This window comes from Balaenoptera physalus (assembly GCF_965194825.1).
Source record: "Balaenoptera physalus genome assembly, chromosome: 3".
Classification (NCBI taxonomy): domain Eukaryota; kingdom Metazoa; phylum Chordata; class Mammalia; order Artiodactyla; family Balaenopteridae; genus Balaenoptera; species Balaenoptera physalus.
This window is the reverse complement of record NC_138890.1, coordinates 55,542,069-55,614,157: the sequence shown is the minus strand read 5'-3', so window position 1 is coordinate 55,614,157 and position 72,089 is coordinate 55,542,069. Positions and strand designations below refer to the sequence as shown.

Here is a 72,089-nt window from a genome sequence, read left to right as displayed (position 1 = left end):
CTCCATTCTCTGCTCCAAGAATAAAGCTTTCCTTTGCTTCAGAACTGAACTCAAAGGACACCAGGCAGGAGGACATTTGTTGGGGTTGAACTCAAAAGGAGCAGAAGCAAGAAGAACTACAATCTTGCATCCTGTGGAACAAAAACCACATTCACAGAAAGACAGAAAAAATGGAAAGGCAGAGGAATATGTATCAGATGAAGGAACAAGATAAAACCCCAAGATATCAACGCCATTTAGTTGATAAAACAACTAAATGAAGTGGAGATACGCAACCTTCCAGAAAAAGAACTCAGAATAATGACAGTGAAGATGATCCAGGACTTCAGAAAAAGAATAGAGGAAAAGATCGAGAAGATGCAAGAAATGTTTAACAAAGACCTAGAAGAATTAAAGAACAAACACCTAGAAGAATTAAAGAACAAACAAACAGAGATGAACAATACAATAACTGAAATGAAAAATACACTAGAAGGAATCAATAGCAGAATAACTGAGGCAGAAGTACGGATAAGTGACCAGGAAGACAAAATGGTGGAAATCACTGCTGTGGAACAGAATAAAGAAAAAAGAATGAAAGAAATAAAGACAGCCTAAGAGACCTCTGGGACAACACTAAATGCACAAACGTTGGCATTATATGGGTCCCAGAAGGAGAAGAGAGAAAGAAAGGACCCAAGAAAATATTTGAAGAGATTAGAGTCAAAAAGTTCCATAACATGGGAAAGGAAATAGCCACCCAAGTCCAAGAATTCCAGAGAGTCCCAGGCAGGATAGAAAAAAGGAGAAACATGCCAAGACACACAGTAATCAAATTGACAAAAATTAAAGACAAAGAAAAATTATTGAAAGCAACAAGGGAAAATTGACAAATAATATACAAGGGAACTCCCATAAAGTTAACAGCTGATTACTCAGCAAAAACTCTACAAGCCAGGAGAAAGTGGCACAATATATTTGAAGTGATGAAAGGGAAGGACCTACAACCAAGATTACTCTACCAGCAAGGAACTCATTCAGATTCAACAGAGAAATCAAAAGCTTTACAGACAAGCAAAAGCTAAGAGAATTCAGCAACACCAAACCAGCTCTACAACAAAGGATAAAGGAACTTCTCTAAGTGGGAAACACAAGAGAAGAAAAGGACCTACAAAAACAAACCCAAAACAATTAAGAAAATGGTAATAGGAACATACATAAAGGTAATTACGTTAAAGGTGAATGGAATAAATGCTCCAACCAAAAGACACAGGCTCACTGAATGGATACAAATACAAGACCCATATATATGCTGTCTACAAGAGACCCACTTCAGGCCTAGGGACACATAGAGACTGAAAGTGAGGGGATGGAAAAAGATATTCCATGCAAATGGAAATCAAAAGAAAGCTGGAGTAGCAATACTCATATCACATAAAATAGATTTTAAAATAAAGAATATTACAAGAGACAAGGAAGGACACTACAGAATGATCAAGGAATCAATCCAAGAAGAAAGTATAACAATTATAAATATATATGCACCCAACATAGGCACACCTCAATACATAAGGCAAATGCTAACAGCTATAAAAGAGGAAATCGACAGTACCACAATATAGTGGGAGACTTTAACATCTCACTTACACCAATGGACAGATCATCCAGAAAGAAAATTAATAAGGAAACACAAGCTTTAAATGACGCAACAGACCAGATAGATTTAACTAATGTATATAGGACATTCCATCCAAAAACAACAGAATACATTTCCTTCTCAAGTGCGCACACAACATTCTTCAGGATAAATCACATCTTGGGTCACAAATCAAGCCTTAGTAAATTTAAGAAAACTGAAATCATATCAAGCATCTTTTCCAACCACAACGCTATGAGATTAGAAAACAATTACAGGGGAAAAAAACGTAAAAACACCAACACATGGAGGCTAAACAGTACGTTACTAAATACGGAAGAGATCACTGAAGAAATCAAAGAGGAAATCAAAAAATACATAGAGACAAATGACAATGAAAACACAAATATCCAAAACCTATGGGATGCAGCAAAAGCAATTCTAAGATGGAAGTTTATAGCAATACAATCCTACCTCAAGAAACAAGAAACATCTCAAATAAACAATCTAACCTTACACCTAAAGGAACTAGAGAAAGAAGAACAAAAAAGTCCCAAAGTTAGCAGAAGGAAAGAAATCATAAAGGTCACATCAGCAATAAATGAAAAAGAAATGAAGGAAACAATAGCAACCATCAATAAAGCTAAAAGCTGGTTCTTTGAGAAGATAAACAAAATTGATAAACCATTAGCCAGACTCATCAAGACAAACAGGGTGAAGACTCAAATCAACAGAATTAGAAATGAAAAAGGAGAAGTAACAACTGACACTGAAGAAATACAAAGGTTCATGAGAGATTACTACAAGAAACTATATGCCAATAAAATGGACAAGCTGGAAAAAATGGACAAATTCTTAAAAAAGCACAACCTTCTAGGACTGAACCAGGAAGAAATAGAAAATATAAACAGACCAATTGCAAGCACTGAAATTGAAACTATGATTAAAAACCTACCAACAAACAAAAGTCCAGGACCAGATGGCTTCACGCGTGAATTCTATCAAACATTTAGAGAAGAGCTAACAACCATTCTTCGCAAATTCTCCCAAAAAGTTGCAGAGCAACGAACACTCTGAAACTAATTCTATGAGGCCACCATCACCCTGACACCAAAACAAGACAAAGATGTTACAAAAAAAGGAAACTACAGGCCAATATCACGGATGAACATAGATGCAAAAATGCTCAAAAAAATACTAGCACACAGGATCCAACAACACATTAAAAGGATCATACATCATGATCAAGTGGGATTTATCCCAGGGATGCAAGGATTCTTCAGTATACATAAATCAATCAATGTGATACACCATATTAACAAACTGAAGAATAAAAACCATATGATCATCTCAATAGGTGCAGAAAAAGCTTTTGACAAAATTCAATACCCATTTATGATAAAAACTCTCCAGAATGTGGGCATAGAAGGAACTTACCTCAACATAATAATGACCATATATGACAAACCCAGAGCAAACATCATTCTCAATGGTGAAAAACTGAAAATATTTCCTCTAAGATCAGGAACAAGACAAGGATGTCCACTCTCGCCATTGCTACTCACCATAGTTTTGGAAGTCCTAGCCATGGCAATCAGAGAAGAAAAAGAAACAAAAGGAATACATATTGGAAAAGAAGAAGTAAAACTGTCCCTCTTTGCAGATGACAGGATACTATACATAGATAATCCTAAAAATGCCACCAGAAAACTACTAGAGCTAATCAATGAATTTGGTAAAGTTGCAGGATACAAATGTAGTGCACAGAAATCTCTTGCATTCCTATACACTAACAAGGAAATATCAAAAAGAGAAATTAAGGAAACAATCCCATTCACCACTGCAACAAAAAGAATAAAATACCTAGGAATAAACCTACCTAAGGAGGTAGAAGACCTGTACTCAGAAAACTATAAGACACTGATGAAAGAAATTAAAGATGACACAAACAGATGGAATGATATACCATGTTCTTGGATTGGAAGAATCAACACTGTGGAAAGGACTATACTACCCAAAGCAATCTACAGATTCAATGCAATACCTATTAAATTACCAATGGGATTTTTTACAAAACTATAACAAGACATCTTAAAATCTTTATGGAGAGAAAAAAGACCCCGAATGGCGAAAGCAATCTTGAGGGGAAATAAACAGAGCTGGAGGAATCAGACTCCCTGACTTCAGAGTATACTACAAAGCTACAGTAATCAAGACAATATGGTACTGACACAAAAACAGAAATATAGATCAGTGGAACAGGATAGAAAGCCCAGGGATAAACCCATGCACCTATGGTCAACTAATCTATGACAAAGGAGGCAAGGATAGACAATGGAGAAAAGACAGTCTCTTCAATAAGTGGTGCTTGGAAAACTGGACAGCTACATGTAAGAGAATGAAATTAGAACACTTCCTAACACCATACACAAAAATAAACTCAAAATGGATTAAAGACCTAAATATAAGACCAGATGCTTTAAAACTCTTAGAGGAAACAGGAAGAACACTCTTTGATATAAATCACAGCAAGATCCTTTTTGACCCACCTCCTAGAGAAATGGAAATAAAAACAAAAATAAACAAATGGGACCTAATGAAACTTAAAAGCTTTTGCAAAGCAAAGGGAAGTATAAACCAGAAGAAAAGACAACCCTCAGAATGGGAGAAGATATTTGCAAATGAATCAACGGACAAAAGATTAATTTCCAAAATACATAAACAGCTCATGCAGCTCAGTAAAAAAAAAAAAAAAATTAAAAAAAAATTAAAAAATGGGCAGAGGACCTAAACAGACATTTCTCCAAAGAAGACATACAGATGGCCAAGAGGCACATGAAAAGCTATTCAACATCACTAACTATTAGAGAAATGCAAATCAAAACGACAATGAGGTATCACCTCACCCTGGTCAGAATGGGCATCATCAGGAAATATACAAACAACAAATGCTGGAGAGGGTGTGGAGAAAAGGGAACCCTCTTGCACTGTTGGTGGGAATGTAAATTGATACAGCCACTATGAAGAACAGTATGCAGGTTCCATAAAGAACTAGAAATTGAACTACCATACAACCCAGCAATCCCACTACTGGGCATATACCCTCAGAAAACCATAATTCAAAAAGAGACATGTACTGCAATGTTCATTGCAGCTCTATTTACAATAGTCAGGACATGGAAGCAACCTATGTGTCCATCGACAGATGAATGGATAAAGAAGATGTGGTACATATATACAATGGAATATTACTCAGCCATAAAAAGGAATGAAATTGGGTCATTTGTAGAGATGTGGATGGACGTGGACTGTCATACAGAGTGAAGTAAGTCGGAAAGAGAAAAACAAGTATCGTATATTAATGCATATATGTGGAACCTAGAAAAATGGTACAGATGAACGGGTTTGCAAGGCAGAAATAGGGACACAGTGTAGAGAACAAACGTATGGACATCAAGGAGGGAAAGTGGGGGTGGGGGGTGGGATGAACTTGGAGATTGGGATTGACATATATACACTAATCTGTACAAAATAGATAACTAACAAGAATCTGCTGTATTTTAAAAAATTAAGTTAAATAAAAAAAAAAAAGAATTAATGTCCCATGGAACAACTGCTGACCACAGAATGGGTCATGGTGGCTGATGTATCATTATTTCTTCTTCCTCTTTTAGATGAACATTTCTGAGGCACATTCCATCAAGCTCCTCAGCAACTCTCAGAACCAATTAACTGGTTGATTAGCAGTAGCCAAATCAATAACACACCTTTTTAATGGCCTTCCCTTTTTTCATTCCCCTGTCTCTCTTGCCTGCTCCCCAGAATCACATTCCTAAATAAACTATCTGCACACCAGTCTTTCCCCAGTCTTTGCTTTCAGGGGAAACGAATCTAAGATACGTGCCATTTGGTGTCCTCTACAGCACTGATTTTTAAGTTGTGACCCATAGGACTGTGGGTTTATTCACTAATGCAACATATACTTACTCTGTTCCTACAATGCACCTGGCACTTTTCTAGGCATTGAGGATATAGCAATGAACAGTGTTCCTATTCAATCAGAGATTGCATTCAAGTGGGGAGAAACATTACTTGCATTCAAGTAAACAAAGAAACAAGGTCATTTCATAAAGTGAGGAAGAAAATAAACAAGATGAATGTGATAGTGATAGAGGGCGGTGAGATGAATTTAGATAGTATTTAGATAGTATAATGATATTTAGATAGTATAATGAGGGAAGTACCTCAGGAGGTACTTCCTGTCACCACCTTCTCAGGAGGCGACATTTGAGCTCAGCCCTGAATCTCAAGAAGGAACTACTCCTGAAAAGATCTTATAGAAAGAGGTTCCATGAAAAAAGCAGCAGTGAGTACAAAGGCCATAAATTCTAACAGCATGCCTGGGGTCCACTGAGCAAGTGGGAGACTGGTGTTTCCTGAGATTGGAGAGGGTGAAGGTTGATCCAAGTGGCCAACACCAGACTGTACACAGAGTTACCCCTCCTCTCAAATCACCAGAATATTCTTATTGGGTAAAGTTCACAAGTTTTGTCCTTTTCCCCTGAGGGGGACTTTTCCTCTTAGTCATTAAGGGGACTCTACATAGCCCATCCTATGAGTCTAGTCAATGTCAGTGCCTTAGCTACCATCTCATGCCCTGTGGTGACGGAAAATGAGATGGGATTGGTTAGATGGGGCACGGAAAAACCAATGTCAAAGGCATTCCTGGTAAAGAAGGTAGGAAACAGAGAGTTGTAGAAAATACATCAATACATGGAAATCACATCCCAGAAAAGGATTTTGAGAAGTCAAAAGATTCAGTCCTATATCCTGCTAAAACTATATCAAAGTTTTGCAAAATAATATGTTTTTCCTTATAAGACCAAGGCAATTCTATTACTTCATCTAGAATCCTAAAAACTCTCTTCCTCAAAAAATTTCCAGTTGAATCTTATGAATACCTCCCTTCACCAGCCAAATAGTGCAGGAGACCATTTGTCATCTATATGTATGTACCTACAATGCATGTTTCTGGTGTGCCACAACTAACCTTACAAAGCGATTCTTTCTCTCCTACCCCTTCATCTCCTAAGGGCTCCACACCCTTACGCTCTCCTCCCTTCCCCTATCTGCTGAAGGCTGGCTTTCTGGCTCATTACTGGGTTAGATTGTGAGGATCTGATAATGGTTGGAAATGTGAGCCGTGAACAAATTCAGGCATTGGCCATTAAGTAAATAAGGATTATTTTTGAGAGATGTCTGCATACTGTTGCACACTCAACAAATGTGTTCAAGCTTGTCCTGATCTCAAGGAGACAGAACAAAATAACATGAAATAAAACTTTTTCCCTCATAACATAAAACTTTTCTTCCACCAGGACCTCAAGGTCTCTGAATGTGCAATAATGTGCTTCAGGCTGAGGAAAAAGCAGAATCTCCATTCAAACTTTCTTCTTCCCATCTTTTGAGAGGAACTTTTCCCTGTTCCTATTTGAATTGTTAATCCTCTCCTGTTGCTGTTGGCAGAAATATATATCTTATGTCATTTTGATAAAGTTGTGCATTTAATGTTCCTACAGTTAAGTGAGAGGGAAAAAAAATCCTAACATTTTTAAAATGAGGCACTTCAAACAGCAGAGAGAACACGATGTGGAATGACTAATTCCAAGGTAGTAGGTTACCCCCAGGAACATACATCATTCTCCAGCCTGCAGAAAATAACATGCATTTTTCATTCTCCTTTGCACACATGCTTGGTTTTATCCCCTATTCTGTGAGAAAGAGAGTGTCTTGTTTTGTTCCTTTGGACCAACCAAAGCCTAGAAAAGAAATCTGTTCCCCAAGTCTTTTTTTTCCCAAAGGAAGGAAAGACACTGAGATATCCGAGTTACAGTGAGAATCGAAGGGTCTCAGAGAGGGAAAGTGGATTTCCCAGGGACGTACTGGCTTTCTCTAAAGTGCCCCTAGCAAAACTGTTTTCTGAGCGGGAAAAAGATAAAGATATCTGTATGCTCCCTTATCTCCAGAATAAATTCATCAGACTCAGAACACTCTGCCCTGAGCAGAGATACTTAAGCACTCATACTAGAAAGGTGACAAGGTACATCTGTACATGTTTAAATTGGTTTATCTCTAAAATATATAATTTTAAAGTTAGGGCAAAAACTGAATTTATGCCAGGAGACATTTTAGACTTGGTTTGAATTGGACCCAGGAAAATCATGAAGGAAAACTAAAATTCTCAGTATAGTAAAGTGTGTGCTTGAGAGCAGATCTCTTTGTTCTGAATCTATTCCAATTCTCAACAGCTGTGTGACCCTGGGAAAATTGCTTAAACTCTCTAAGCCTCAGTTTCCTCATATGCACAATGGCATAACAAAGTTACTGTTATTAATTAAGAATAATATTTCCTAATTATAATAGAGTCTGTGATAGGATGATATGAGTTAGAGCCTGTAAAGGGTTTAATGTGGTGACTGGCAGGTGTGAGTGGGTCTGACTGAAGGTCAGAGGCCTGATGGTGATGATTAGGATGTGATGATGAATAGACACAAAAGCCTGGGAAGATACCAGACGTTTGATTCAGGCTTCCTGAAGAATAAGTCCTTTCTCAGACACATGAGTGAACTGCAAAGTATTCAAAATGACTATGCTACTCTCAAGCTAGATTCTGTGGTCAGAGGCTCCTCACCTCCTCCTTCATCTTTGGGATGTGCATTTTGCCCAGTTTCCACAGTGGGAGCTAATTCAAGGAGGCAGCCCTGAGAGAGCACTGTGCTGTTGAGACCTTCTGGACACAGTACACGTGACTCAAGGCAGCCAGTGGCTGACAGGGTCTTGGTGCTCTGGCCAGGTGTCAGGCCTGAGGCTTTGAGGTGGGAGAGCTGAGACAAGGACATTGGACAACCAGACACCTCCCAGTCCCATGTAATATCAATCTGCAAGAGCTCTCCCAGAGATCTCTGTCTCACACTAAGACCCAGCTCCACCCAACAGCCAGCAAGCTCCAGTGCTGGATGCCGCATGTCAAATAACTAGCAAGACAGGAACACAACCCACTCATTATGCCTGAAAATCATACTAAGTTCACAGACACCCCAAAACACAACACCAGAGGCAGTCCTGCCCACAAGAAAGACACGATCAAGCCTCATCCACCAGAACACACCACCAGTCCACTCTACCAAGAAGCATACACAACCCACTGAACCAACCTTACCCACTGGGGCAGAAACCAAAAACAAAGGGAACTATGAACCTGCAGCCTGTGAAAGGAGACCCCAAAAACAGTAAGTTAAGCAAAATGGGAAGAGAAATATGCAGCAGATGAAGGAGCAAAGTAAAAAGCCACCAGACCAAATAAATGAAGAGGAAAAAGGCAGTCTACCTGAAAAAGAATTCAGAGTATTGGTAGTAAAGATGATCCAAAATCTTGGAAATAGAATGGAGAAAATACAAGAAACGTTGAACAAGGACCTAGAAGAACTAAAGAGCAAACAAACAATGATGAACAACACAATAAATTAGATTAAAAATTCTCTAGAAGGAATAAATAGCACAATAACTGAGGGAGAAGAATGGATAAGGGACCTGGAAGATAAAATAGTGGAGATAACTACTGCAGAGCAGAATAAAGAAAAAAGAATGAGAAGAATTGAGGACAATCTCAGAGACTTTTGAGACAAATTAAATGCAACAACATTCGAATTACAGGGGTCCCATAAGAAGAGAAAAAGAAAGGGACTGAGAAAATATTTGAAGAGATTATAGCTGAAAACTTCCTTGATATGGAAAAGAAATAATTAAGTCCAGGAAACGCAGAGAGGCCCATATAGGATAAATCCAAGGAGAAACACGCAAAGATACATATTAATCAAACTATCAAAAATTAAAAACAAAGAAAAAATATTACAAGCAGCGAGGGAAAAACAACAAATAACATATAAGGGAATCCCCATAAGGTTAACAGCTGATCTGTCGGCAGATAATCTGCCCACCAGAAGAGAGTGGCAGGACATATTTAAAGTGATGAAAGAGAAAAACCTACAAACAAGACTACTCTACCCAGCAAGGATCTCATTCAGATTCGACAGAGAAATTAAAATCTTTACAGACAAGCAAAAGCTAAGAGAATTCAGCACCACCAAACCAGCTTTACAACAAATGCTACAGGAAATTCTCTAGGTAGGAAACAGAAGAGAAGGAAAATACCTACAATTACAAACCCCAAACAATTAAGAAAATGGTAATAGGAACATACATATCGATAATTACCTTAGAAGTAAACAGATTAAATGCTCCAACCAAAAGACATAGACTGGCTGAATGGATACAAAAACAAGACCCATATATATGCTGTCAACAAGAGACCCACTTCAGACCTAGGGACACATACAGACTGAAAGTGAGGGGATGGAAAAAGATATTCCATGCAAATGGAAATCAAAAGACACCTGGAGTAGCAATTCTCATATCAGAAAAAATAGACTTAAAATAAAGACTATTACAAGAGACAAAGAAGGATATTACATAATGATCAAGGAATCAATCCAAGAAGAAGATATAACAATTGTAAACATTTATGCACCCAACATAGGAGCACCTCAATACATAAGGCAAATGCTAACAGCCATAAAATGAGAAATCAACAGTAGCACAATCATATTAGGGGACTTTAACACCCCACTTTCACCAATGGACAGATCATCCAAAATGAAAATAAATAAGGAAACAAAAGCTTTAAATGACAAATTAAACAAGATGGACTTAATTAATATTTATAGGACATTCCATCCAAAAACAACAGAATACACTTTCATCGCAAGTGTTTAGGGAACATTCTCCAGGATAGTTCATATCTTGGGTCACAAATTAAGCCTTTGTAAATTTAAGAAAACTGAAATTGTATCAAGTATCTTTTCTGACCACAATGCTATGAGACTAGATATCACTTACAGGGAAAAAACTGTAAAAAATAAAATCACATGGAGGTTAAAGAATACACTACTAAATAACGAAGAGATCACTAAAGAAATCCAAGAAGAAATCAAAAAATACCTAGAAACAAATGACAATGAAAACACGATGACCCACAATCTTTGAGATGCAGCAAAAGCAGTTCTAAGAAGGAAGTTCATAGCCATAAAATCCTACCTAAAGAAACAAGAAAAATCTCAAATAAACAATCTAACCTTACACATAAAGCAATTAGAGAAAGAAGAACAAAAAAAACCCCAAAGTTAGCAGAAGGAAAAAAATCATGAAGATCAGATCATAAATAAATGAAAAAAAAATGAAAGAAACATTAGCAAAGATCAATAAAACTAAAAGCTGCTTCTTTGAGAAGATAAACAAAATTGACAAACCACTAGCCAGACTCATCAAGAAAAAAAGGGAGAAGACTCAAATCAATAGAATTAGAAATGAAAAAGGAGACGGAACAACTGACCCTGCAGAAATACAAAGGATCATGAGAGATTACTACAAGCAACTATATGCCAATAAAATGGACAACCTGGAAGAAATGCAGAAAATCTCAGAAAAGCATAACTTTCCAAGACTGAACCAGGAAGAAATAGAAAATATAAACAGACCAATCACAAGCACTGAAATTGAAACTGTGATTAAAAATCTTCCAACAAACAAAAGCCCAAGACCAGATGGCTTCACAGGCGAAATTTATCAAACATTTAGAGAAGAGTTAACAGCTTTCCTTCTCAAAGTCTTCCAAAATATAACAGAGGGGGGAACACTCCTAAACTCATTCTACGAGGCCACCATCACCCTGATACCAAAATCAGACAAAAATGTCAGAAAAAAAGAAAACTACAGACCTATACCACTGATGGACATAGACACAAAAATCCTCAACAAAATACTAGCAAACAGAATCCAACAGCACATTAAACGGATCATACACAATGATCAAGTGGATTTTATCCCAGGAATGCAAGGATCCTACAATATATGCAAATCAATCAATGCAATATACCATATTAACAAACAGAAGGATAAAAACCATATGATAATCGCATTAGCTGCAGAAAAAGCTTTCAACAAAATTCAACACCTATTTATGATGAAAACTCTCAAGAAAGTAGGCATAGAGGGAACTTACCTCACCATAATAAAGGCCATATATGACAAACCCACAACCAACATCATTCTCAATGGTGAGAAACTGAAACAATTTCCTCTAAAATCAGGAAGAAGACAAGGATGCCCACTCTCACCACTATTATTCAACATAGTTTTGGAAGCAATCAGAGAAGAAAAAGATATAAAAGGAATCCAAATTGGAAAGGAGTAAAACTGTCACTCTTTTCAGAAGACATGATACTATACATAGAGAATCCTAAAGATGCTACCAGAAAACTACTAGAGCTAATCAATGAATTTGGTAAAGTAGCAGGATATAAAATTAATGCACAGAAATCTCTTGCATTCCTATACACTAGTGATTAAAAATCTGAAAGAGAATTTGAGGAAACACTCCCATTTACTATTGCAACAAAAAGAGGAATAAACCTATCTAAGGACACAAAAGATCTGTATGCAGAAAACGACAAGACACTGATGAAAGAAATTAAAGATAATACAAACAGATGGAGAGATATACCACATTCTTGGATTGGAAGAATCAACATTGTGAAAATGACTGTACTACCCAAAGCAATCTACAGATTCAAGGCAATCCCTATCAAACTACCACTGGCATTTTTCACAGAACTAGAACAAAAAATTTCACAATTTGTATGGAAACACAAAAGACCCAGAATAGCCAAAGCAATTTTGAGAAAGAAAAATGGAGCTAGAGGAATCAGGCTCCCTGACTTCAGGCTATACTACAAAGCTACAGTAATCAAGACAGTATGGTACTGGCACAAAAACAGAAACATAGATCAATGGAACAAGATAGAAAGCCCAGAGATAAACCCACGCACATATGGTCACCTTATCTTTGATAAAGGAGGCAAGGATAGACAATGGAGAAAAGACAGCCTCTTCAATAAGTGGTGCTGGGAAAACTGGACAGCTACATGTAAAAGAATGAAATTAGAACACTTCCTAACACTATACACAAAAATAAACTCAAAATGGATTAAAGACCTAAAGGTAAGGCCAGACACTATACAACTCTTAGAGGAAAACATAGGCAGAATGCTCTATGACATAAATCACAGCAAGATCCTTTTTGACCCACCTCCTAGACTAATGGAAATAAAAAGAAAAATAAACCCATGGGACCTAATGAAATTTAAAAGCTTTTGCACAGCAAAGGAAACCATAAACAAGACAAAAAGACAACCCTCAGAACGGGAGAAAATATTTGCCAACAAAGCAACTGACAAAGCATTAATCTCGAAAATTTACAAGCAGCGCATGCTGTTCAATATCAAAAAAACAAACAATGCAATCCAAAATGGGCAGAAGATCTAAATAGACATTTCTCCAAAGAAGATATACAGATTCAACAAACACATGAAAGGATGCTCAACATCACTAATCATTAGAGAAATGTAAATCAAAACTACAATGAGGTATCACCTCACACCAGTCAGAATGGCCATCATCGAAAAATCTACAAACAATAAATGCTGGAGAGGGTGTGGAGAAAAGGGAACCCTCTTGCCCTGTTGGTGGGAATGTAAATTGATACAGCCACTATGGAGAACAGTATGGTGGTTCCTTACGAAACTAAATATGGAACTACCATACGACCCATCAATCCCACTACTGGGCATACACCCTGAGAAAACCATAATTCAAAAAGAGTCATGTACCACAATGTTCATTACAGCTCTGCTTACAATAGCCAGGACAAGGAATCAACCTAAGTGTCCATCGACAGATGAATGGATAAAGAAGATGTGGCACATATATACAATGGAATATTACTCAGCCATAAAAAGAAATGAAATTGAGTTATTTGTAGTGAGATGGATGGACCTAGAGTCTGTCATACAGAGTGAAGTAAGTCAGAAAGAGAAAAACAAATACCGTCTGCTAACACATATATAGGGAATCTAAAAAAAAAAAAAAAAAGGTTCTGATGACCCTAGGGGCAGGACAGGAATAAAGACTCAGAAGTAGGGAATGGACTTGAGGATATGAGGAGGGGGTAGAGTAAGCTGGGATGAAGTGAGAGAGTGGCAATGACATATATACACTACCAAATGTAAAGTAGATAGCTAGTGGGAAGCAGCTGCATCGCACGGGATGATCAACTTGGTGCTTTGTGACCACCTAGAGGGGTGCGATAGGGAGGGTGGGAGGGAGGCGCAAGAGGGAGGGGATATGAGGATATATATGTATACATATAATTGATTCACTTTGTTAAACAGCAGAAACTAACACAACATTGTAAAGCAATTATACTCCAATAAATATGTCCAAAAAAAATGACCATGCTAGGCCATCCAGATACCATATGCTATGAGGCTGGGGGCTATTATCATCATTTTGCAGAATGGAAATTGGAGTTCAGAGATACAGTGACTCCCAAGGTCTCACCTTGGGATGAAGTGGCAGAGCTGGGATTTGGACACACTTCCTTGCACCACACATGCTCTTTCTACCATAAACAGCTTCCCCAGAAGGTAGAGCTTACCCAGTGGGTATGAAAATGGGGCGAAACTCCCAAAGGTCCCAACGCTGTGAGGAGTCACTGGGGAACGAAGTTTGTCTAAGGTCGACCGACAGTGTCCTTTCTCCTTTTTCTGATTATAACGAAAAGCTCACAGCTTTGAAAGTGGTTTTAAAAGGGGCAAATGCTTGAGTGCTTGCTTTACCCATGTGCAGTTGCAAGTCTGAGGAAGGGGGTCTTGTCTGGGGCCCTCTGTATGCTGGCCCATCCCTCACTGGCCTGGTTCTCCTTCCAGGAAGAATGAATGCACTGCAGTGGGAATGCCCTGGATCATGGCAGGGATGCTCAGCCAGTTTTCCTGCCCAGACACAAACATCTTCACTTGAAAATAGTGGGTAAAAGTCAGAAAGCTTCATGTCAGCTTTGCTATGCACCAGGTGCTATGCTGAATTCTTACTGTGTCCCATCTTACTTAGTCCTCTTAACAATCCTATGACATGGGTGTTATTATGGCTGTTTTACAGATGGGGAAACTGAAGCCCAGCAAGGTTGGGCACATGACCAGTGTCATTCAAATGAGGAGTGGGGGATTCAAACTCAGGCCCATCAGACCCAAAACCTGTACTCGATATACTGTCACATCCCAAAGAGAAACTTTTAAAGAGACTGCATCACTGTAACAGCCAATGTTAGCTCCCAGGAAAAACCAAATCAATCTGGATCCTTTTTATTAGGACAGTGTATCTTTTCTGGGAATAAGGTCGGTTCTTTAAACTGCCACAGCACTAACACTGAGAGAAATGTGTGTACCAAACTGTCTCATTTGTAGATGGCAGCTACTCTAATTTGAAGGGGATTAACTGTCGGCAATGGCACCTGTGACTTCTATGATTTCTGAAGGCCAGCAGGATAAATTCAATGTAACATGCTCTGCACCATCCTTTACAACTACTGAGCGGTGGACTCATTCACTCTGAGTAATAGAGCAAACACAGAACAGAGAAAATGTATAATGTATCGGAAGCTTTAGCTTATGCAAGAAAGATGGCTTATTTTTCTCTTTCCACATTCTGTACACCTCCATTAGCTCAGGCACCAGTGGCAGAGATGCCCTTTAAAAGGACAACAAAAGGAACAGAGACTCTGGGACCAAACAGACAAGGATTCCTGTATCAGCTTTGCCTTTTCCCCCGCAGCATGACATTGGGCATGTGCATTTATTCATCCTCAAACTGTCGAGGGCATATCCAGCACTGTGCCAGACAAAGTGGACACCAAGGTGAAGGAAATATGCCCAGCCCTCAAGGAGCACAATACAGTGGCAGAGCCAGACCAAAGGACCAACCATTACGACACAGTGTGGGGATTGCAGGAAGAAAGTTGTGTGCAAGATAATGTGCGTATCTGCCTCATCTGAAAAATGGGAATGATAATAAAAACCTATCTCACAAGGTTGGTGAAAGGCACATGAAGAATTCCCCACATTTCATAATCTCTGGCCACATGAAATTGAACTACTTATAAGAACAAGTTTTCTAATACGTATTTCCTACAGAATCCGGGTTTATATTTGCTTGGCTGCACTTGATCTAGCCAAAGGTGATACTCTTCCATAACCAACCCACTGAAACTAGCCCTTTGGGTCTCCAGAAAATTTATCCCATCATCCAGCATATCTCTGTAATAAACTCCTTCAGAATCTGCAGTTACCCTCTTTATTTATTTATTCATTATTATTACTATTATTATTTCCTGTTCTGTGAAGGTAGGAAACTCAGCTGTCTTATTGCTTATGGTAATTTCCAGCGTCTAGAAGAGTGGCTGGCACGTAGTAGGTCTTCAATATCTATTTTTTGAATGAATGAATACATGATACACCCAAATCTCTAATATGTCAGACTTGAAAGTCAGAGGTTAATTCTCCTCTTTTACCCGAGATGTTCGCAGCATTAATTCATCAAGGGTTTAAAAAACCAACTCTGCCTTCCAGCTCCTGCCCAGCTTTCTCTTGGAGACCAGAAGCAGAGAGATGCAAGGCACCCAGAAGCCCCAACATCATTATTATAATTTTACCTTGAGCTCAGCTCAAGTACCACCACTCCTCCTTCTTTCCCTCTCTGAATTAAATGTGCTGATTATTTTCCCCAAACATCCCACTGGGAAAAGAAGAGGCCTCTGTCAGAACCATGAGAGCTGGCAGATGAGAGAAGAGAAACAAAATCTATCTTTAATACCGTCCTGTGGTTTGCCTGCCGGGTTGGTGCTGTTTTCCTCATGTTTCTCAGTGATGTCCAGCCCAAACATCTATGCTTTCTAAAAGAGAAATAAGTTGTCCCTCAAGATCAATATAGACACAACTGACATATCCTTCAGACATTAAATTTTCATTTTTGGTGAAGAAAAGACAGGGAACCGGGAGGATGGAGAGTTTTCGGAGGAAAATTAACTTTCAGCCACACATTAAATGGCAAGTGCTCTAAGATGAATCAAATGTCTAAAGAGCTGCAGAATCTAGTCTGACCTCTGGGGGAAACCCCCCAGGAAGGCCTGACTTGGAGGAATTATCCATATTACTCATTTCTTTCTCATGTGTAATACAGAGGGAACCTCCCAAATAATGACAATAATCAACATTTATGATGTATGTTCTGTATGTCAGGTACACTGCTTAACCATTTGCATCCACTATTTAATTCTCCTGAAATCCTACATAGTCTTTCCTATTATTGTGATTGCTCTTTTAAGGCTCAGAGAGGCGAAGTCATTCACCCAAGAACACACAGCTAATAAGTGGCAAATTTGGGATTTGAACTCAGATCTGTTGAATCCAGGGCTCCAAGTCTATCACACTACCTAGGACAGAAAGAATATGCAAAAAGAGAAGATTGGGAGGGAAAAGGGCAAATCTGGCACTTCCTTCCCACCTAGGGCATTCCCCAGGATTCTGACTAAGATGGTGTTATAGGATCTCATACCTGGAGGCAACCAAAGACATGCAGTTTACCTACCACGGGGGCTTTTTATTTCTGAGCCAAATCACTGGGTAACTGAATTCACTTGCTTACACATCATAATCGGGCTAGGTACAGAACAGCTCTGATCTACTTTAAAATCAATTTTGTTGTGTCCCATGGACTCTTTCAAGCTAGTTTACAAACACAATTCTGTTTTTGTTAAATAAATCTAATTGCTCCTGGGGTGTTAACATATGACATTGCCTCCCAGAAAGAGCTTGCCAAGATCGGAGCTTCTGTGCAACACTGTCTTGCAAGAAAATCCCCAAGTCTTGGCTTTTGACAAACTCATAAACAGTTCCCAGGGATGGATCCCAAGCTCTTGGGATCCCAGGTGCCTGACTATGAGGTTCAACCCTCTAAGGTAATGTGTTATTGAAAGACCCCTGTGATATGGTCCTTTCATTAATCAGATTTAAGATTCTCTTCTCTCCTCAACCCTTTATCCCAGCCTTAGCTTTTTTTTGAGACCAGGATCTAAAAACAACAAACAGACAAAAGCAAAAACAAAAGAAAGAAAAATAAAAACAGTCTTTTAAAGATGGCATGCATTTGTAAATAGCTCCCTTCTAATTAACTGGGGGTAGGAGTTAATCCTACAGAATCAGGGATCAGAGAACAGCACAATCTGCTTAAGATAAATTCACTTATTCAGTCTTGTATTCAGTCCCCAGTAGGCATTCAGAGCCTTAAACCAGGTCCTGTGCTGGACTCTGTGGATTTACTGATGAACAGAACCAGCCAGATTCCTGCCCTCATAGAGCTTTCAGGGGGAGAACTCTCTGAAAACAATCACAGCAATAAATGTACAATTTTTGTTGTGATAAACACTATAATGAATTAGTGAATGGTACTATGAGACAGTGTAAAGAGAATTTGGGCAGAAACTTCAAGAATGTGATCATTAAACTTAAATCTAAAGGAGGAGAAGGTGGTAATTAGGAGAAGAAAGAAATCATCAGATTGAGGCACTGGTGAAGAGAACAGATTGGAGGGGACAGTAGTGATACTGGATGCAAATGAATCTCAAATAAAACTTCTAAACAATTCAATTTCTACGCCTATTAACATCATAGACTATTTGAGTTCCAGTAACCTTCGAGACTATCTCATCCAATCTCTCACCCATTGTGAGAATTTCAGACTCTATTTCACTCATTGATTTAAAAAATATTTCTAAGCTTTTCTAGGCTCTGGATGTAGAGCAAATAACAAAAAAAAAGGTCCCTGCCTGTCTGGAACTTATGTTCTAGTGAGGAGAATCAGACAGTAAACAAATAAACAGGTAAATACAGAATATGTCAAAGATTGGAAGGGCTATGAAGAAATTATAAAAACAGGGTGAGGGGTAGAGAGAGCTCAGCAGGGGTGGGGGGTAGGTTGCTATTTAAGTACAGAGGTCTAGAAGGACCACACTGATAAGAAGGTGACATCCAAGTAGAGACTTGAAAGAAATAAGAGAGTGAGGCATGCAGCTGTCAGGAGAAAGGGTGGTCCAGGCAGAGGCAAGAACAAAACTAAAGACCTTGGGGGCAGCTGTGCATTGGTGTGTTCTAGGGGCAGGGAGGAGGTCCTGTGGTTGGAGCTGAGTGAACGAGAGCAAGAGAGGAACAGGAAATGAGGCCAGGGTGGTAATAGGAGAATAGTTTGTATGGCTTTCAAAGCCCTTGTAAAGACTTTGGCTTTTACTCTCAGGGAGATGGGAAACTCTTAGAGGGTCTTAAACAAGGGAGTGGCAGAAAATGACTTACATATTGAAAAATGCAGTCTGGCAACTATGTGAAAAGATTGACTGCAGAGGTCAGAGCAGAAGCAGGGAGACAGAAGAAAAGGATTCTGCAACAATCAAGGCAAACAAATTATGACTTGGACCCAGTGATAGCAGTAGAAGTGGATAGAAGTAATTGTATGCGGAACATGTGAAGAAGGTAGGGCTGAAAAAATTTGCTCATGGATTAAACATGAAGTATGAGAGAAAAAAAGGAAACCAAGATGACTCCAAAGTGTATGGCCTGAGGAACTGGAACGATGGAGCTACCATTGACTGAAGTGGGAAAAACTGTGGGAGGAGAGCATCTCGGTAAGGGAATATAAGGAGCCCAGGTTTGCACATATCAAGCATGACCTACCTATTAGAGAGTTAAGTGAGATATCATGTCAGTAGTTGATTTTATGGTAGAAACTTGAAGAAAGAGACCTGGGCTAGATATACACAAGTGGGAGTACAGGATGAGATTACCTGGTGAGAGAGTATAGACAGGGAAGTAAAGTCCAAAGTCTGAGCTCCAAAAAAAAAAAAACTGCTGTCCAGTCAATCCAGTCCATTATTCATACAATTATTCCACAAATATTCAACACCTCCCATATGCCAAAATATGAGACAAAGAAGTGGGGACTATTTCCCCATCCTTTCAATTTAGCCTGGTTTTGTGACTTCCATCGACCAATAGGATGGAGTGCAAGTGGTAATGTGTTAGTCTTGAGCCTAGGCTCAAAGAGGTCTTGTGCACGTCCACTCTACCTCTTGGGATCCTGCCATCAGATACGCACCGTATATGCAAGCCTGGGCTGGCCTGCTGGAGGAGAAAAGACCATGTGCAAGATATCTAAGGCCTGTCAACCTCCAGACATGTGAATAAGGCCAACCTAAACCAGCCAGGCCCCACCATCCCAGCAGCTGTCCCCAGATGCATAAGAGAGCCCAGCATGCATGAGTTGAATCCAGCCCAAAAGAGCAGAACTATGTAGCTGGCCCATAGACTCGTGAGAAATAGTGTATGGTAGCCACCAAGTGTAGTGGTGGTTTTCCATGTAATAACGGGGAACTGAAACAACCGTTATCAGTTGTTTCAAATCTTACCCTTCCCATTTTAAATGTATCTTTCTCCATGAAGCCTTGCCTGATGCCTACAGCAAGAAGTCAGCATTCACTCCTCTGAGATCCTATGGCATTTGGTTCGTACCTTTCTGTCTTTGTCAGAATAGGCTGGATTGTGCTGCAGTAACAAATGTCAGTGGCTTAGTATAACACGGACTTATTTCTTGCTCATGGTACATAGCTGATGTGAGTTGCCAGGGAGTTCTGCTTCACACGTTCACTCGAGGACCCACACTGATGCAAGCAGCACCATCTTGAGACACTGCCGTCTCAAATGGAAGCTTCTGAGAGTGCACAGAGAACTCAGACCCGCTCTTCACCACTTTCACTCATTGCCCATTGTCCAGGCCTGATCATACGGCCTCATCTAACTGCAAGAGAGCTGGGAATGGAAAGAAACCCATGGTCATGTCTCTATCCTTCCTCATGGCACCATTGCTTTATGCCTTTCATTTGCATGGCTTTCTTTCTTATACTAAATGTGGTACCCCAAGGACTGGCTTGATGGGCATGCATGCTATGCACTTGCACAGGGCCCCTTGCTTAGGACCCCACATTTGGTTTAATGATCTGCTGTCACCATCTTGAAATCCTTAATAATTTTTGAACTAGGGGGTCTCCCATTTTCATCTTGTCCTGAGCCCCCAAAGGTATGCAGTTCATCTTATCCATAGCTAATCTAGGGGTTTTCAGCCCAGGGTACTCACTGGAATTACCAGGGGAGCATTAAAAAAATACAGGTACCCAAGCACCAACTGAGAACACTTAAATCTGACTCCTGGAATTGGGCCCCAGCAAAGGTACTTTTAAAAAAAATACCTCCAGGTGATCCTGGTGTGTAGCCAGGGTTGAGCATCACTCCCCTAATGCCATGTTGCATATAAGTGCTTTTGGTACTTTCTCAAAAAAAAATATGGTAAGAAATAAAGATCTGGTAAAAAGAAATAAATATAGCTGCCTTTCTGTAGTTTCAAAAGTGTCAAAACCATGAAAATAAAGGAAAGTCTGGAGACCTAGTCCAGCTTGAAGGAGACTAAAGAAATAAGACAGCTGAATACAACATGATTCTGAACTGGATCCTTTGGCAACAGGCCAGTGTCCCCACACCGGTCTTACAGAAGTTATAGCAGGTATGTGTAAAGATAGATGTGCGAGGGAGCCATTCACTGTGGCATTGTATCTGAGTACAAAAAATAAGGATACAATCCACCTCAATATCCACTACTGGGTAGAGTTGAATAAACTACGAGAAATCATGCCATGTAAAACAAGGCAATTCACATGTGATGAACTGGAAAATATCTCTAATATATTATTACCTTAAATTTCAGACTAGTATGTACATCATAGTTTTATTTTTAATATATGTGTGTATATGTGTGTATGTACGCATATGTATATAAAAATCTTGGGGCTTCCCTGGTGGCACAGTGGTTGATAGTCTGCCTGCCAATGCAGGGGACACGGGTTCAAGCACTGGTCTGGGAAGATCCCACATGTCGTGGAGCAACTGGGCCCGTGAGCCACAAGTACTGAGCCTGCGCGTCTGGAGCCTGTGCTCCGCAACAAGAGAGGCCGCGATAGTGAGAGGCCCGCGCACCACGATGAAGAGTGGCCCCCACTTGCCGCAACTAGAAAAAGCCCTCACACAAAAACGAAGACCCAACACAGCCATAAATAAATAAATAAAATAAATTAAAAAAAAAAATCTTGTAACGCTGATAAGTTTACTCTTGAGAAGGAAGAAACTTCACTTTATTGATATATATATATTTTTTTTAAGCCTACTGTTGGCAATTTTAACTTTTTTTCATTATTTTTCAAGTAGTAAATTATTATGCAAGATTGACAATTGAACTTCCTTTTGGCTGTTGTAGTTTACCCAGTCAATAATTCTTTGTAACAGCCTTTGAAGAAATCCATGAGAGCTTTTAATTTTAAGGAACTGCCTGCCTAAGTCTTCTGAGTCAAACAGCATAAAACATAAATGACTTAGAAAAATAAGCTCAGGTTGTTTTAGAAAACCTAGAATAAAAGGAGTAAAGTATCTGCAAGTAACTTACATTTCAGCAAAGAATCAATGTTCTTAATTTCAAGAAATTCAAAGCTGCCTGTGTACTAATTACCATGCATTGAATTCCTCTAAATGCAGATCTAGTACATGTTTGAGTGTATCTCTTTAGACATAAAATAGAGAAATTGGGGGAGATGGAGGATACTGCTACAAGCTGTTTTCCTCCCTCCTTCCTCAAACAGTAATTTGAGTGTGATAAGGATTTGCGAAACAAACACCAAGCTGCACAGGGCTTTGTGTTTTGAAGCCAGAGCATGAAAATCCATTTAAGCAACTATCTTTCTGCCTGCCAAGATAAACAAGTTGTAAGTACCCTATATAAATCTCCAAACCATGGAAGAAAATAACCCCAAACTTTTTTCTTTATTTGGCCCCAATTAAATTTCAATGTGGGAAATTTATAATCCCCACCTAAACAGGGCATCTGCAGTTTGTAGCCTGACATAAATAACAAGCTCTAATGCTGTAAAAGGACAAGAAGGGTCAATTCCATATATTTATACAGAAAGGAAAAGGATACCAACATTCAGCACTCCACCAAGACAGCTCTTACTAGAAGGCCACAGTAGATAGCTGGCATTTTGCCTCCCCAGGATCCTTTCCTTCCGTCTACGATCACCTGTATTTCTTCATGGAGAATTATCAGTACTTCTTCCCCATGGGTGTAGTACTGGGAAAACTGTTCCAGCAGGCCATTTTTAGTGACAGGAGAAAAAGGTCAAGTCCTCCCCTAGCCCTGCCCCAGTAAGCTAGAGGGTGAGCACCTGACCTAAGTTCTGCCAATGAGATGCTCTGCAGGTTATGAAGCTACTGTCTCAGCCACAAACTCACTTCTCTACCCAACTTTGTAATGTCGTACCTGGGGCTCTGTTGACCATAATTCTCCATTCTCAGGTGGCTTCTGATGTTCTGCCCATAGGGAAACTGGAAACAGGAGGAAGAGAAAAGCAACTTGCTTCTTCCCATTTGCTGGTTTTTCTTTCACCCAGCTGTTGCTCTTTACCTCAGCAGCTGCATTTCATTCCAACAGCAACTGGTTCCTTTCCAGCTTCTTTCCACGGTCCTAGGACCATCCTCATCTTACTCCCTCAGAGGGACCAGCCAGGCAGTACCTGCTCCTCTGAGGTCTGAGCCCCAGCCCACTGGGGATCCTGTTCCAGCCCCTGAGATACCAGCAAAGGCTAGCTGGTGCCCTCCCTTCAAAGGTCTGGGATTCAGCTCCTCCATGCTTCTTCTCCAAGCTTTTAGATTCTGATAGCACCAACTTTTTCTCTTGTTTCCCAGTCCTAGCATGGTAACTTCTTCCTGCAGTTACTAAATCTGTGTTGCCCTGGTGTTCGTTTTCACTACTGCAATCCTCGAGCCTCTGTTTAATCAACCAATCCCTACACTAAAGTCTCTCTGTTAAAATAACTAGCATGGTTTTGTCTTCCTTACTAGCCCCTGAGTGCTTCAGGCACTCTCACCCAGGATATTGACCCCTGAGGAGTTGATGAGGAGGGGTTGGTGGTTTTCATTACAAAGTGGACCTAAGATGGTCTTGACTAAGTTTTTCTTGTGACAGAACCATTGCCATACTTCCACTATACAAGTCCTCCCCTTCTCTCATTGTTTCTGTTCATCCTCATGCCAGATCTTCCAGCCTCCTTTGGATTCTGTAGGCCCACTGAAAACCTTCCAAAAAATTCCTTTTTCTTCATTTAGCCAAAATTAGTTTTTGTTGCTTTAAGAAAATAAGATGATACTAAGACACTAAGAAGGAAAGTTTGCACAAACAACTTCATTCATTCCATCTTTCATTCCATAAGGATTCACTAAGCAGTGCACTTGGAACAAATAAAACCAACCCCAGGTTCCCTGAATACCTTATGTTCAAGCTTTTATTTTATTTTATTTTTAACATCTTTATTGGAATATAATTGCTACACAATGGTGTGTTAGTTTCTGCTTTATAACAAAGCGAATCATATATATATACATATCATATACATATACATATATACCCATATCTCCTCCCTCTTGCGTCTCTCTCCCACCCTCCCTATCCCACCCCTCTAGGTGGTCACAAAGCACCGAGCTGATCTCCTTGTGACACGCAGCTGTTTCCCACTACCTATCTATTTTACATTTGGTAGTATATATAAGTCCATGCGACTCTCTCACTTCGTCCCAGCGTACCGTTCCCCATCCCTGTGTCCTCAAGTCCATTCTCTACGTCTGCATCTTTATTCCTGTCCTGCCCCTAGGTTCTTCAGAACCTTTTTTTTTTGTTTTTTGTTTTAGATTCCATATATATGTCTTAGCATACAGTATTTGTTTTTCTCTTTCTGACTTACGTCACTCTGTATGACAGTCTCTAGGTCCATCCACCTCGCTACAAATAACTCAATTTCATTTCTTTTTATAGCTGAGTAATATTCCATTGTATATATGTGCCACATCTTTATCTATTCATCTGTCAATGCAAACTTAGGTTGCTTCCATGTCCTGGCTATTGTAAATAGAGCTGCAATGAACATTGTGGTACATGACTCTTTTTGAATTATAGTTTTCTCAGGGTGTATGGCCAGTAGTGGGATTGCTGGGTCATATGGTAGTTCTATTTTTAGTTTTTTAAGGAAACTCCATACTGTTCTCCATAGTGGCTGGATCAATTTACATTCCCACCAACACTGCAAGAGGGTTCCCTTTTCTCCACACCCTCTCCAGCATTTAATGTTTGTAGATTTTTGATAATGGTCATTCTGAATGGTGTGAGGTGATACCTCATTGTAGTATTGATTTGCATTTCTCTAATATTAGTGATGTTGAGCATCCTTACATGTGTTTGTTGGGAATTTGTGTATCTTCTTTGGAGAAATGTCTATTTAGGTCTTCTGCCCATTTTTGGATTGGGTTTTTTGTTTTTTTGATATTGAGCAGCATGAGCTGCTTGTAAATTTTGGAGATTTATCCTTTGTCAGTTGCTTCATTTGCAAATATTTTCTCCCATTCTGAGGGTTGTCTTTTCATCTTGATTATGGTTTCCTTTTCTGTGCAAAGCTTTTAGCTTCCATCAGATCCCATTTGTTTATTTTTGTTTTTATTTCCATTTCTCTAGGAGGTGGGTCAAAAGGGATCTTGCTGTGATTTATGTCATAGAGTGTTCCGCCTACGTTTTCCTCTAAGAGTTTTATAGTGTCTGGCCCTACATTTAGTTCTTTAATCCATTTTGAGTTAATTTTTGTGTATGGTGTTAGGGAGTGTTCTAATTTCATTCTTTTACATGTAGCTGTCCAGTTTACACAGCACAACTTATTGAAGAGACTGTCTTAACTCCATTGTATATTCTTACCTCCTTTATCAAAAATAAAGTGACCATATGTGCGTGGGTTTATCTCTGGGCTTTCTACCCTGTTCCATTGATCTATATTTCTGTTTTTGTGCCAGTACCATAAGTTCCTGATTACTGCAGCTTTGTAGTATAGTCTGCGGTCCAGGAGCCTGATTCCCCCAGCTCCGTTTTTCTTTCTCAAGATTGCTTAGGCTATTCGGGGTCTTTTGTGTTTCCATACAAATTGTGAAATTTTTTGTTCTAGTTCTGTGAAAAATGCCAGTGGTAGTTTGATAGATTGCACTGAATCTGTAGATTGCTTTGGGTTGTATAGTCCTTTTCACAATGTTGATTCTTCCAATCCAAGAACATGGTATATCTCTCCATCTGTTTGTATCACCTTTAATTTCTTTCAACAGTGTCTTATAGCTTTCTGCATACAGATCTTTTGTCTCCATAGGAAGGTTTATTCCTAGGTATTTTATTCTTTTTGTTGCAATGGTAAATGGGAGTGTTTCCTTAAATTCTCTTTCAGATTTTTCATCATTAGTGTATAGGAATGCAAGAGATTTCTGTGCATTAATTTTGTATCCTGCTACTTAACCAAATTTTTTGATTACCTCTTATAGTTTTCTGGTAGCATCTTTAGGATCTTTATGTATAGTATCATGTCACCTGCAAACAGTGACAGCTTTACTTCTTCTTTTCCGATTTGGATTCCTTTTATTTCTTTTTCTTCTCTGATTACTGTGGCTAAAACTTCCAAAACTATGTTGAATAATAGTGGTGAGGTGGACAACCTTGTGTTGTTCCTGATTTTAGAGGAAATGGTTTCAGTTTTTCAACATTGAGAACCATGTTGACTGTGGGTTTGTCATACACGGCCTTTATTATGTTGAGGTAATTTCCCTCTATGCCTACTTTTTGGAGGGTTTTTATCATAAATGGGTGTTGAATATTGTCGAAAACTTTTTCTGCATCTATTGAGATGATCATATGGTTTTTCTCCTTCAATTTGTTAATATGGTTAGTCACATTGATTGATTTGCATATATTGAAGAATCCTTGCATTCCTGGGATACACCCCACTTGATCATGGTGTACGATCGTTTTAATGTGCTGTTGGATTCTGTTTGCTAGTATTTTGTTGAGGAGTTTTGCATCTATGTTCATCAGTGATATTGGCCTGTAGTTTTCTTTTTTTGTGACATCTTTGTCTGGTTTTGGTATCAGGGTGATGGTGGTCTTGTAGAATGAGCTTGGGAGTGTTCCTCCCTCTGCTATATTTTGGAAGACTTTGAGGATAGCTGTTAGCTCTTTTCTAAATGTTTGATAGAATTCGCCTGCAAAGCCATCTGGTCCTGGGCTTTTCTTTGCTGGAAGACTTTTAATCACAGTCTCAATTTCAGTGCTTGTGATTGGTCTATTTATATTTTCTATTTCTTCCTGGTTCAGCCTCAGAAGGTTGTGCTTTTCTAAGAATTTGTCCATTTCTTCCAGATTGTCCATTTTATTGGCATATAGTTGCTTGTAGTAATCTCTCATGATCCTTTGTATTTCTGCAGGGTCAATTGTTCCTTCTCCTTTTTCATTTCTAATTCTATTTATTTGAGTCTTCTCCCTTTTTTTCTGGATGCATCTGGCTAGTGGTTTATCAATTTTGTTTATCTTCTCAAAGAAGCAGCTTTTAGTTTTATTGATCTTTGCTAACGTTTCCTTCATTTTTTTTTCGTTTATTTCTGATCTGATCTTTATGATTTCTTTCCTTCTGCTAACTTTGGGGATTTTTTGTCCTTCTTTCTCTAATTGTTTTAGGTGTAAGTTTAGGTTGTTTATTTGAGATGTTTCTTGTTTCTTGAGATAGGATTGTATTGCTATAAACTTCCCTCTTAGAACTGCTTTTGCTGCATCCCATAGGTTGTGGGTGATCATGTTTTCATTGTCATTTGTTTCTAGGTATTTTTTTATTTCCTCTTGGATTTCTTCAGTGATCTCTTGGTTATTAAGTAGTGTACTGTTTAGTCTCCATGTGTTTGTATTTTTTACAGTTATTTTCCTGTAATTGATATCTAGTCTCATAGCACTGTGGTCAGAAAAGTTACTTGATACAATTTCAATTTTCTTAAATTTACCAAGGCTTGATTTGTGACCCAAGATATGATCTATCCTGGAGAATGTTCCATAAGCACTTGAGAAGAAAGTGTATTCTGTTGTTTTTGGATGGAATGTCCTATAAATATCAATTAAGTCCATCTTGTTTAATGTATCATTTAAAGCTTGTGTTTCCTTATTTATTTTCCTTTTGGATGATCTGTGCATTGGTGAAAGTGCAGTGTTAAATTCACCTACTACAACTGTGTTACTGTCGAATTCCCGTTTTATGGCTGTTAGCATTTGCCTTATGTATTGAGGTGCTCCTTTGTTGGGTGCATAAATATTTACAGTTGTTATATCTTCTTCTTGGATTGAGACCTTGATCATTATGTAGTGTTTTTCTTTGTCTCTTGTAATAGTCTTTATTTTAAAGTCTATTTTGTCTAATATGAGTATTGCTACTCCAGCTTTCTTTGACTTCCATTTGCATGGAATATCTTTTTCCATTCGCTCACTTTCAGTCTGTATGTGTCCCTAGGTTTGAAGTGGGTCTCTTGTAGACACCATATATACAGGTCATGTTTTTGTATCCATTCAGCCAGTCTATGTCTTTTGGTGGGAGTATTTAATCCATTTACATTTGAGGTAATTACCATTATGTATGTTCCTATTACCATTTTATTAACTGTTTTGGGTTTGTTATTGTAGGTCTTTTCCTTCTCTTGTGTTTCCTGCCTAGAGAAGTTCCTTTAGCATTTGCTGTAAAGCTGGTTTCGTGGTGCTGAATTCTCTTAGATTTTGCTTGTCTGTAAAGTTTTTAATTTCTCCGTTGAATCTGAATGAGATCTTTGCTGGGTAGAGTAATCTTGGTTGTAGGTTTTTCCTTTTCATCACTTTAAATATGTCCTGCCACTCCCTTCTGGCTTGCAGAGTTTCTGCTGAAAGATCAGCTGTTAACCTTATGGGGATTCCCTTGTATGTTATTTGCTGTTTTTCCCTTGCTGCTTTTAATATTTTTTTCTTTGTATTTAATATTTGATAGTTTGATTAGTATGTGTCTTGGCATGTTTCTCCTTGGATTTATCCTGTATGGGACTCTCTGCACTTCCTGCACTTGATTGACTATTTCCTTTCCTATATTCGGGATGTTTTCAACTATAATCTCCTCAAATATTTTCTCAGTTACTTTCTTTTTCTCTTCTTCTTCTGGGACCCCTATAATTCGAATGTCGGTGCATTTAATGTTGTCCCAGAGCTCTCTAAGACTGTCCTCAATTCTTTTCATTGTTTTTTCTTTATTCTGCTCAGCAGTAGTTATTTCTGCTATTTTATCTTCCAGGTCATTTACCTGTTCTTCTGCCTCAGTTATTCTGCTATTGATTCCTTCTAGAGAATTTTAAATTTCATTTAATGTGTTGTTCATCATTGTTTGTTTGCTCTTTAGTTCTTCTATGTCTTTCTCAAATGTTTCTTGTATTTTCTCCATTCTATTTCCAAGATTTTGGATCATCTTTACTATCATTTCTCTGAATTATCTTTCAGGTAGACTGCCTACTTCCTCTTCATTTGATTGGTGTGGTGGGTTTTTACCTTGATGCTTCATCTGCTGTGTGTTTCTCCTGCAGGCTGCAGGTTTGTAGTTCCCGTTGTTTTTGGTGTCTGCCCACAGTGGGTTGTGTAGGCTTCCTTGTGGAAGGGAGTAGTGCCTGTGCTCTGGTGGATGAGGCTGAATCTTGTTTTTCTGGTGGGCAGGACCACGTCCAGTGGTGGTTTTGGGGTGTCTGTGACCTTATTATGATTTTAGGCAGCCTCTCTGCTAATGGGTGGGGCTGTGGTCCTGTCTTGCTAGTTGTTTGGCCTAGAGTGTCCAGCACTGTAGCTTGCTGGTTGATGAGTGGAGCTGGGTCTTAGCGTTGAGATGGTGATCTTTGGGAAAGCTTTCGCCATTTGATATTATGTGGACCTGGGAGGTCTCTAGTGGACCACTGTCCTGAACTCGGCTCTCCCACCTCAGAGGCAGAGGCCTGACTCCCAGCTGGAGCACCAAGACCCTGTCAGCCACATTGCTCAGAAGAAAGGGAAAAAAAGGAAAGAATGAAAGAAAAAACAATAAAAGGAAATAAAGTTATTAAAATAAAAATTATTAAAAATAAAAGAATTAGAAAGTAATAAAGAGATAGAAGAGGCAACCAAATCAAAAAATGTATCCACCAATGACAACAAGTGCTAAAAACTATACTAAAAAAAAAAAATGGACAGACAGAACCCTAGGACAAATGGTAAAAGCAATGCTATACAGACAAAGTCATACAAAGAATCATACACATACACACTCACAAAAAGAGAAAAAGGAAAAATATATATATATATATTTTGGGAAGTCTGAGGTCTTCTGCCAGCGTTCAGTAGGTGTTCTGTAGGAGTTGTTCCACATGTAGATGTATTTCTGATGCGTTTTTGGGGAGCAAGGTGATCTCCACGTCTTACACCTTCACCATCTTGAAGGTCTCTATGTTCAAGCTTTTAAAACTGGGTCATTAGTTTCTGATATCCTCCTAATAACATCACATGTGCATACACACATGTGCACACATACACAAATACCCTTGGCACACCCAGTCCCAGCATTACAAACCTTGTATTGAAACATCCATCTAGGAATCATTTGCTCATAGATTATTGAGATCATTCCCCTCACTTAACAGGTCCAGAGAGAAGATGAGATGAACACAAGGCCACACAGCAAGAGTCACTGCCATGGCCCAGATTTCTGGCATACAGTCTACCCTCCATCCTACTTCCACCCAGTCAATCTGAGATCTGTATCTTAAAAAGGGAAATCTTCCTGATAATTAAAGCAAGATGAATAAATAAGGTGCACTAAGTAGGGGATGGAGGAATTACAATACTAGTCATTACAGAAAACATTTTTAATCTAAGGGAATTCCATCCCCAAATGTGAGAGTCAGAAGGGAAGGAAAGCAGGAGACTGGCAAATATTTTTCCTGAGATAACTGACAGGGACATGCAGTGGGAAAGGAAGCTTGGGTTCAATTCCTGACTCTTCCATTTTTTTTTTATTATTTGACCTTGAACATGTTATATTATCACAAAGAACCCCATTTTATTCTCTGCAAGATAAAGATTAACAACAAATGCCTATTCTACTTCTCAGAGTTATATTAACCATCAGAAGCACTCATTCAACAAATATGTGGGCTAAGCACTATTTTAGGAGCTGGGAACACAGTAGTGAGCAAAACAAAACCCTCAACATCTTAAGGCTTACATCTTAGTAGAGGGAGGCAGACAGTACACAAATAGCTTATAAATAAATATGATGTTTCAGAGAACAATGAATGCTACGGGAAGATTAAATAGGGTAATTTGATAAAGACTTCTTGGGCTCATTACATCAGGAGGTCAGGGAAGGCTCTTTGAGGAGCCGATTCATGAGGTGATGGAAAATAGAAGATCTAGAGGGAGAACATTCTAGACAGAGGGAAGAGTGAGTGCAGAGGCCCTCAAGTGGGAGCAAGTTTGTTGTGTGGAGCAAGAGAAAAGCGGGCCAACGCAGCTGGACCTGAGTGAGTGATGGGGAGAGTGGGGTCAGGTTGACCCTGCAGAAACAAAACTATTCACAACCTGTCATCTGTTTGGACATACTTTAAGCACAGCACTAAACCAATTGTCCTATTCTTCTCATTTGCTTACATTATCATGTTAGCTTTTTACTGCATAATTTCCAATGGTCAATGACTTCCTAATACTTCTACTTTCAATTTTCTGTCTTCTTCCTCACTCTTTAACAAATAGGTGCACACACATTTCCTATAAAGAGATTTTTCTGTTTTTAGGAAACAATCACAAAAATTTATGTCTTGTGAGCCAGAGAGGCAATAGACTAAAATGGGGAAGCTATTGAGTTTTGGAATCAGGTCTTGGATTTGAATCCTATCTCTTCCAGACAGTAGTGATATTAACCTGGGCAAGTTAATTGGCTTCTCAAAGCCTTAGGTTTTCCATGTATAAAATAGAGTTAAGAATACATAACTTACAGGGTTGTTGTGAAAATTGGGTGAATGAATGTGTGTACGATACAGAGTTTAGTGCAGGGAAAACACTGGATGAATGCTAACTATTGATGTTCCTTTGCACACTGCCGTTCCCTCTTTTTTCTGATTGTTTTCTGTTATTCCTTCAAGACTCAAGTCAGATGTCATCTTCTCTAGATTTCCAGGCTGAGTTAAGGCCCACAGGCCCGCATTATTTTATGGCTTACTACTCACCACATCATATTGAAGTTTCCTATTTCCATGTCTATCCCTCTATTCTATTAGCTTCTTAATATCAAGTAATGTGCTTTATTCATCTTTGCACCACAAGTACAAAGCCCAATATCTTGCAAATAATAAATCCCCAATGTGCTTGATAAATTCAAGAGTGAATTCTTCTTGACCAGACAACCAGCCACTGATTAATGCTCTCTGACATCTCAGTAGCTCTATGGAGAGAGCAGCCCTTGCTGGGGCTTGGAGAAAGGAAGAAGAAAAAAAACTTGGCCATCTGGGTAAGGGATGACTTTAGTCTGTTGTTTGTAACTCAAGGCATGTACATAACTGCAACGTTTTCTGAATTGTATAACATTAACTGTTTCTGTGAACCCAAAGGAATAATCCTGCGATTGCTCCAATGCTTGGTTATTTTATCACTGAAGGAAGAAACAGGGAATTTTTTAAAAAGAGGAAATTAAAAAAAAAAGAATCACTTAATTCCCAAAGAATGTTTAAAATCTGACTTTTCAAAGTCATCCAGAAAGCAATTAAATGTCATTAATATTTTAGCGTTCTCTGAAATGAGACTTCTAACCATTCTCTCAAGTACCCATTGACTGTGCACAATGGAAATAGTCCCTCCTATAATGGAGAAGACAGTATCTCTTGGGAGGTATATTATTTGGCCTAAGGATTCATATGAGAACCTTGGGTTCAATCTACCACATCACTGGACATGCAGCTGACAGTCCCAGAGAAATCTTGTGGGAACAGCGCCCTCTAGAGTTTTGCACCGTAGCCCTGCTTCCCTTGGTCCTAACCCTAACCGTTGGTCCATTCCTTCCCACTCCCTCTGCAGAGATAGCATCCCCGTAATCTCAAAATTGCATCAGGTATGAGAACCCATGCTGTTGTGAGAAAAATATGGTCTTAACTTTTTACCCAAACATAATGGTAATTGGTTGGAAAGGCAGGAGATGCAAATCTATACCTATTTATGGAAAACAGTGCATCTTCCCTCTGAAACTGCTTCCTTCCCCAAGAGCCATGCTTGCACAAAGCTGAACAGTCACAAATGTCATGCTGTTTTCCATGAAGCTGTTACACTCTTGTGTCCTCCCTCGCAGAAGGGGAAACGCAAAAATATATTCTCAGTTCACCTCACCTGAGCCTGGAAGCAGCTTTCCGCAGTAATTGAACTGAGGTGATCAAATGTGGTTCACAAATTGATTCTGCCTATCAGCAAAAAGCTCATTTAAATAAAATGATTGATACCAACTCAGGACAAAGACACTATTTTCTTTATCCCCCCAACAAATAAATCTGTCCTCATTACTAATGTCAGAGATTTGGGAGGAAAAAAATAGCAAAGATTAGAAAAAGAGAGACAAGGAATCGGGAAGCAAATACGGAGTGTATTATCAGGGAAAACGTTATTTGACACTCTGCTGCATCCCCAAAGCCTAGTTATGAAAAACATGACAAATCTCCCCTTTGTACCATCCTCCTCTATCCTAAGACTCTTACTTCCCTGTTAACCTCTTTTCACACTCCTTGGGCAATCGTAAATAAACCAACAGTGGATGAGATGCTCCAGCTTCAGGGATTATCTCTCTCATTTTAGAGAGATGTGTTGTCTCCTAATGTAAACTGTCAGGGTTTTTAAAATTTTAATTATTTTTAATTCTTAAGCTTGATGCCAAGGGCCTAGCAATTGGAGCAGGGAAAAATCTTTCAAAAATAATATAAAAGAAATAGTCCAAACTGATCGGTGAGTGATCATTAGTGTGGAACCAGGTTCCACGTATAATTTTGTTCTTCCCAACTGTTCTCAGAAACTCCATGGCTACCTCCCTGGAGAAAACACAAAACCTGTTGAACTGCAGTTATTGACTTGGAAATGGACTTTGGAGAAAATTCTCTAGTTCTTTGTGCATCCCCTGCCTCTTCTTGAAACCTCTCCTTCATCTATTTGAGACCCAGAGCTTTCATTTTATCTTTCTTAAGTCTTCTGTGCAATGCTGATCTCTCCCTTTCTCGAAATTTTATTATCCATAGCCCTTGATCACAGAGTGTGCTGCTTTCTTCTCTGGCTGTTTCACTGGCCTGGCATTCCCAGCTGCCAGCTTCTTGAAGGCAGCAACCATAGATTATATCTCCCACTGTTGCTAGCACTGTGCTCGTAAACTTACAGCTGCTCGAAAAAATCCTTCCCCAACGATCCACCTTTTGCTGTGTCTTCCCTTTCTGCACCTCTCCATGGTTATGCAGGTTAGTTCATTGCATCTCAAACTCATGGCCCCCAGGGCTGCTCTGCAGACATGCCTGGGATTGGCTCACTTATAGTTTCAAGAAAAAAAAAAAAGAACTGAATTGAATTGGTTACCAACATGTAAGAATCGAGACTTTATGTAACATTTGATTCGGGGCTTCTATTAAGGGATTGGATGATTGGACAATCCCGGCCCCATTCTTGCGCAGCAGCAACTTGCTGGAGCCAGGCGGTAGCTGCCCCTCTATGTGGGATATGTTCTCAAACCCAATGACCCTAAATTCCAGCCAGCTTCATTTATTTATTTCCTGGCTGGTTCGGAGGATATATGAGTTTGATCAATGTCTGCTCTACAGGAAATTCAGATTACTCTCCCCAGAAGTCCATCACTTTTAATATCAATATTAGCTATTTATCTAAAACCAAGCCCATTATCTCAGACTCTGGGGAAGCGCTGGGTGTTTTTTTTTTTGTTGTTGTTGTTGTTGTTCCCTTCCTATCTCAATTGCTGAACTCGCTATCCAGGTTCCCCAAGACCAAAGCCTCTGGGTTTCTCCAGCTACACCCCTTCCCTCACTAAATCCCATCCAATTCACCCAGAAACATTTCCAAAATCCAACCCCTCCTTGCCACTTCTACTGTCCTGCTCTCTGGCCATCCCTACATTTTATCTGGATCTCCTAACTTGCCTTCCATCCTTCAGTCCCTCTTCTTCAAATTCATCCTTCATGTTCCACCAAGTGACACAGTTCTGACAGTTACTCCTCTCTTCAAAAACCCCCAAATCCCCCAATGCCTATAAAGCCAAGTCTGAACACCATAGCCTCCACCATTTGTCCCCAGTTTACCTTAAAGGTCATACTGGCTCTGTATCTTCCAGAGTCAGCTCCATCCCAGTCTTCAAAATCACTCTGTGCCTTCTCACCCCAAGGCTGAGCTCTAAGGAGTAAAAGTTCTCCTGGGTGAACAGACCATTTAAAGACCTGGAGAAAGTAACTCAAAGATGGCACTTTCCTTCTCTCATAGTAGAATTCTAGCCAGGGTGACTTGGGATGGGAAAACTACTTCCTGGGAGAATAGAACTCTCCCAAATCCCCTTGAAGCATCCCAAGCAGGCACCGGTTTTTGCCTAAGCAAAACCAACCATTTCTGAGCTTCAATTTCAGTCATTTCTCTGATTTGGAGGGTCCTTTAGAACTCAGTTTGGAGCCTTCCCATGGGAGAGAAAAATTATAGTTGATTTCTTACTTTCATAAAATAAAAAAAGAGGTAATGTGCCTTTTAGGAATCATACTAGTTATATCCTAATTTATATGTGTTGTGTTTGGTTTCTATCAAGATTTGATATCCAGTGGCCAAATTGTTAAGCACGTGAAAAGTTCTTACAACCGGCTGAGGAAAATGTTGTTTTCAGACCTCCCTTCCCTTGCTCAGCTTTCTATTTCTGTTAATGGGTTTAAAACTAATTAGAGTAAATTAATTCCTAAGAATAATAACAATTTCCAGGGAGTCGAACACTAACACTTTATTCTTAGAGATGAGAGCTTCCTGGAGGTTGGGAAGCAATTACAACTTCCTAATGATCTATGGAAGGAAAGGAGACTGGATCTGTATCAATTATGTTTTATTTATTTGTTTCAGAAACTTTTAATGAATTTAAGGGGAAAATTAAACATCTCAATAAGAAGCGATTACCATCTCTGACCTGTGCTCCAACCCCGTGGCCACAAGTGGCTCATTAGGCTGGCCTTACAGCATCCAGGACAGTGAGAAAGCACCAAAGGACATTGTGATGAGTAGTGCCCATGATTTATTCAGGAGCACTTTTCTTTCATACTTACCATTTGCAAAATACTTGGATGTCATCAGCATATGGGACTCCTGGAGAAACATCTGTCTTACCAACTTGAAAAGCCAAAAGTGGAGAAGGCTAGTACCCTACCCAGATGTGGGAATCCACTCTTGAATTTTATCCTTCGTTGTTCTTTGACCCAGTTTAAACAATATGCACCTGAATGTACTCCCTGCAGTCAAAATATCTCTACTTAGGTAAATAACATTAGCATCTAAGGCCAAGAAATCTCAATATTTCTGTGCTGTACGTGGTCTAATGGCTGAAGAAACTGTCATGTCAATCTCACCTCCAATATCTCTCTTAACTGTGTTCCTTTCTGCCCGTCTATATAGCTAGAGCCACACTACCAACCCATATCATCCTTACCATTTCTTACCACTCCATATCTCTCTTAGTATATATGATCAACTCATACTGTTCTCAGCGTCCCCTCTCACCCCTCTCCTATTTAGTCTCCACATTACTGAGTGGTCATTTTTTTTCCCTACAAGACAGGTCTTATCATCACCATTATCGTCACTAAAATTATATTATCATAACTAAAGAATCAGTCAGGTCTTAATTGCAAGCAAGAGAAATACACTCTGCCTAATTTAAGCAGAAAAGGATGTACTGAATGGATACTGGGTAGTTTCTATATTCCTTAGGAAATCCAGACACCCATGTCTGAGGTTATACGGCCAGGAATCCCTTCTTCTCAGGGTTAGTCTGAGAATGGTACTCATCTTTCACTGCCAAACAGACTCTGCGTTTGCACCATTAGCACCTCTGAGGCAGGGCTTTGGATATTGCTGCCAGAATTGCTGCCTCTAAGATCACATGCAAGTGCCACCCTATACCACTCTCCCCAGAAAGAAGTCCGTGCTGTTGGCACTTTATTACTTAATGTGTTGCAGACTCCATATCTGTGTCAGAGGCATCCAATTTGTGATACCTCAGCCAGGAGCCCAGGTCTAATCACATGGGGGCTGGCATTGCCAGCCTCTAAATGGGCTCTAATCTCCTTTGTTGGGGAGATTCCCAAACAAAAAAAAGGGATTTAGATATCGGGTGGCCAAAAACAATGACTAATGCCCACTTTAATATTACTTATTTAGCATCTACTATATGCCAAAGACTTTAGAGACATTACTTTCACAATATTTCAGCAAAACAGGTATTTTTTTTGTCCATTTTATAAATTGGGGAATAAAATCCTAGACTTTCAGGATCAAGAGAGAACACAAATGAAGAAAACTCAGGGCTTCCCTGGTGGCGCAGTGGTTGAGAATCTGCCTGCCAATGCAGGGGACATGGGTTCGAGCCCTGGTCTGGGAAGATCCCACATGCCGCGGCGCAACTGGGCCCATGAGCCACAATTACTGAGCCTGCGCGTCTGGAGCCTGGGCTCCACAAGAAGAGAGGCCGCGATAGTGAGAGGCCCGCGCACCGCGATGAAGAGTGGCCCCCACTTGCCACAACTAGAGAAAGCCCTCGCACAGAAACAAAGACCCAACACAGCCATAAATAAAAAATAAAATAAATTAAAAAAAAAAAAACTTAAAAAAAAAAATGATTGTTAAAAAAAAAAAAAAAAAAAGAAAACTCAAACGGAGAATTTACTGGCTTATATAATTGAAATGTGAGTTCCAGAAGAGTCAGACTTATTTGTTTCATACAGTGATGAATCCTTAATGCCTTTGGTTGTGCCTGGCACAGATCAGGCACTCAACAGAGCATTTAGAGTTGGATCCAGTAGGTTGGATCCAGGGTCTCAAAAGATATCTTCACAATTCAGCATTACCCTACCTCTCTGTTCTGCACCATGGTTTATACCCTGCCAGATTACATTGCCAATGGCAAAAGGCTTCTCTTTTTCATCATCTCCCCCTATATACATCAGAATGAAGTCTCATTGTCCTGGCCTCAGTCACATGCCACCTGTGAACTAATCACAGAGGCCAGAGTAAGAAAATGTTCAATTGGCCAACACTGGGTCACGTAACCATTTCTGAATTTTCAGGAAATCAAGCTGAACTATGTGGACTAAAATAAAGGAAGGAACGTCTCCCCAAAATGAAGTTTAGGGTCTTTCACGATTAATAAAAACAGTAGAAATGACACTGGAGAGGTAAAAATCAGCAAGTGCCCACTGCACAGAACACAGTTCTACACTGATATAACATTTTCAGCTTTTAACATTCTTAACCACCAATTTCCTCCTTTGATCCCTCAAGGATGTCACCAGAACAACACAAGCTTTATCTTTACAAGTAAGAAACTGAAACTGAAGATCAGAGAGGGTAAGTGACTTGCCCAAGATCACAGAGTAAGGCAATAGACAGCCAGGACTTAAAGCCAGAGTTTCCATTTTTGCCCAATGCCTTTTCTCCTGGGCCCTGGAAATCTATGAAATATGAGAGGGTGGGGAATAACTAGCTTTCTCAAGAGCAGACAGCCTTTGAACTGAGGAACCTATGTATAGGTAGCACTTCTATTGTGAGAATGTTTTATTTTCCTTAAAATAATCCATGTAATTAATTTAGCTCACCTTATTAGCTAAAGCAACATCTTACTGCCTTTACCATTTGCAGTCACAGTGCTGATTAGTGCCTTTCATATCCTATTTAGGAAAGGATGTTGTATGTATTACCATGCCCTCCATGTAATAAGTTTGACATTTCAGATGGCAACAAATGGCTAGAAAATTGGCCCCTTGTGACTAATAGCCCAGCAGCATTTACATATAATTATTCTGCCTGAGAATTTAATTTTGTTGGGCACAAAAATTATACTGAGTGAAGAGACCCAGAGCAGTGAACCCTGGACTCAAGTGGTAGACATTAGCATGAACACTGGATTCTGGAATATTCTTTCCAATACTTAAAGACAATTCCCCATGGCTGAGTGTATTTCTGCAACAAATTTAGATAATGCTTCACTCTGTGTGGCACTAATTACTCTTCAAATGTTACAAGTGGGCTCTTTTTTGGTCCCCACACTGTCATTTTTGTCATCATTCCATAGCTCTGATTGCCTGCCTCCTGAGTCATGGATCATGAATTAACAGTTTTCCCTGGATATTTGCACTGACCCTGCTCTTTCCAGTTAAAGGCCTTGTGATCCTGCTGGCTGAGGAGGGCAACACAGTCACCATTAGCCCCCTCTCTCTTTTTTTGGATAAGTTAAGAGAATAAAGTCCAGAGAGATTCAGAGACTTAGTCAATGACATATAACTAGACAAGGAGAGTGGAGGTATCTGATTCTCTAACTATACTGTTCCTCTCATGATGTGCTCATTTGTCCATTCAACTTACATGATTACTGAGCGTCTACAATGTACAAGGCATTGCATTATGTATGGAAGTACAAAGGTCAACTAAAGGAATAAGGAATCTGCTTTCAAGAAACTTATATTCGAGTGGGAGACAGAAAATAAGTAATCAAATTAATATATTAAAATTTCCAATTTGAGATAAGAGCTATAAATAAAATGATATGATAGAAAGTACCTGGCAGTGGGGAGAAGTACTGATTCAGACTGAGCAGTCTGGGAAGTGTTCTGGGAAGAGAGATTTTTAAACTGAGAACTGAAATATAAGAAGGAGCTAGCCAGAGAAAAAACCAGGGAGATAGCATCAGGGGTAGTAGAAACCTCAGGAATAAATGTCCTACAATCCATGTAGAAAAGGATGAGTTACTTGCGTCAATCAAAATGAGTCTGATGTAACAATTGACTCACTTTTGAGAAGTAAATTCTCTCTTCCTATGAAAAGGCTGAAATTGTAGACTTACAACAATTATATAAGAAAACTTTCTCAAATTTTCAGCTATAAGATGAATAAGGTCTGATGATCTAATGCATAACATGGTGATTATAGTTGATAACACTGTATTGTACAACTGAAATTTTCTAAGAGAGAGAACTTAAATATTCTTACTTTAAAAGAAGATAAATATGTGAGGTGATGGATGGGAGGAATTAACTAGATGGTGGATGGGAGGAATCCTTTCACACTTTGAGTATATTACAATTTTATTTGTCAAGTATACTTCAATAAAACTGAAAAAAAAGAAAGAATAAATGTCCTAGTACACAAAAGAGCTTGGAATGTTCTAAGAACCTGCAGAAGGCTTATGCGGCTGGTGAATGGTTTTCAGATATAGTTTGTATACAGGACTGGCAACTTGCTAATGGAAGGAACACAGAGAAAGAGAGGAAGGGAGAGATCAGGGAGTTCTCCTTCACTATGACCTTGAGAAGCCGAGAACCTGGGACTTCCATTGATTAAAATGAGAAAGTCAGCAAGAGAACAGGTTGAGGTGTCATTTGGGAATACGAATCCCATTTTGGGCATGTAAAGAGATTCCTGTAAAACAACTAATTCAAGACATAAAAGAGGTAGTTCGCTACATAGGCCTAAAACCGGAGAGATCTCTGCCTTCACTGGGTTTGCAGTGTTGGCTGAGATTGAAAACCCTTTTATAGTAGTCAACATCTGATGATGTCTAGACTTTAAATGGTGATACTTCATATGACTTAACCTAGGGAATATAAGCGATGGCTTCCATCGCTGCCCTTTCCTCTCCATTACAGGAAAGATACTGGACAAATAGAGGAACTGGTTATGATTCTCAAGCAGGTATTTTTACCTTAGCAGTAATAATGGAATCTTTTCTTACTCTAGGGAAGTAGAGTGAAACATGGGCTTTGGAATCGGGCTGCATAGGTTTGAATCCTAACTCTGAATCTCACTTAACTCATCCATAAATTGGGGATCATCATACTTAAGTCATAGAGTTGTTGAGCTGTTTAAATTTAAGTGAAGTATGTTCAGTGTCAATGGCACCTTACACGCAGTAAGAGCTAAATAAATATCCATCATCATTGTCAGTCATTAATTCTGGCTATTGATCTGATTTCATAGATAACTGTATTTGAAAGAGCTCTTATTTGCAAGTGACAGAAAATGAACTAAAAACTCACTTAAACAGAAGGGAATATATTGGATCGTAACTGAAAAAGCTAAGGGCATAGAGATCAGACTAATGATGTCATCAGGAAGCTTTTTCTGTGTTTCTTTGCTCTGCTCCCTTTTCTATTGCCTTAATCCTCGGGCTGACTCCTATTCAATAGTAAAATGACCACCAGAAGCTCCAAAATGACTATTGCTTCTGCCAAAACCCCAGGATTTTGCAAAAAGACCATTTCTTTTTCAGTGGTTCTGATTAAAGTGCTGAGGCTGGGTCCCATTTTCAGAGTCCTTGAACCAAACAACGTGGCCATGGAGATAGGGGAGAGAAGATTTTTCAGCCCCTTGTGAACCCAGAGTGGAAGACAAGTAGTTTCCCAATGAAAATTAAAGTGTAGTTACCAAAGGAGATGTGATTTCTGAAGATGCTTTAAAAAGAAGAGAGTTCTTAAGTACCAGTAACAAACCAACTATCAGAAGAAGCTAGCACATCAATAGATGATAAAAGTATAATTTGGTAAAGGCTAAGTCACATATGGTCAGAGAGTTAAGTACACTCAGAAGAAGATGCAGTCAACTTAGCTAAAAGGAATGGGGAAATATCAGGAAAAAATTTGGCCACCAGAAACAGTATAACTGCAGTTTAGAATAAAGTAGCTATCTATTCCTCAGCTCTCCTACTTCTGGGCATCCCTTCCCCTTGAAGAAGCTATATTTACAAAGTCATTGACTGTTAGGAATTGAAATGCTTACTCTGCATCAGCGATGGATGTAACTTCTTCCTCTTCGCCTGGAAAAAGGTTGGCACGTTGACCACATCTGATTCCATACCCGACCCCCTTTTATGTGCTATACCAAGAAACTTGGTTATTTTTGATACTTCCCTCTCCCTCATCCACTACATCCACTCAGTCACTAAATCCTGCCATGTCACTTCCTAATTATGTGTCATAAGCAATCACTTTACTCCACCTGCACAGCCAACTCCACTCCAAGCCAGCATCACCTCTAACCCAGACTATTGTAATAGAAATCTAGAGCCAGGGATATCCTTTAGAAACACAAAGCAGATACTGTTATTCCACTGCTTTGGTCTCTTTGGTGACTTCCTCCATACTCTGAAGAGAAAAATTAAATCCCTTCAATAGCCGACTAGGCCTCTATATGATCCAGCCCCTGCCTATCTGTTCAGCCTCAACTCATGATATTTTCATCCTCATCTTCTAAGTTTCAGATATGTTAACCCTTCCCACTTTTAAGTTATTTTTAGTTTCTTCCAACCTCAGGGAGTTCATTTATTCTGTTTATTCTTCCTACCCCCAACCTTGTCCCCTTTTTCTTCTTTATCTTATTAAATTCTATGTATCACTCAGATAAATGATTAGTTACCACTTCTTCAAGAATTTCTTTCTAGAGCCCCCCCAGACTAGAGGAGTTCCCAGTATAGGCTCTAACACCTCCCAGTATTTCCCCTTCACAACAATTATCATTATAATTAAAGAATCAGACTCTCACTGGCCTATTAACTCCCTGAGGGTAAGGACTGGGTTGTCTTGACACATCCTTGTATTTACAATGCCTAGAACAGGGCCTGCCATGCCTCCCTTGCTTGATGAATATTTGTGGAATGGATGCATGAATTTTTGACACTGGTCTGCCCCCCTCTGGATAGAGCAGATCACTGTTTCAGGGTAGGTTCATTTGCAAATGCCTAAAAATAAAAATGAAATGCAAACAAAATGTTCCTTGTTAGAATGAAGCTGCTGAGAAAGAGCAGTTTAAAAAGCTGATTCTGAGAAAAAGAACATGGAAACCTAATACTCCTTAAATAGCTTCTTAAATACAGTCATCAATCAAAAGTCATGTCTTTGTGGATCTTCATTACCTGGGGAACCTATTGAAAAATGCACAGCCCTTTATTGCAAAACACAGAACAGTGCCTTGAAAAGAATTTACAGAAATTGAGGATTTCAACAGACACAGCTGAGACCAAGAAGTTAAAATCCTGTTGTCAGCGAGAGGCAATAATCGAAGTCACCCAACTAAATACTATTTTTGATAACATCTTGGCCATCTAAAAATATTAGCTGGAGGCCATGATGGAAAAGCTACTAAGCTGGCACTTTTCAGCACACAGAGAAACAACAATCTACCTCCTGGGCAGTGAGTCAGGAGCTTGAATAGAAAAGCCATCGGTTACTAAGGCTGTGCAATGTCCTGTTGGGAACTTTGAAAGAAACAGAAGACTCGGGTCATGACCATCAAATCCCCATGCTCAGATCAAAAATTAAATATTAATTTAGATCAAACCACCCTGCTGTCTTCAATGCTGAATTCAGCTTATTGTTTGTTCTGCTGGATTGTTTAATCAGACTGGATTCTGTCAAACCAGATGTGTATAAGGTGCTAGAGACGAAAATATATCAAAGGACACAATCAACTAGAGCCAGACAGAGAATTCTGCAAGGCCATGTGGTAAAGCAGAGGATGCCTGGAAGGCATTAGGAAGGGAGCAGGAAGGGAGTGCCCAGAGTCAGCTATTTAGACTGAATTAAAAGGGACTTGGTCAAAGACATGGAAAACATGAAAGTGGCAGCAATGGTGGTAACAATAATTAGCGTGATCACGATCATTGAGGATCTACAAAGCATTGTCTCATTTAACCAGCAAGATGGCTCAGAGACAGGAAGAAATATAGACATGAATTGAGTCACTTAATTTGGTCAAGATAAATGATAGTAGGGGAGTTGAATTATTTAGGAGTTGGGAATAACCATGCTCCCCACTCATAAGGACATCGTATCATTCTTGCCCTTAACACCTGTATTTTAGAGCCTTCACTGGGTCCCCATGTCTCAAACTGTCTGTGTCTTGACTTCAGAGTCATCTGTTATTGCCCACACCCTACCTGGCTGAACTTCTTTCCCACTGTTTCTCAGTACTTTCCCATCCACACTCAAGTACCATCAACATGACCCAGTCATTCACACCTCCACATCTTCACCACGCCAGCTCCCCAGCCTACTGCTCTCAGCCCTCTGCCCTCTGCCCACCAAGGCTTAGTTCAGATACCATTTCCTCCAGAAGGGTTTTCCTGACTACTTGTTCCTCTTTGTTTTCTGAACAACTAGAATATTACATTTTTAAGCATATAACTATAACACATTCTTAGATTTTGTTTCAAGTGGCTTCGTGTTTTCATATATGTTTGCTTTTGCCTTTAAACTAGACAACTTCAGGGCAGAGACAGTGTCTTATGTCCCTTTGTTGTCCCCAGGTGGTTCATTCTGTGTGGAGCTCAGAATAGTGCTGAACACACTTGTTCTTTGATCAATCCCGCTTCTTTCCATCATGGGTGTGTGTTGAGAAAAACCTTAGGGGGACAGTTTAAAATCTGCAGGCTTGATACAACAGAATTTCAGGACTAATTTCCAGTCATTCCCTTGACAGCTGCCTGCATAATATCCAGTTCATTATTTTTTAAAGTCAGTTTATATTTTAATGCAGCAAGAGAATATTGGACAGCTCCCAAGAGTAAAATTATCATCAAAGAGAAACTCTCCACTTTAAGACTAAGAAAAACTCAAGCTATTTGGGGTAGGTAAGGGGGCAGGGAGAAGAATGAATGATGATTGGTCTCAAAACAGCTCTTGCTGGAAAAGCAACACACAGATTGGAAGACCTGGGCTCCGTTCCTGCTTTTCCAAGCTGCCCTTTGACCCCCAGAACACCAGTCAGCAGCTTTCTGAGCATCTAATTAAGGACAGTATCTCACCACTTGCATGCATAGTGTTCTAATTCTGTTCATTCTACATTCTTATTCATACACATATCCTTCTCTGTGGTCTCCTAACTCCAACCTTACTGCCTTTAATCCACTTGCCTTCCTAGATACAGTATAACTTCCCTATAAAGTAACATAATCACATCACCTGCCTTTTGAAATCCCTCAGTGACTCTCCATCACTTTAGAGATAAAGTCCATACTCATTAGCTTGGTGTATAAGGCCCTTTATGGTCTGTTTCTTGTTTACATATCCGACTTCTTCCCTCTCCAATTCTGCTTTGACTCCAAAGCTCCAGTTACACTTAACTTATTTTATTTACAGCAGCTCACATTTGCACTATCTCATCTCCAAGTTTTCACGCATGAAATTTTTATCAAGAACGCTCCACCCACATCCAAACCTTCAACATAATAACTTTTTATTCTTTGGACCTCAACTTTGACATCTTTTCCTCCCAGAAGTTGTCCTGACTCCAGTTCTAAGTTAGATGCCCAGCTAATGTTCTCAATATACAATCTATATTTTCCCCCACTGTGGCATAGATCACACTGGGTTGTAATTCTCATTCTAGTTACTTGTCTGCATCCCATCAAGATTGTACTTTCCTTTTAGGTAGAGACTACATCTGTCTTTTTGACTGAGGTATTTCCAGAGCCTAAAATGGTTCTTAGTCCACAGTATAAATGCTCAGTAAGTAGTTTGGAAGGAAGGGAGGGAGGGAAAGAGGGAGGGAGTGGGGAGAGAGTCAGGAAATAATCAAAAAAGGAAGGGAGGGAGGAGAATAAGGGAAACTATGATCATTTCTGGGGCAAACAAATCAATGCCACAGATTTTCAAAATATGTAGCCATTTCCTGGGTGAGAAGAAAATGAACCTGCCAGTTTCTATCATGAAAAACACTAAAACTCCCAATGGGAATGAAGTGTAGATATGAAGTTTCTAGATCTTAAGCAGTTGTTCTCTTTAGCAAAATATGTGCAAATTGATACTAAGTTCTGTAGGTGTGAACATGGAATACTAATGTTGCCAAAAAGAGATTTATTTTGAGATCTGAGACCCCTGAGCTAGAGGCATATAACTTATTTACTTACCAAGCATGGAATTTCATTTGAATTGGAAAGAGATAACCTCAGAATCATGGTGCATATATTTTGCTACAATAAAAACAAACAAACAAAAAAGAAAAAAAACAAAACAAACATGCTGCAATATGCCTCCAAGAGATTCATGACATATGTTATTTAGACCACTCCAGGAGGAGACTGTTGGCAGAATGGCTAGAAAAATCCCTGATTGAATGAAATGATCAAGTCAAAACTCACATTCATCATCACTTCACAGTCCATAAAATGTTTTCAAGTGCATTAGAGCATCTGTTTCTCTCAAGAACAGATCATTCTACTCTCTTGCTTAGATCTCCCAATGGTTTCCCCTTGTTCTTAGAATAAAATTCAGAAACCTTATTATGACCTCAAGGTTCTACATGGTCTAGCCCTTGCCCTCTGCAACTCTCCAGCTTCATCTTACCAATTCTACTAAAAGAAGTCAGTCTGCAAACTGTTACTGGGATATGATGCATTATGGATGCCAGGTTATACATCAACTACATAACTAAGCATACTGTTACATTCAGCTGACTTTTTTTTAGAAAAATTTTCTCAATAAAAGAATAATTGCATTGATTTACACTCTTATGCAAGCTCCTAAGCTTGCTGCAGACCAGTAACAGAGACTGTGGAGATGGACTAGTCTATGGACCACATGTTGAATAGCAAGGCATACAGCCCTCTCGCCTCGTGTCAATATCTTTTAGTAACACGGGTCTTCACTCTCTAGAAGCACCCTTTTTGGTGACCTCTCAACCTTCAGCTCTCAGATCTCCATCACCTCCTTAGAGAGGCTTTCTCTGACTACCCTACCTAAAGCAGCACCCTCCACCTCCAATCCAATTGCTTCTCTATTTTTTTCATAGTACTTATCATGATTATCATTTTGTTTTCTCTGCTCATTTATTACATGTCTACCACTACTACCTCTCCCCTAACAAAACGAAATGTGCTTGGTGCATAGTAGATACACATTAAGTATTTGTTGAATGAACAGTTTAACAACCTTGTGAGATAGGAGTTATAATTCCAATTCTATAATTGAGAAAATTGAAGTTCAGGGAATTGAAATGTCTATTAAAGTGTCAATCTTTTACAGTTTTGTTTTGCTTTAGAGTTAAGAAAGCACTTTCATAAATATGAGCTCTTAATATTGTGTATTAAGTACTACAGCATCTGTGGTGAGAAGTAAACCAACGTTCAAAGAAAACTAGTGACTAGTCCAGCATCATTCATAACTAAGTGATAAAGGTCAAGAAAACAAAGCCAGGTCTTCTAAATCCAAGATTAGTGTCTACTAAAGTAGATAACATGACCGTCTAAGAGTGTTTTAGAAGGTTCTCCAAAAAGTGATATACCTGTTTTTAAGGAGATGCAGGCTTTATTGGAGGTGGTGGTAGCAGGGTGTTAAAGGAGATGGAGGAAGTCTTGATTCTGCTTTCCTTGATTCTGGGCAAATGGTTCAACCATCTGAATTACTATCAGTAAAATAATAGTAATATCAATTATTTCCCAGAGTTACTCTAAGGCTTAAACAAAAGTATGGAAGCAAATGGTGAATGGTGTTTGGCAAAGAGTAAATGCTCAGTTGCAGTAGATGCTATTTACCTTCCCTTTCTTTTTTTTTTTTTTCCACCTCTATATTGAAAAGCAATGGCCATGACCATCATCACTGTGTTGTAATATATAATTCACTTCAGGGAGGACTGCTCATAGAAATGATTATTTCTCAGTCTACAGTGGGGAGTAAATTATATTCAGCCTCATGGACATGGACAGATGTAGATAAATGCTCTCAGAAACCTCATGCTTGGTATTGGTTTTACCTTCACTGCATACTGCTGGTGGTATTAGAAAAGGCCTTCACAGGTGGGTCAGGTCAGTTCAGAAAACTTAGACTCCAGCTGTCAAATACTACCACAGGTCTAAAGGGCCAGAAAAATGTTTCACTTTTGTGTCTCCAAAGCTTTCCTTAATGTAGTTCATTAAATTTATAAAGGCTCATTGGGCACCAGGCTTCTGATTCTGACACAGAACCAGATTAATGGTCACAGACATGTCCCTTAATCTTGGTTTCCTCTGCTCTTCATGGAGGTTATAATATACACCATGCCTACCCCTTTAAAAAAGGTGCAGTGGGGATCAGGTGTCTTTATAACAGGATTCCTTAACCTAAGGTCTATGGCTATTCTTCACAAATCCTCAGCCCCCTGAAATTGTGTACAAAATTGTGTGTGTATGTGTTTAACAATGTGTGTTTATTTTTAAAGCATGTGTCCTTAGCTTTACTTGGATTTTCAACTCTTTGAATCTTTATTCAAAACAGATTAAGAAGAAAAAATTTAAACAAAAACAACAAAAACATACAAACAAACAAACAAAAAACAGGTTAAGAACAGACTCAGAGATTTTTTAGCCACTGCCTTGTTTTGAGTGGAAGATGTCTACCACTCCACTAAGACCTCAAAGTTCTGAAAACTTACTTATTAGTTTCAAAGGTACTTTGTTATTTTGAAAATTAGATTATGGGTTTTGAAAGACATAAGAAATTTTCTGATCAATGATGGGGTCAAATATTTATGTATAAGAATGTTTATTAAATTTGTATTCATAAACCAAAAGGCAATTAGGAAACAACCTAATGAGTCAACAATGAGAAGATAGCTAAATAAGTATTCTATCTATATAAGGGAGTACAGCCAACAGAAACTATCGTTTCAAGGATCTTTAATGATATAGGAAAACTTCCAACGTGCGACATTAGCTTAAAAATCAGAATATAAAATTGTACAGACAGTAAAATTCTAATTTTGTTTTAATATTTAGACATATTTCTCAGCTGAGGGCAATTTTGCTACTCAGGGGATATTTGGCAATGTCTGGAGACTTTCTTGATTATTACGACTGGGTGGGGGGAGATTCTGCTGACATCTCTGCTGAGTAGAGGCCATGGATGCTGTAAACATTCTAGAATTCATAGATCATGTCCCACCAACAATTATTCTGTCCAAAATGTCAACAGTGCTGAGGCTGAGAAAGAACCCCTGAAGTGTAGGGTAAATTCTGGAAGAAAATATCCTCTAATTATAACATTTTATCTGTGATTTATTGATTCTATACATTTTTGTATTTAACAAATATTTTGCAAATCATATTTTTCTTTTATAATCTGTTAAAAATAACAATTAAGAAAACTCCAAATTTGCCCTTCCTTTTTGAAGTAAGTCAATAAAGAATGAGGTCAGCATAGAAACAGATTGAAAAATTAGAACATGGAAGGAGGAGGATCAACAGTGTATGAATATGAATTATCATGGGGTTTTATTTCTGCTCTAACTCCTTGGGTAGGGAAATGGGGAAATGCCATCAGCCACCAGGGGTGTTAGGAACAAAAAGCAGCATGCTATTAGGTAATTCAGATACTGATCTTCACCTTGAGTCGAGAAGAGGAAATCACAAGAGGGACAGGAACAAGGACTACTGGGCTGCTTTAAATGAATATCTAAAATATCACCAGAAAATTCAGATGTCCCTTGGGAGATGTGCCCTGGAATCTCCTAGAGACTCAGTGATTTGGAGTACATATAATTTTCAAATTGTACATCCTTCATCTGTTTTTCTTGGCATGTTACACCACAACTGAAAACTCTTGAGACACTACTATTGTCCCTTTAGTCTGAGCAATAGCTTTTTTTATTTTCCATTGATAAGTTCCTTAAGCTGTCTCAGAAAACACTTTCTTTTAATGTAGCAGAAGAAAAAAGAAATGTATATCTCCTTTCCCCATAAAGTCCATTCCTCCACATAAATTTACCATTAATATAGATATTAACTATGATTCCCAACAAACAATTTGACTATTTAATTACCAGTCTAAGTCAGAGACACATATTATTTTAATATGTTTACCTTTTTACTCATAGAGCAAAACTTCCCCTGTTACTTGGATGCACTTTCAGATTTGAAATATCTTTGCCTTCAGATGATAATGATTAAAAGAAAAAAATTAAAAGGTTCAATCATATCTCCAACATCTGCTGGATGCATCCTCTTGCTTCTTCTCTCATTTCTGAAATTTCCGAAATGGAATTTGTAGAAAATAACTGCATAATTACAATTTAACACTTTGAGTTATTACTCCAGCAATGCAAAAATGACCAAGAGTCGCCACAAGTTGTGTTGATAGCAACAACCTGACTGCAATCCTCTATCATTTTCCAGTCTACTTGGTAATGTCTCTCAGGCTGGGCCAGTGATTTCAATGAAGGATCCTGGCTGGTCACACCGCTACCATGCACACCACCCTAATCACAGCAAATTGTCCTCATTTATTATAATGGTAAGACATACAACATATATCTGGATATTTCTAGTGGATAGATTCCAAAATAAATGAATCTACCCTATTAGCATATTAACTTATAATGCATAAAAAATGATTCTGATTGAAATGCAAACTTTTTATTTTCTACACTTGGTTCCAATTTGCCAAATTTTCTTGCCCTCTCTTACCCTCCCCAGGCTCCTGTTCCAGTTTTACAAGTATGTGCTATCTTTCCTGTACCAGGACTCTGCTAGGTACATCACAGACATCATTCATTCATTCATTCACTTCACAAATATTTTTGAGTACCTACCATAAACAATACCTCTTTAATCTTCACAAAAATATACAAAGTGGGAATTATTTACCCCATTTTACAGATGAGAAAATTAAAATTACAGAAATTTAAATAAATTGTTCAAGGTCACATAGATACCAGAAGTACAACATGGATTTAATTAATCCACAGACTCCAAAGTCCAAGCTTTCTATTACACTATACTACTACCTCCTAAGACCACACTGCTAGCAGTTCTATGATATAATATTAGAGATAACAATAATATGTCTTTGTTCAAATAAGCTCCTTCAAAAATGTTTCTTATCCCACAACTAAAGATTTATTCCTCTTCACTGCAGGATGATCTGTCTTTAACAAATAAAAAACTCTTACAAGTGAAAGAAGCTATTCAGTCATTATTACTTAAATGTGAGTGACTTCCCAGACCTTCTTGTGAGACCAATGGATCATGGAAAAAGAGAGAGAATGAGCGTTAAGGGTGCATGAATATAAGTAAAAGAAAGTGGTGTGAGAGCACAAGAAAATAATTTCTGGGCAGCATGAAAAATCAATTCATCCTATTTTCAACGTGACCTGAGATTTACCCTTTCTTTTATTCTATTATTGGCCAAGAGATTAGATAGATAGGTAATAAGAAACAATATGTGTGTTTGGAATTGATTGGTTTAAATCTTTTCCCTACTGCTTGTTGACTGTATATTCTTGGACAAGATATTTAACCTCTAAGTTTTAGTTTTCTCATTTATAAAAGGGAAATGATACATCCTATCCCACTGGATGGTCATAAAGATTAAATTATAGAGTATATGCTTAATAATTGCTATTCTATAAGTAGCATTTAGTAAATGACAACAGTCATTAGAAGATGGAGAAATGTAGACGAGATAAGAACAGTGTCAGGTGGATTCAATGCAGATGAGATAAGAGTAGTGTCAGGTGGATTTGGTCACAGGACTTCATCTAAAAGATACTGAAATTTAATGCTCACTAAATATTCTTGCAGTCCTCCATATTTTTAACTGCCTTATGGTTAGATTGGGGTCATAAAACTAGTTCCAGCCAGTGAACTATGAGTAGAAGGACATTCAGTAAGCTTGAAGCATAAGTGAAAAATAAAATTTGGTATGGAAAGTCACTGAGATGTCAGGGGTTAATTGTTACTGCAGCACAACTTAGTCTAACCTTACTAATAAACTGAATTATTGTCATCCTAGAGTAGAGTCTGTAGTAGTGTGCGTCAGGAGTCCATCCACAGCCATGCCCAAAGTAACATTATTATCAGTCACTGGACGATCATTAGCAGCTGATCATATTTAAGCATGACAAAAAGCTGGGAGGAGGAGCTGATAAGATAGATGATAAATATCAGGCTCCAGAAAGATCCCAGAAGACTGAAATTATGATCCAAACTGAATACCACAAAACTTAATTTGAATAAATGTCATCTTACACATAGCTCCAAAAAGTCAACTTCCCAAATGTAAAATTGGAGAGGCAAGATGGGGCAGCGGTGTGAATGTGGAATTCTGAAGGATATTACCATGTCAGTAATTGTTCAGTAAAAGTACACATTGTGACTATAAATGTTATTTTAATCTTACATTAAAACATATCCTAAATAAGTCATTAAAAGTCCCTTTATTTTATGCTGGCCAAACACTCCTTGAGCACAGGAAGCCACCTTCTTTATCTGAGGATATTAGGTTCTGAAGAAAAGTCCACTTAAAAGTAATCCACATCACTAATTATTAGAGAAATGCAAATCAAAACTACAATGAGGTATCCCCTTACACTGGTCAGAATGGCCATCATCAAAAAGTCTACAAACAGTAAATGCTGGAGAGGGTGTGGAGAAAAAGGAACCCTCTTGCACTGTTGGTGGGAATGTAAATTGGCGGAGCCGCAATGGAGAACAGTATGGAAGTTCCTTAAAAAACTAAAAATAGATCCAGCAATCCCACTCCTGGGTATATATCCGGAGAAAACCATAATTCGAAAAGATACATGCACCCCAATGTTCACTGCAGCACTATTTATAATAGCTAGGACATGGAAGCAACCTAAATATCCATCAAATGGATGAATGGATAAAGAAGATGTGGTACTATACATATATACAACGGAATATTAGCCATAAAAAAGAATGAAATAATGCCATTTGCAGTGACATGTATGGACCTAAAGACTGTCATACTGAGTGAAGTAAGTCAGACAGAGAAAGACAAATATCATATGATATCACTTATATGTGGAATCTAAAAAAATGGTACAAATAAACTTATTTACAAAACAGAAATAGAGTCACAGAGGTAGAAAACAAACTTATGGTTGCCCAGGGGAAAAGGGAAAGGTGGAGGAGGGATAAATTGGGAGATTGGGATTGACATATACACACTGCTATATATAAAATAGATAACTAATAAGAACCTACTGTATAGCACAGGGAACTCTACTCAACACTCTGTAATGACCTATATGGAAAAAGAATCTAAAAAAGAGTGGATATATGTATACGTATAACTGATTCACTTTGCTGTAAAGCAGAAACTAACACAACATTGTAAATCAACTATAGTCCAATAAAAATTAATTTAAAATAATAAATAATAAAAGTAATCCATTTCAAAGGGTGTGCTAAAATTTTCCATGTGCCCTCACCACTTCTACTCTCCATCTTTCTGCACCCTGCTCTGTGCCAAAGAAAATGGATCTATTTGCACTCAGGCTTCTAACTAGTTTTGGCCATTTGGAGGCACTGGCAGGAGATGAGAGGACAGGAGGAGAGTGAAGTAAGAGTGTTTATTTTCTGGCTTCCTCCCTGTGTGATCACCATGAGCTGGCTGTGTCCCCATTCCCTACCAAAGATGGCACTCTCCGTACAATACTCTGAGTTCAAGTAACTGCTCTCTCCAACTGATTCCTCAATCCTAGGAAAGGCTGTGGTTTCCCACTATTGCTCGCCCCAGGGTACTGTATTATCCCTTGGAAGTTTCTCTAAAACCTCTCCAGACCTTTGTAAATAGTAAACTCTCCTCAACTACCAGTTTGACTGTGCCTTCTGCTTCTGGCCAAAACCCTGACTGATACAAATTAAGCAAAATGTCATAGTACATAGCAAACAAAATGACAGTTTGATTAGGGATTTTATGTTGAATAATGAAACTGAACATAAGGAAAATAAGTTTATCTTATGTATACTGAATTTATGTTGTAACTGCAACTTTGTACCTTTTTAGAATAAACAAAGAAAAACGTAGCCTTTTGTTTGTTTTTGGTGTAATTTAACCAACATAATTTTGTGTCATTACTGTAGGATGACCTTCATTTTTGTTTAAAATTTCCTCACAATTATAAATCTTTGCAAAAAAAAATTAATTGTCTATTACAATTTTCAAAAAGACATCTCCTGATCATATTTTCTTCAAATCATCCCCTTTGAAGCACATATTATCCTCTACTTTTTTTTTTTTTTACTTTAATGGATATAATCTTGTCAAATTCTCCTTTTTCAACAGTTGTCCATGTGATTGGAATAGTTCTCCAATTTCACTTTAATGAATTCATAAAATTCTATTTTGCATAGTTTTCAATTTGATTTTGCAATTAATTTGCATTGGACAAATGGTTACATCAATTATAGTTAATTAGTGAATATTATGTTATGACCATTGTGCTTCCCTATACAACTCTGTAATTGCAATGATTGATATGAGTCCTGGACAAATGAGAATCACTGTCTAGTGTGATTCATTCTGAGTGTGAAACTTTGAGAGGGACAAAACAGCAGCCTACAGAGAGCCAGGTCCTTGTGGATGAAGGTACTGCCAGTATTAAAGCTCTTCATCTTAGCAGTTATCATCCCACAAAGACCCAAAGACAAACCAAAAGAAAACAGATTTCAGCTAAGAGAACTTTAGGGAGCATTCTATGCCACATGGCATCTACTATGTATGGGAGTCAAACAATGATTTAGTCCTCCATGCCTGATTGAGAGAAAAAAATTACCAAGGTTTTATACACACTAGTATTAGACAATAACTTCCCTATTCCAGCCTTCTCTGATCACTAGGACAAAATACATTACAAAAAGATTACAGGCAGAATTTTACATTTTCTAGGGGCCTTACCTTAGACTCTGTACAGTAGCCCCTCCTTATCTGACCCTCAGTGGATGCCTTAAATCGTGGATAGTACTGAACATTAAAATATATACTATGTTTTTTCCTATACTAAGGGGCGGGTAGTGTGTACAGTGTGGATATGCTGGACAAAGGGATGATTCGCATTCTGGCCAGGACAGAGTAGGAAGACACAAGATTTTATCATACTACTCAGAATGGTGCACATTTTAACACTTATGAATTGTTTATTTCTAGTCATAGAGACCATGGTTGACCATGAGTAACTGAAATCACAGAAAGCAAAACCACAGATAAGCGGGGGACTACTGTAGTTCAAAGAGACCAAAGGCAGATACCCTTGTGCTCCCAACAACCTATACCAAACATCAAAAATATTAAATCAGAGACTGGTTCAAGAGGGCAGAGTAGAAGGACGTGCTCTCACTCCCTCTTGCAATAACACTGGAATCACAACTAACTGCTGAACAATCATCGACAGGAAGATACTGGAACTAACCAAAAAATATCCCACATCTAAAGACAAAGGAGAAGCCACAATGAGACAGTAGGAGGGGTGCAATCACAATAAAATCAAATCCCATAACCGCTGGGCGGGTGACCCACAAACTGGAGAACACTTAAACCACAGAAGTCCACCCACTGGAGTGAAGGTTCTGAGCCCCACGTCAGGATTCCGAACCTGGGGGTCCAACAACGGGAGGAGGAATTTCTAGAGAATCAGACTTTGAAGGTGAGAGGGATTTGATTGAAGGACTTCGACAGGACTGGAGGAAACAGAGACTCCACTCTTGGAGGGTACACACAAAGTAGTATATGCATCAGGACCCAGGGGAAGGAGCAGTGACCCCATAGAGACTGAACCAGACCTACCTGCTAGTGTTGGGGGGTTTCCTGAAGAGGTGGGGAGTGGCTCTGTCTCACCCTGAGGACAAGGACACTGAAAGCAGAAGTTCTGGGAAGTACTCCCTGGCGTGAGCCCTCCCAGAGTTTGCAATTAGCCTCACCAAAGAGCCCGGGTAGGCTCCAGTGTTGGGTCGCCTCAGACCAAACAACCAACAGGGAGGGACCCAGCCCTACTCATCAGCAGTCAAGGGGATTAAAGTTATACTGAGCTCTGCCCACCAGAGCAACAGCCAGCTTTACCCACCATCAGTCCTTCCCATCAGGAAACTTGCACAAGCCTCTTACATAGCCTCATCCACCAGAGGGCAGACAGCAGAAGCAAGAAGAACTACAATCCTGCAGCCTGTGGAACAAAAACCACATTCACAGAAAGATAGACAAGATGAAAAGGCAAAAGTCTGTGTACCAGAGGAAGGAACAAAATAAAACCCCAGAAAAACAACTAAAGGAAGTGGAGATAGGCACCCTTCCAGAAAAAGAATTCAGAATAATGATAGTGAAGATGATCCAGGACCTCAGAAAAAGAATGGAGGCAAAGATTGAGAAGATGCAAGAATTGTTTAACAAAGACCTAGAAGAATTAAAGAACAAACAAACAGAGATGAGCAATACAATAATTGAAATGAAAAATACACTAGAAGGAATCAATAGCAGAATAACTGAGGCAGAAGAACGGATAAGTAACCTGGAAGACAGAATGATGGAATTCACTGCTGTAGAACGAATAAAGAAAAAAGAATGAAAAGAAATGAAGACAGCCTAAGACACCTATGGGACAACATTAAACGCAACAACCTTCACATTATAGGGGTCCCAGAAGGAGAAGAGAGAGAGAAAGGACCCGAGAAAATATTTGAAGAGATTATAGTCAAAAACTTCCCTAACATGGGAAAGGAAATAGTCACCTAAGTCCAGGAAGCACAGAGAGACCCATGTAGGATAAACCCAAGGAGAAACATGTCAAGACACATAGTAATCAAACTGGCAAAAATTCAAGACAAAGAAAAATTACTGAAAGCAGCAAGGGATAAAAGACAAATAACACAAAAGGGAACTCCCATAAGGTTAACAGCTGATTTCTCAGCAGAAACTCTACAAGCCAGAAGGGAGTGGCATGATATACTTAAAGGGATGAAAGGGAAGAACATACAACCAAGATTACTCTACCCAGCAAGGATTTCATTCAGATTCGATGGAGAAGTCAAAAGCTTTACAGACAAGCAAAAGCTAAGAGAATTCAGCACCACCAAACCAGCTCTACAACAAATGCTAAAGGAACTTCTCTTAGTGGGAAACACAAGAGAAGAAAAGGACACACAAAAACAAACCCAAAACAATTAAGAAAATGGTCATAGGAACATACATATCAATAATTACCTTAAACGTGAATGGATTAAATGCTCCAACCAAAACACACAGGCTTGCTGAATGGATACAAAAACAAGACCTATATATATGCTGTCTACAAGAGACCCATTTCAGACCTAGGGACACATACAGACTGAAAGTGAGGGGATGGAAAAAGATATTCTATGCAAATGGAAATCAAAAGAAAGCTGGAGTAGCAATACTCATATCAGATAAAATAGACTTTAAAATAAAGAATGTTACAGGAGACAAGGAAAGACACTACATAATGATCAAGGGATCAATCCTAGAAGAAGATATAGCAATTTTAAATATATATGCACCCAACATAGGAGCACCTCAATACATAAGGCAACTGGTAACAGCTATAAAAGAGGAAATCGACAGTGACACAATAATAGTGGGGGACTTTAACACCTCACTTACACCAATGGACTGATCATCCAAACAAAAAATTAATAAGGAAACACAAGCTTTAAATGACACAACAGACCAGATAGATTTAATCAATATTTATAGGACATTCCATCCAAAAACAGCAGATTACACTTTCTTCTCAAGTACGCACGGAATATTCTCCAGGATAGATCACATCTTGGGTCACAAATCAAGCCTCAGTAAATTTAAGAAAATTGAAATCATATGAAGCATCTTTTCTGACCACAACGCTATGAGATTAGAAATCAATTACAGGGAAAAAGAAGTAAAAAACACAAACACATGGAGGCTAAACAATATGTTACTAAATAACCAAGCGATCACTGAAGAAATCAAAGAGAAAATCAAAAAATACCTAGAGACAAATGACAATGAAACCACGACAATCCAAAACCTATGGGATGCAGCAAAACCAGTTCTAAGAGGGAAGTTTATAGGTATACAAGCCTACCTCAAGAAACAAGAAAAATCTCAAATAAACAATCTAACCTTACACCTAAAGGAACTAGAGAAAGAAGAACAAACAAAACCCAAAGTTAGCAGGAGGAAAGAAATCATAAAGATCAGAGCAGAAATAAATGAAATAGAAACAAAGAAAACAATAGCAAAGATCAATAAAACTGAAAGCTGGTTCTTTGAGAAGATAAACAAAATTGATAAACCATTAGCCAGACTCATCAAGAAAAAGAGGGAGAGGACTCAAATCAATAAAATTAGAAATGAAAAAGGAGAACTTACAACAGACACCACAGAAATACAAAGCATCCTAAGAGACTACTACAAGCAACTCTATGCCAAAAAAATGGACAACCTGGAAGAAATGGACAAATTCTTAGAAAGGTATAACCTCCCAAGACTGAACCAGGAAGAAACAGAAAATATGAACAGACCAATCACAAGTAATGAAATTGAAACTGTAATTAAAAATCTTCCAACAAACAAAAGTCCAGGACCAGACAGCTTCACAGGTGAATTCTATCTTACATTTAGAGAAGAGCCAACACCCATCCTTCTCAAGCTCTTCCAAAAAATTCCAGAGGAAGGAACATTCCTCATTCTATGAGGCCACCATCACCCTGATACCAAAACCAGGCAAAGATACTACAAAAAAAAAAAAAATTACAGACCAATATCACTGATGACTATAGATGCAAAAATCCTCAACAAAATACTAGCAAACAGAATCCAACAACACATTAAAAGGATCATACACCATGATCAAGTGGGATTTATCCCAGGGATGCAAGGATTCTTCAATATATGCAAATCAATCAATGTGATACACCATATTAACAAATTGAGGAATAAAAACCATATGATCATCTCAATAGATGCAGAAAAAGCTTTTGACAAAATTCAACACCAATTTATGATAAAAACTCCCTGGAAAACATAAATCACAGCAAGATCTTTTTTGATCCACCTCCTAGAGAAATGGAAATAAAAACAAAAATAAACAAATGGGACCTAATGAAAGTTCAAAGCCTTTGCACAGCGAAGGAAACCATAAACAAGACAAAAGACAGCCCTCAGAATGGGAGAAAATATTTGCAATGAATCAACGGACAAAGGATTAATCTCCAAAATATATAAACAGCTCATGCAGCTCAATATTAAAGAAGCAAACAACCCAATCCAAAAATGGGTAGAAGGCCTAAATAGACATTTCTCCAAAGAAGACATACAGATGGCCAAGAAGCACATGAAAAGATGCTCAACATCACTAATGATTAGAGAAATGCAAATCAAAACTACAATGAGGTATCACCTCACAACAGTTAGAATGGGCATCATCAGAAAATCTACAAGCAACAAATGCTGGAGAGGGTGTGGAGAAAAGGGAACCCTCTTGCACTGTTGGTGGGAATGTAAATTGATACAGCCACTATGGAGAACAGTATGGAGGTTCCTTAAAAAACTAAAAATAGAATTACCATATGACCCAGCAATCCCACTACCAGGCGTATACCCAGAGAAAACCATAATTCAAAAAGACACATGCACCCCAATGTTCATTGCAGCACTATTTACAATAGCCAGGTCATGGAAGCAACCTAAATGCCCATCGACAGATGAATGGATAAAGAAGATGTGGTACATATATACAATGGAATATTACTCAGCCATAAAAAGGAACAAAATTGAGTCATTTGTAGAGACATGGATGGATCTAGAGACTGTCATACAGAGTGAAGCAAGTCAGAAAGAGAAAAACAAATATCGTATATTAACGCATATATGTGGAACCTAGAAAAATGGTACAGATGAACTGGTTTGCAGGACAGAAATTGAGACACAGATGTAGAGAACAAACGTATGGACACCAAGGGGGGAAAGTGGGGGTGGGGGGTGGGATGAACTGGGAGATTGGGGTTGACATGTATACACTAATATGTATAAAATGGATGACTAATAAGAACCTGCTGTATAAAAAAATAAATTAAATTAAATTAAAAAAATGTTAAATCTACTAGATTTTATATGTCATATGGAGAACCATATATTCTGTACCTTTTCTAATACGTATGCTGATTCATAGAGGGCCGTTAATCATCCCAAGCAAAGATGCTTCCAGAGAGAGTTCAGAAAAGACAAAAGTAAAGCGAAAATAGAGGAGCCAATATGCTAATGTATGCCTGTTTGAGGCTCTTGCATTGAGGAAATAACGTCAGAACAAACAGAAGGGCAATAACTATTCACTTTTAGTTACTGCCAATTCTGTTATAACATTAGAAACTTAATATTAACCCTCTGGTACTACAGTCTTAGGCCTTAGCAAGCTTAATATTTAAATATTTCTCAATACCAGGAAACTGAAATATTTTCTCTTGCAAAACAGTAAGAAGTCTACCTTCAAACATCTGCAGGTTTATCCTATAGGAGGGCATTCAAGTATAACTCTTTCCCTTCTCATAGAGGTATTCAGTAAATGGTCCTTATTATTTTGTATTCCTTCATAGACTTTACAATATGCCAGGTTTTTAGAAGGCTTCTTGGTCAGAATCAATGTCTCTCACTCCCGTGTCCCCATAGTACCTCTCACAGCTTTGCAGAGTCCTCAGTCTACCTCATATTGAAATAAATAGTACAGCTACCTGTCTTCCTTCTGATCTTATATGGCAAGCGATGCATCAGAATTGCCAGAGAAGCTATTCAAAGTCAAAGATGCTCAGGCCCCAGCCATCAGGGAGTCTGATCCAAAAAGTCCAGACTGGAGACAAATTTTTATTTGTTTGCTCAGTAGAGAGTAATCAACCAGTATGTCTGATCCCCTAAAAATCAATCATGATATAAAAGGAAATATTCAAATCAAATTAGTAAGAATTGAGAACCAGGCAATGAATTCCATTTTGTGATATTATCCTGACAAATCCAGATCCAGATCTGGTCCTGAGGATGAGCAGCAGTGAGATACCATGGCTATAAGCATGAACTCAAGAGTTGAGCTGCCTGGGTTTGAACTCTGACTCTGCAACTTACTACTTATGTGACTTTGGGCAAGCAACTTGACCTCTCCACGTTTTAGTTTCTTCATTGGTAAAGTAATCGTTGTAATAGTAACTAACTGCCTCATAGTCTTGATGGGAGAACTCTGGGTTATCTGTAGTTCATAGAGCAGTGCAAAACGGTGAGTGAGTGAGTGAGTGAATGACTGCAATGTTACTTAATAATAAATACTGGCTGAGAAAGTTTACATTAGGGGCTGAATTTACTTTTATTTATAGCCTTCAAAAGCTCCACGGGTGACTCAGACGCTAAATCAGAGATAGAAGCCAACTCAAGCAACTTAGCTGATTTCAAACTTTCCAAAGTAAAATGGAGTTTCCCCCACAGCATTATGATAGCATTTATAAATAAGATTTCTGACAATCTGACCATCATGAATTCAACTTTAGTGACATCTATAATTATCCTTTGGAAATTTGCCCTGAGCTGAGACTTGTCAGAATCTGTGTGAGCAGATTCTGCCTCAGAGATTTTTCTTCCTGCTGCTGTTCCAAGTTACTTAGTCATTAAAAGCACTGGGGGAAAAAAGTCCTTGGAAGATGAACTATTTAACAGTTGGCTGTGATTAATAAAATGAATGAAAAAAAAGATAAGAAATATCTAAATAGATGCTCTCCATAGGAAATGTATCTTACCATAGGAAAATAAAGTATAAATAAAAATACATATGCCAGTTTGGCAAGATTGATACCTTGAGAGAAATGATGATAATTAATATTGTTTTTCGTTATGATTAATATAAAAACAATGAAAAATAGTGACTTTGTGACACAAACAATTAAGCATATAGTTTACTACATGGAAATAGTGATCAAACAACATTAATTTAAATAATACACTAGTAATTAAAGTCAAATTAGAATATGTATTACATTAATATATATATGTGTATAAATGTATCCATATGTATACATACAGATGTATATGTAGATCTATCTCTCTATGTAACACGCATGAGCAATGCAGTGGAAAAACTGCATTGAAAAAAAATTTCAGTGGAAAATCTTACATCTCATTTTAATATTACCTGGTAGTTAAACCCCTCTGAGTTGAAAATCTAAGACCACATTTTCTCTTGACAGCCCTGGACAGAACATTTTGGTAATAGATAAAGGGCTTTCTCCAGGAAATAACAGTTTCCTGCTTAAGCAGGCCATGAAAATAATGAAGCCCAAGACAGAGTATTTCAGGACAGATTTCTAAAATGCACCCACCCAGGCCTCCTCAGACCCACTCAGCTCAACTGACAGCAAGCAAGGAGAGGTACCTCCACAATGACAAACCTCTTCTGACACCCACCTTGAATTCACTGGTCTATAAAAATAAGATACTAATCTAGTACCAAATCTAAATAAATACAATATGTTACTAGCACTAGATCAACTCTCTCATTAGTCTTGACCTCTTTGGAGCCACTGGCAAGTCTGAAGGGTTCTTGATGACCTTGGTGATCTTATGAGGCCCAACAGTACCTCACAGGAGTAGTTTTCACAGAAGTTGCAGAGCTCAGGACCCTCTCCACATTAGAACATGCTTCACAGCTCTCTTCTGCCTCAGTCCACTACCCTGGTCTATAACTCATAACAATCACTGAGGACTACTGTCTGTCCCTAAGGGCAAATACACTTTGCCCTGACAATGAGCATCTGCATCACAGAATTCCCAGGGCTCTGGTTCCTGATATGCTGCAGAGTTTTCTGGGGCCTTCACAAGTCCAGTCACAAAACAACAACACTGCAGGATTCCATAGTGACTATCCAATAAATAGGTACATGGCAAATAATTCCAACTCAAAACACGTGCTGAGAGTATAAAAGAATTCTAGATCAAAGGTGTATTGCATGATATATTTTCACAAACTCAGGACCATTTTACATTTTAAATTCCATCAGCTAATATATATTAAATACCAGCCATGCATCAGGGCTGTGCAAACTACTTTACACACATTTTCTCATTTAGTCCTCAGAATGGGAATGGAGGCTTAGAGAAGTCATTCCCACCGCTGGTATGTCTATCTGATGACAAAGCCCTTGCTCCTAAGGGGAATTCCTAGATGTTCCATGGCCTTAGCTATGAATTTCTCATCCTGAGCCATTCCCATACTCAATCATTCTAGCTTCTAACTATATGGATCTTTTTTTTCCTACAGCCACTGGACCAGTGTTATTTATGATCGCCATGATTGGCCTACCCCTGACTATGTTTCAAGTTCTTCCTTGAATTCTAGTGTGCTAGTTTGCTTTTAGAAGGTTACCTTTCTAGTCCTATGACCTCCTACTTCACCCCCAGCCCTCCTCAGCTCTGCTATTAATTTCTAATGCCGAGACCTCAGCTGATGGCTTACAGATAGAGTAAAACAAGAAGACATATTTCAATTGGCCTGCCATATATGCTTTTGGTTTTTATTTTGAAGTAGTTGCAAATTTCTAAAACTTGGAAGAGCTTCACTTTTCTTTTGGAAAAATAAGACAGTGTAGCAACAGTTGGCTAGGACCAGATAGCCGCCCTTCTCTTCAAATGGGACCTGAACTCTCTAGTGTACCATTACTATTATATGCCTGACCCCTATTGCCTTTTGAGTTTTTGACTCCAGATTTAACATAGTAACTTGCTTTAAAATACTATCTCGTCATAGTCAGTGAATCTCTACAATCTACTAATCAGTATATCATAATCATGTGCAGCAATAGTGAACCCTCAGTTATGTCTTTGCAGGTGGTGCCATCACCCTAAGTATGTCACAAGAAAAACAGAAGGGCCCTTTACTAAGGATAAAACTTCCGTTTCCACAATCAGGTCTTCATGTTTCATAAAGAGCTCAAGTTTTAGGAATAAAAGCACCTTGCATAAAAGAATACTACTACTGTTCTCTTATCCAGAGTTATGCAGTCATAAGCCTTTTATGGACAACAGATGTAATGATCCAGATGGAAAATTACATTAAGCCTGCTGACTCTGTCCAGGCAACCTATTACGAGGCCCAAAGGCAGCAACAATGAACTGAGAGATGGAAGCAATGACCAGCCAGAAGAGTATTTGTGATGGGTAGGAATCTTGATAGCTAACCTCATCTGACAAGTAGTCAATTCCTGGAGCTTCAGTGTTGTGTTTTTTCTCTGGGGACTACAACCTCTGGCTCGATCAAAGATGCTAATTAATGATAAACTCTGTTACAGGGAATTAGAACTGACAGCTCAATCCTGTACTCAGTTCTGACAACTTTGGTGGTGAGAATATTCACTATGGCCCATCAGTAAATCTGCAAGCACATCAACTGAGGTGACCCAAATACTTACCTCTAATATTTCATATGTAGGAACATAGCCTACAGATGTATTCACATATATTCTGTGCCATTTTTGAAGAATTATTTACAAATAAAAAAAAAGGAAACCTTCTGAATGTCTATTAGTTATCAGTGGGGTAAAGATTAAATAAATTAGAATTCAACCAAACTTACTAAATGTAAATTACATGAATTTGGGATTTGTGTCAGTTTTCTTGACAAACACCAGGGGTTGGCACACTTTTCCTGTAAAGGGCCAGATAGTAAACATTTTAAGTTTATGTGCCATAGGATCTGTGTTATAACTACTCAACCTTGCTTTTATAACACACAAGCAGCCACTGACAATACATAAACAAATGAGCATGGCTGTGTTCCAATAAAACTTTATATACAAAACACATGGCAGGCTAGATTTGACTCAGGGGCCATAGTTTGTCAAACCCCCACTAATAGGAATCATAAACCAGTGCATTTAATCTACATAGTACCCATCACAAATATCTTCTTGCCCTTCTACTAAATAATGTAGCTAACATTTACTAAATACTTACCCTGCTAAGCCTGTCACAGGCATAGAGTAATTTTTATAACAAAACAATGAGGTGGGTGTTGTCATTATCCCCATTTGCCAAATGAGGAAGTAAGATACAAAGGGTTACATAACTGCCGTTGCTTAGAGAGCTAGGCGGTGACAGAGCAGAGATGCATCATCTCATTAAATCTGCAGCCCGTCTGTGATAAGCTGGGCCATGGGAAGGTGTAGCCTTAACTCATTAAGCATGATGCAAATGGCAGTCAAATTATGAAGAATTGCTCTTGCTCTAAAGAGGAGGAGATGGAAACAAAAGTGGAGTTGCAAGATCTGCACAGCAAGTAGGTTTGGAATCACTAATAGACCCCCCTCCTCTTAATCCTGCTACAGTTCATTATCACATTGTCTTCCAATTAAGTCACTGCCACAGTCAAGTCAAAACGGAGACTTGGAAAATTATTTCTTTAGGGCATTTCTTCGTCTTCAGTGAAACAGCCCCAAATACTCTTATTCCTCCCATGGTTTCTTTTTTTCTTTTTTTTTTTCTTTTTGTTCTTTTTTTTAAACAACTTTATTGGAGTATAATTGCTTTACAATAGTGTGTTAGTTTCTGCTTTATAACAAAGTGAATCAGCTATACATATACATATATCCCCATATCTCCTCCCTCTTGCGTCTCCCTCTCTCCCTCCCTATCCCACTCCTGTAGGTGGTCACACAAAGCACCAAGCTGATCTCCCTGTGCTATGTGGCTGCTTCCCACTAGCTATCTATTTTACATTTGGTAGTGTATATATGTCCATGCCAGATTGTCACCTTCACCTGCTCCTAAACTCAGACATAAATTTATAGTTCTGATGGGGCAACAATGAGAATTACATCGCAGGGAGCAGTGATCATTAATCTGTTAATCAAGGCTGCCAACACAGACTTACACATCTTAGTAATAAATTATAAAAACACCTAAGAATCAGCTGCTTAACAAAGTTGAGTTTGATGAGAAGCCAAATTGATAAGCTCCTCCCCCCACATCAAGGCTAATTTTTCACCAACTATATGTAGGTAGCTATAAAAATATGTCTCAAAAATAACTGCCCATTAGCTGTATATTCAGAACAACTTCAGAGAGCTTCTCCCTACTACTGTATGCTATTTTCCTGCAAACCTCCCACTCACTGTAAACCAGAACTGCCTTCAACTTTGGAAATTAGCTGGCAGCCAAAACTGGAGACTTCTCACACCAAAAGGCAATAAATTCAGGAATTCTCAGAGAAGCAATCAAGAGAATTTTAGAATGGACTCCTCTGGCATGCTTCCCTCACTCCTCTGGGTTCTATGCACATAAAAATGCTTAGTTGTCATAATTATTATCCTGCTATAATTTACTAACAATGATAACATAAGTACCGTATTTACTCAGTTCTAACACACACATTTTTTCACATTCCACCTTTCATGTCTCACATTTCACAAATCAGGATGCCTATTGGTCTTCAATATATTAATATAATAACTATTTAATACAGTGCAATGCTGTTTTCTTTTGTCCCAGAAAATCAATGGTACATATTAAAGTTATGACATCTTAAAATCAAGGAAATGTGATTACAAACTTGGAAATATAATAGTTAGGATTCCTTTACTGCAATCAACAGAATCAAACTCTGGCTAACTTAATAGAAAACTCGGTACGAGAATGGATTCCTATAGACTTGCTGGGTAGGATGGAGAACCCAGCTCCAGAATGGAACAACAAACTACTTACTGGGTAGAGGAGCTACTACTCTGTCTCCTGAAGGAGCTGTAGTGGAATCAAATGATTAACTCGTTGGAGTTGTTTTGTTTCTTCTCTCTCTGTCACTTTGCTGAGGATTCAGTTCCAGCCCCATCTGTCTGACTTAGGGCCTTTGCCTGCCCTATAGCTGCACTGTCGTGGGGAGGAAGGATCTGGTGAGAGGAGCCTGCAGTGGCCTCCAGGATACTTATGACTGCCATCGTGGGAAAGGGAGACCCTGATTCCCAGCCCCTGCAAAACTGCACATAATGGGAAAGAGGTGATTCCTGAAAAGGAAATCATGGTGTAGTTAAGAAAGAGGACATTATGCTGCGTGGGTAGAGTGCATCCACAAATTGGATATTGAGATCACGTTCTTGTCACCTACAGCCTCTGGTTAGATGCTCTTAACAGCCCTGTGGGATAAGAATAAGTATCAACATCCTCATTTTCTACAAGAGGAAATGTAGGTCCAGATAGGCTACATGGCCTACTTTATTATCTGGTATGTGGCAGAGCAGGACTGGAACCTGAGTACTGACTCAGTTTATACTAACTAAATTGAAGACTAATACAACTGGGGGAAAAAAAAAAAAGAAAGAAAACTTTCCGATTGTAATCCTTTGCAATGCCCTGTGGGAAAAAAATCTTCATCCACAAATTATATGAGCCTAAGAAATAGCCCTACCCCTATGTGCCTATTTTAAGGTCACAGAGGAAAAGTGTCTGGGAGATAGAAACAAATTCCACTTGCTGTGTTATCTCTGATGGGAAATTTCACTCCTCTGGGCCTCCCCTTCCTCGGCTGTGAAGTGTGCGAATTTTTTCCTTGACTACCTCCCAGATTTATAGAGGAGGCAAGATGCAAGAATAGAGGTGTAAGTTCTTCAAAAAGCACTAAAGCTCTTTTGCTGTAAGCTTGAATCACCATTTGCTGGTCTGCTAAGTACAGAATCACAATTTTGTGGGGCACAATTTAGATTTTCATTAAACTATTTTTTTTCCAAAGCGTAATTTCTTTCGACTTTGACCTACTTTTTTTTTTAAGAAGCTAGGATAACACATATGAGCTCATTAGCACGAAAAGAAACATTTTCATTCACATCAACCAACTGCCTATGCTAAATGGCAAAATTAAAACCTCTTTTACTGTGCATATCTCTTTGTACACTAAATTCTACTGTGAGTATGATATGGACTTGGTACTCAGAGAATGTCAGGGATTTGAAGGAATTGACTGATAGTTGATTTCAGGTGAAGTCATTGCCCAGGATCCTTTGAAGGTTTCCATCCTTTTCAAAGAATGCTTTGAAACAACTAAGGCAGCAGAGAACATGGATTTTGTAGCCAGGCTAATGTGGGTTCAAATCCGAATGCTGGCTCATGCTGGCCATTTAATCTACAACTAGTTACATAAGTATTCTAACCTTCATTTCCTCATACCTAAATTAAGAACTAAAATACACATGTCACAGGATTATTACAAAACTTAGAGATGATGTATGTAAAATATCTGACACTTACTATACCTAGGATCCCAAGCCAATAGTCATTGTCATCATCATCATCATCTCACTACTGATATTATGTGGATGGTATCATTTAATCCTTACAATATTAAGAGACACTTATTCCTTTCAACAGATGTGGAAACTGAGTCTTAGAGAATTTAAATCAGTTGCTCAGGGTCAAACAATCCGTGGGATTTGAATAAAGGTCTATCAGAGTATACACCCTTAATACTAAACTATCATTATTACTGTTACTATTATTGCATTTTCATTATCTTCATTATCAGATATATCCAAAGACAGTTCAGGGTAAAATCTGGATAGCACATAATGCAACAACTATCTTTTCAAATGGCATTCAGTGCTGTGGGAAAGGAAAAGGATACTGGATTAAGAAGAGCTAGGTTTTAGTTTAGGTCTATGGCTTCCAAGTCATGTGACCTTAAATAAATCTCCCACTGAGACTTAACTTCCTCATCTGTAAAGTGAGCTTGATAATAACCACCCCGTGGCACAGCTTCAAAAATCAAATATAAAAATGTGTATGCTAACACATATATATGGAATCTAAAAAAAATTTTTTTTTAAATGGTTATGAAGAACCTAGGGGCAAGACAGGAATAAAGATGCAGACACAGAGAATGGACTCAAGGACAAGGGGAGGGGGAAGGGTAAGCTGGGATGAACTGAGAGAGTGGCAGGGACTTACATACACTACCAAATGTAAAATAGATAGCTAGTGGGAAGCAGCCGCATAGCACAGGGAGATCAGCTTGGTGCTTTGTGACCACCTAGAGGGGTGGGATAGGGAGGGTAGGAGGGAGACACAAGAGGGAGGAGATATGGGGATATATGTATATATATGGCTGATTGACTTTGTTATGAAGCAGAAACTAACACACCATTGTAAAGCAATTATACTCCAATAAAGATGTTAAAAAAATTTGTATGACAATATTTTGTACAGTATGAAATACTATATGAGCATGTTTATGTCAATTGTGTTAGTTTTACCACCATTACCAGAGGCCAAGTCATGACTAGGTCCATGGAAGCTACCTTAGTTTGTAATAGAGAGTGGGAAAACGTTTCTGGCTCCACTAAGGGAAAAACCTACATCAACCTCACCCCGATGTTAATGGCAAAAGAAAAAAGCATCCAATCTAAAGTACTGTACCTGCATGTACAGGATGTGATTCCAAGACCTAAAAGAATACTAAAAATGACAACAATAAACTGCTTAATCAATCTGTCTCCCCAAGATCAGAGAATATAGAAGTAAAAATGTAGGATGTAGATGTGATGAGTCTTGTGTAATTTTGTTACTAAAACATTACCTTAAAGTCGACTTTTTCCAGTGTTCTCAGAGCCTCAATATTACCACTAATTGTCTCTTCCCATTAATTATCTGACAAAACTAGAAAAGATAGATTTGAGTCTCCCAAGCACAGATTCCTAAAACTAGATCTTCCTGTCAGTGAAAACATCACCACCTAGAAATCTAGACAACTAAGAGAGATTTATCAGACCATCATTAGCCAGAATGACAGTCATTTGGCATACTCTACAATTCACTGAACAGTTCTGTGTGAGCACTTGCTCCTTCAGAACCCATACTCTGGAGTGATGGGCAAGCCTGATCTAATTATTTTTCTAAGTAGTACTGATCATAATTGCCCACATTGGCTAACAGAACCCACAAGTGATTAATGTCATAGTTGGCCCCTCAAGATGGGCCTCCTGATCCTAAAGTTATTCTGGGGATTGGTGTGAATATTTATATTCTTTCTAATGAAGTAAATTGGGGTGGACATTGTACAGATTGGAGTCATAAATTAGTGAAGGGCACAATAATCTTGTACTGACTTGTACAATCCATGACAAGATTCTCTGCAAGAAAGTAGTGATAATTAGTGGAATAACCTGTGTATGCCTCCTGCAGGACATTGGACTGAGATGTACAGAACCACGGTATATATCATCAGGCATTTTAGATGAAATATCTAGTAAGCCAATAAGTCTATAATTTATGGGAACTAAAATAATGTTCTTCTGAAAGTTGAGAAAGACTATGCTCTGGGTCCCTCCACATAGGATGAGATGGACAGATCAGTAGAATCACCAAATGATAAGATACCTGAGGGCAGAGCTAGGTCCCTGTTGTTCAACATTCCATCCCAAGTGCTTAGTACAGTGCAGGGCATACTGCAGGCACTTTATAAACACTGTTGGATGGATGGATGAATAAATGACATCAATAAATGTAACCTAGCTGGCCAGAATAAGAGGCCAACATTTGGAGTAATCTTCTTGAGAAAGAAACCCTTCCCAAGTTGCTTTATCTAGCATGAGTGTTTTTATCCAAATATAAACAATGCAAAAACATTACCAGGGCCCAGAAAATTTTGTAAGCACAATAAGAGTTCCACTTGATTTATGAAACTGACAAATGAAGTATCATAAGCATCTACTTTAATCTGAGTTTCTATTTCAGTCCTTCTCTCCAAATCCCAACTTCAGGCCGCTATGTCTACAATACAAGATCTCATTATCACATCCAGTTCCTGCTACACGGATCCACTGTATTGACTTTTTTTTTGCAAGGCAATACAAATTTTTAAATGAACTTCAAAACCCCAAACTCAATTGACACATATACATTACTACATATAAAATAACTAATAAGGACCTACTGTACAGCACAGGGAACTCTACTCAATACAAACTAATAAGGACCTACTGTATAGCACAGGAAACTCTGCTCAATACTCTGTAATGGCCTGTATGGGAAAATAATCTAAAAAAGAGTGGTATATGTATCACTGATTCACTTTGCTGTACACCTGAAATTAACACAACACTGTAAATCAACTACACTAAAAATTAAATATAAAAAACCTCCAGAGCAGAAGCAAGAAGAACTGCAATCCTGCAGCCTGTAGAAAAAAAAACCACATTCACAGAAAGATAGACAAGATGAAAAGGCAGAGGGCTATGTACCAGATGAAGGAACAAGATAAACCCCAGAAAAACAACTAAATGAAGTGGAGATAGGCAACCTTCCAGAAAAAGAATTCAGAATAATGATAGTGAAGATGATCCAGGACCTCAGAAAAAGAATGGAGGCAAAGATCGAGAAGATGCAAGAAATGTTTAACAAAGACCTAGAAGAATTAAAGAACAAACAAACAGAGATGAATGATACAATAACTGAAATGAAAACTACAATAGAAGGAATCAATAGCAGAATAACTGAGGCAGAAGAACGGATAAGTAACCTGGAAGACAGAATGATGGAATTCACTGCTGCAGAACAGAATAAAGAAAAAAGAATGAAAAGAAATGAAGACAGCCTAGGACACCTATGGGACAACATTAAATGCAACAACCTTCACATTATAGGGGTCCAAGAAGGAGAAGAGAGAGAGAAACAACCTGAGAAAATATGTGAAGAGATTATAGTCAAAAACTTCCCTAACATGGGAAAGGAAATAGCCACCCAAGTCCAGGAAGCACAGAGAGTCCCATACAGGATAAACCCAAAGAGAAACACACTGAGACACATAATAAACAAACTGGCAAAAATTAAAGACAAAGAAAAATTATTGAAACCAGCAAGGGAAAAATGACAAATAACACAAAAGGGAACTCTCATAAGGTTAACAGCTGATTTCTCAGCAGCAACTCTACAAGCCAGAAGGGAGTGGCAATGATATACTTAAAGTGATGAAAGGGAAGAACCTACAACCAAGATTACTCTACCTCGCAAAGATCTCATTCAGATTCAATGGATAAGTCAACAGCTTTACAGACAAGCAAAAGCTAAGAGAATTCAGTACCACCAAACAAGCTCTACAACAAATGCTACAGGAACTTCTCTTAGTGGGAAACACAAGAGAAAAAAAGGACATACAAAAACAAACCCAAAAAAATTAAGAAAATGGTCATAGGAACATACATATTGATAATTACCTTAAACGTGAATGGATTAAATGCTCCAACCAAAACACACAGGCTTGCTGAATAGATACAAAAAGAAAACCCATATATCCGTTGTCTACAAGAGACCAACTTCAGACCTAGGGACACATAACAGACTGAAAGTGAGGGGATAGAAAAAGATATTCTATGCAAATGGAAATCAAAAGAAACTGGAGTAGCAATACTCATATCAGA

The 72,089-nt window shown here is 38.6% G+C and overlaps 1 long non-coding RNA gene across 1 annotated transcript; it reads right to left on the bottom strand.

The window, feature by feature from the left end:
• Positions 1 to 13,589: 13,589 nt before the first annotated feature.
• On the bottom strand, positions 13,590 to 71,416 carry LOC309657217. Its single transcript, XR_014261714.1, has 2 exons — positions 37,567 to 71,416; positions 13,590 to 37,218 (listed from the first exon to the last, which is right to left on the bottom strand). It is a non-coding gene; the product is annotated as an uncharacterized lncRNA (long non-coding RNA).
• Positions 71,417 to 72,089: the final 673 nt, after the last annotated feature.